Source organism: Nycticebus coucang, chromosome X (assembly GCF_027406575.1).
Source record: "Nycticebus coucang isolate mNycCou1 chromosome X, mNycCou1.pri, whole genome shotgun sequence".
NCBI classification, from domain to species: domain Eukaryota; kingdom Metazoa; phylum Chordata; class Mammalia; order Primates; family Lorisidae; genus Nycticebus; species Nycticebus coucang.
This window is the reverse complement of record NC_069804.1, coordinates 158564362-158636450: the sequence shown is the minus strand read 5'-3', so window position 1 is coordinate 158636450 and position 72089 is coordinate 158564362. Positions and strand designations below refer to the sequence as shown.

General features: G+C 39.2%; 1 pseudogene; it reads right to left on the bottom strand.

Moving 5' to 3' along the window:
- Window positions 1-11939: 11939 nt before the first annotated feature.
- Window positions 11940-50559, bottom strand: LOC128577052 (cold shock domain-containing protein E1-like; annotated as a pseudogene).
- Between the last annotated feature and the right edge of the window lie 21530 nt (window positions 50560-72089).

Genomic DNA, 72089 nt, shown 5'->3' with positions numbered 1-72089 from the left:
TTAAGTCTCATTCATTTATTTTTGTTGTTGTGATTGCTTTTGGGGTCTTCATGAATCTTTCAGTAGGCCAATGTCGATATGAGTTTTTCTTCTAAGATTCTTATAGTTGGTCTCCTGCCTTGCCTTTTATCCATTGTGAGCTAACTATTACTCAAAGTGATTTACAGATTCAAAGCAATTTCCATTAAAATACAAACTCTGTATTTCACAGACCTATAAAAATAGTTCAATGCTTCGTATGGAACCAGAAAAGATCCTGAATAGCCAATGCAACCTTATGTGATAAGAACAAGACAGGAGGCATCACCTTACTAGACTTCAAGCTATACTATAAGGCTACAGTCACCAAAATAGCATGATACTGGCACAAAAAGAGAGATATAGACCTATGCATCAGAACAGAGAGCACAGAGATTTAATTATCCTCATATTCTCATCTAATATTTGACAAAGCAGATAAAAAACATACACCGGGAAAAAGATTTTCTGTTCAGTAAATGGTGCTGGGAAACTGATATCAACTTGTAAAAGAATGAAACAGGATCTGTACCTCTCACAACTCACAAAAATTAACTCTTTATCCCTTTTAAGTAGAAGCTCCAACCATAGGCCTCTTAAATCTGTGCTCTATGAGAGCAATCACCTTACAAAGTTGTCCAAGATTTTGGTACATTCTGCATTGTATCTGGATTAGATTCAGAGTTTAATATCAGAAAACTCTAAAACTGACTGCCAGTCATTTTTTTGAGCTCTATTAGAATCACTACCTTTGCACAAGGGCATTCCTCACAAACCATCATCTTATGGGTTGCTAAACTTTGTTCACAGCTTATATGAAGCACTTCCTAGAAAGTCGTTTCTGTATGGTAGGTGTTTCTTTAGTGAAGAGATAGAATGTATGACTATAGCCAGCCTATTACTATAGAACATGATTAAGGTAGGCTAGGCTCAGATGTCTGGTTTCTCCTCCAGCCCCAATCCTCATAAATGGAAGAAAATATGTATTTGAAATTAATATCTTCACAACGTAAATTAAAAATAAAAATATATTTGCATATTATAAATGCGGGATAATCCTTTTGAGTCACAAAGTAGAGAGAATAAGATTAATGGGGAAAAGCAAAACCTAAAACATAGGTAGTAGAAGATGGCTGAATAAGGTGGCTACGACTAGAGATGATCTTACAGCTCAGAGACAGGGTGAAATAAGTGGTATATGAAAGTTATGGAAAAATTATTAATTGTTAGGGTACCCATTTTAAGCAGCTGAGTGATTTTACCCCTTAATTCTCCTCTGCCTAATGGTAGCTGTTAGTGGGTTGCATCGATGGTTTCCCCAGGCTAAACCCTTATTTTGGATGCTTGAGCTGGAGAATCAAGGCAGGTACTCAAGGGATTAGACACACACAGGAGAAATAGGAATCCTCCATACCCAGAGGATGGGCTACTTCCACATTCGACTCAGAACTATGGTCTGTTTTTCTCAAAATATTGCTCAGTGTGCAAACTATGAGGAAAAAATGTCATCTAAAGACAAACAGAGGTTCTCAAAACTCAAAGTGAACACTAACAAAAAATATTCAAACATTTAGGGGAAACCAGCACCAAAAAATGGAGTCACCAATATCAATAATCAAGACTAATGCCCAAACAGAGGAAATAGGAGATAAAGAAGAGCAGAGAAAGTTGAAAGTGAAAGTGATCTAAAAACTAGTAATAGCATAAAATTTCCCAAAGTTGAGAAAAGACAAAAATCTTCAAATAAAAATCACATGCCATTTACTGGGAAAGATAACTTAATACATTTTTAGCCAGGGCGGCCCCTGTGGCTCAGTGAGCAGGGTGCCGGCCCCATATGCCGAGGGTGGCGGGTTCAAACCCAGCCCCGGCCAAACTGCAACAAAAAAATAGCCGGGCATTGTGGCGGGTGCCTGTAGTCCCAGCTACTCGGGAGGCTGAGCCAGGAGAATCGCCTAAGCCCAGGAGTTGGAGGTTGCTGTGAGCTGTGTGACGCCACGGCACTCTACCGAAGGCAATAAAGTGAAACTCTGTCTCTACAAAAAAAAAAAAAAAAAAACCTAAATAAATAAATAAATTTTTAGCCATATCTAAGATGTATCCTGATGAGATGAAATTCCAGAATTCCAAGGATAAAGAAAATGAAATAAGTGAGAGTTTCCAAAGCAACAAGCAAGCTACCTCCACAGGAAGAAGGACCAAGGCAATACTAGATTCCTGATCAGCAATACACAATGTTAAGAAATAATAGTGAATTGGCTTCAAATTTATGAGAAAAAATAATTTGGAAGTAAGAATATTATACTAAGAAAAAATAAAATTTAACTTGGAGGGGTGAGGGCTGTTGCAAATGGAAAACATTTTTTAGACATTCAAAGACAGATATTCCACCAATTCAAATGTATCTTTAAATGAACTACTGGCTGATGTCCTCTAGCAAAATGAAAAATGAATCCCAAGGGATGATGTAAAGTAAAAGAAACAATTATGACAAAAGGAACCAATAAAAATTATAACTAAATCTAAGTAATTATTACTATTAAAAATATGGAATTAAATACCAGATTATCTCAAAATGAAAATTATAGAGTTTTAAAGAAAAGATAAAAGGATGGTATAATATTGCCTTGGTTGCTGTCTTTTTAGGATGAAGATATAATTAACCATAAATTCTAGAAGTATATGGAAAATAAATGTTTGAGTAATTTTTAACAAATTCACTATTTTATTTTTGTTTTGTTTTGTTTTTGCAGTTTTTTGGCCAGGGCCAGGCTTGAACCCTCCACTCCTGGTATATGGGGCCAGTGCCCTACACCTTGAGCCACAGGCACTGCTCACAAATTCACTATTCTTTTAATGGCTGTCCGTGATGTTGTTGACCACTCCAACACCCAAGCACAGAGACATGGAAAATTAAGGAGAAGGAATAAGCAAGAAGAAATGAAGAGAAGGAAGTTCATAAGAAGAAAATACACATGAAGAATAACCAACAAAATTATTCTGGCAACATAAAAAACTAGAACAGATTGACCCTGCAGATCCCCCCGCAGGGATCTTGAGGCAGTTGCCAGAGAACATCCCACCTATAAAGAATTACGAAAATGAAAGAAAGGGATGTAGAGTAGGGATGGCAAAAATGTTGAAGGAAGAGAATTGAAGAAAAATGGAAAACCACTAAAAGAAAATCCAAAAATTGACCCAAGAAACAAATGAAAGACATTATGTAATTAGAAAGGATATATTAAAGCTTAAGGAATTGAAGAAATCATTTAGGAAACTTAAAGATGCAGTAGAATATACCAATAACAGATTAGACCATGGAGAAAAAAAGACTCTCAGAGCTGGAAGAGCATTCAAAGAGGTAGAAAAGAAGAGAGTAAAAGCAGAGTAATCTCTAAGAGGATTATAGGACTCCATGAAGTGTACAAACGTACAAATTATAGGTATCCCTGAAGGAGAAGAAGAGTGACCCAAAGATATGGAAGCCTTACTGGAAGATATCAGACCAGAAAATTTGCTAAGCATCATCAAAGATTCTGACACACTCCTTTTACATGGATACCAAAACATGGGTCATTTCAATATAAACAAAGTATCTCCTAGATACATTGCAATGAACCTGATCAAGGTCAAAATGAAAGAGAAAATTCTGCAAGCAGTCAGGAGTAAGCACCATTTGACCTACAGGGGCCAATCCTCCAAGGTGACAGCACACTTCTCAGTTTAAATGTTGCAAGTCAGAAAACATTAGGTTCTGACAATCAATGTACTCAAAGAAAGCAACTTCCAACCTAGGAAACTCTATCCTGACCAACTGAGCTTCATATTTGATGGAGAAATCAAATCTTTTACTGACAAGGAATCATGGAGGAAATTTGCCACTACGAGACCAACTCTATAGGAAATACTCAAAGCCATGCTACACATAGACCATCGTAATGGACCACCAGCAAAGCAAAGGCACTCAAATGAATCCTTTGACCAAAGCCTAGATTCCACAGTGACTTAACTGATAAAAGTAGGTTCACAAAACAAGACAAACAGAACTTCACCAAATATATCATTCTTTTTATCATTATTATTATTATTTATTTTTATTTTTTTATTAAATCATAGCTGTGTACATCAATATGATCATGGGGCACCATACACTTGGTTCATAGACCATTTGACACATTTTCATCACATTAGTTGACATAGCCCTCCTGGCATTTTCTTACTTACTTTGCTAAGACATTTACATTCCACATTTACCTGTGGTGCATCTTACAAGGGTATATATGAGGCTTGGTAAATGTGGAAATATATCATTCTTAATAAATGTGAATGGCTTGAATTCTCCACTGAAGAGACATAGGCTCACTGACTGGATAAAAAAAGCACAAGCCAACTATATATGTCTTCAAGAAACACATATAACCTCTAAGGACAAAATGACACTCAGAGTAAAGAGTTAGAAAACTGCATTTCAGGCAAATGAAAAAGAGAAGAAAGAGAAGGGGTTGCAATTTTATTTGCAGAGACAAGTGGATTTAAAGCAACAAAAGTGAAGAAAAACAAAGATGAACACTATATACTGGTCAAGGAAGCAATACAAGAGAAGATATATCAATTCTAAATATATATGAACCCTTATGATAAAAGGATTTTTTTCCTTCTGGGTAGATGCCCAGTAATGGGATTGCAGGATCAAACGGGAGGTCTAGCTTGAGTGCTTTAAGGTTTCTCCATACTTCCTTCCAGAAATGTTGTACTAGTTTGCAGTCCCACCAGCAGTGTAAAAGTGTTCCCTTCTCTCCACATCACGCCAGCATCTGCAGTTTTGAGATTTTGTGATGTGGGCCATTCTCACTGGGGTTAGATGGTATCTCAGGGTGGTTTTGATTTGCATTTCTCTGATAGGGATGATGAACATTTTTTCATATGTTTGTTAGCCATTCGTCTGTCTTCTTTAGAGAAGGTTCTATTCATGTCTCTTGCCCATTGATGTATGGGATTGTTGGCTTTTTTCCTGTGGATTAATTTGAGTTCTCTATAGATCCTAGTTATCAAGCTTTTGTCTGATTCAAAATATGCAAATATCCTTTTCCATTGTGTAGGGTGTCTATTTGCTTTGGTTGTTGTGTCCTTGGCCGTACAGAAGCTTTTCAGTTTAATGAAGTCCCATTTGTTTATTTTCGTTGTTGTTGCAATTGCCATGGCAGTCTTCTTCGTGAAGTCTTTCCCTAGGCCAATATCTTCCAGTGTTTTTCCTATGCTTTCTTTGATGATTTGTATTGTTTCATGCCTTAAATTTAAGTCCTTTATTCATCTTGAATCAATTTTTGTGAGTGGGGAAAGGTGTGGGTCCAGTTTCAGTCTTTTACATATGGATATCCAGTTCTCCCAACACCATTTATTGAATAGGGAGTCTTTTCCCCCTGCAGCTCAATTTACAATCACCAAAATGTGGAAACAGCCTAAATGCCCACCAACCCAGGAATGGATTAACAAGCTGTGGTATATGTATACCATGGAATACTATTCAGCTATTAAAAAAAAATGGAGACTTTACATCCTTCGTATTAACCTGGATGGAAGTGGAAGACATTATTCTTAGTAAAGCATCACAAGAATGGAGAAGCATGAATCCTATGTATTCAATTTTGATATGAGGACAATTAATGACAATTAAGGCCATGGGTGGGGTAGGAAAAGCAGAAAGAGGGAAGGAGGGAGATGGGTGGGGCCTTGGTGTGTGCCACACCTTCTGGGGGCAAGACATGATTGCAAGAGGGACTTTACCCAACAAATGCAATCAGTGTAACCTAGCTTATTGTACCCTCAATGAATCCCCAACAATAAAAAAAAAGAAAAAAATATATATGAACCCATGCAAATGCTTCCAGATATATACAAAAAACCCTAACCAGGCTGAATGATACAATATCCTATAACACCAGAATAGCATGGGACTTCCACACTCCGCTTATAGAACTGGACAGATCCTCTAAACAGAAACTAAACAAAGTAACACACAACCTTAGAATAATTAGGCTTAATAGACAGATACAGAACATACCATCTCAAAATCATTGAATGTATATTCTTCTTGCCAGCTCATGTATCATACTCCAAAACTGACCATATGTTAGAACACAAACCAAACCTCAATAACATTAAAAGAATAGAAATTATACCTTGTAACTTTTCAGACCATAAGGGAATAAAGTTAGAATTAAACTCCAACAAAAACCTTCATCCTCTCGCAAAGTAGGTGCATGGCCTACAGACATATGAAAAAATGCTCATCATCTTTAACCATTAGAGAAATGCAAATCAAAACTACTTTGAGATATCATCTAACTCCAGTAAGATTAGCCCATATCACAAAATCCCAAGACCAGAGATGTTGGCGTGGATGTGGGATTACACCTGAGGTGCATCTTACAAGGGTATATGTGAAACTTAGTAAATGTAGAATGTAAATGTCTTAACACAACAACTAAGAAAATGCCAGGTAGGCTACGTTAACCAGTGTGATGAAAATGTGTCAAACGGTCTATAAAACCAGTGTATGGTGCCCCACAATCGCATTAATGTACACAGCTATGATTTAATAATAAAAAAAGATATATTTCCAAAGCAAAAAAAAATAAAAAAAACAAAATCATGTAAACTAAACAACCTTATGCTGAAACACAGCTGGGTCAGGGAGGAGATAAAGAAGGAAATCTTTAGACTCCTTAAAAATAATGACAATGCAATCAAAAGGTATCAAAACCTATGGAATACTGCAAATGGACTCTTAGTAGGGAAATTTATCACATCAGATACCCATATCCAAAAACGCCAGAAAGAATGCCCATCAACAATCTAAGGAACCATCTTAAGGAACCTGAAAATGAAGAGCAATCCAATCCCAAACATAGGAAAAGAAAAGAAATAACCCAAATTATATCAGTAATAAACTAAATTGAAAACAAAACAATCATTCTGAAAATTAATGAAATAAAAGTTGAGTCTTTGAAAAGATAAACAAAATTAATAATCCTTTGAACAGATTAACTACAAACAGGAAAGTAAGATCACTAGTAACCTCAATCAGTAACAAACAGAAGAAATAACAACAGATCCCACAAACATACAAAAGATTATCTCTGATTACTACAAAAATAACTATGCCCAGAAATTTGACAATGTGAAGAAAATGGACCAATACCTGGAATCACATAACCTTCTTAATAAGTATCACAAGAATGGCAAAGCAAGTATTCAATGTACTGAATACTAATCTGAAACTAGTAGATGAACAAATACATGCCCACATGAAAGAAAACACAATAAAATTCAAGGGGGGAGTGGAAGGGGAGAGGGAAAGTGGGAGGAGGTTTGGTAAGCTTTCATCTTTTGGGCATAATGCAAGGGTATATGGTATACCTCCTGGTGAGAGGCACAACTACAACTTGGAATTTACCTAACCAAGGCAAACAATGTAACCTAATAATATGTACCCGCATATTATTCTGATATAAAAAATAAAATGCAACTATTCTATTAAAAAAAAAAATTAAGTGGGGTGACGCCTGTGGCTCAAAGGAGTAGGGCGCTGGCCTCATATGCTGGAGATAGTGGGGTTCAAACCCAGCCCCGGCCAAAAAGAACTGCAAAATAATAATAATAATAATTTTTTAAAAAAGAAATTAAGTGTAACCATTAGAATGTGAGATATAATGTAAAACTTCCAAAAATACTACTATAAAACAAATATTGAAATACAGAAATGCTACAAATACCATAAATTTGGGGGGGGATTTAACACGAATCATAGTAATAGAAAAGGTAAACAAGATAGTAAGATAATCACAAATATCAATAATCATATTAAGTCAGAATAGATTGAATTCCCTCATTTCACAATAGGTAATCTTAGCTGGGCTCACTGGCTTATGCTTGTAATCCCAGCATTCTGGGAGGCTGAGGCAGGTGGATTGCTTGAGCTCAGGAGTTCAAGACCAGCCTGAGCAAGAGTGAGATTCCCTTCGCTAAAAAATAGCCAGGCATTGTAGTGAGCACCTGTAGTCCCAGCTACTTGGGAGGGTGAGGCAAAAGAATCACTTGAGCCAAGCAAGAGTTTGAGGTCCCGGGCAGCACCTGTGGCTCAAGGGGTACGGCGCCAGTCCCATATGCCGGAGGTGGTGGGTTCAAACCCAGCCCCGGCCAAAAACCAAAAAAAAAAGAGTTTGAGGTCCCTGTGAACTATGATGCCATGGCACTCAACCCAGGGCAACAAAGTGAGACTCTGTCTCCAAAATAAAATAAAATAATAGGTTATTTAGATTGGACAAATAAATAATATCTAATCATATCCTGTCTAAAAAAGACACACTTTAAACAAAATGACCCATGAAAGTTGAAAATAAATGAATGAGAAAGATACAAGAAGAAAATAAAGTAGGTGTAGCAATATTAATATCAGGTAAAATAAAAGAAAGACAAAATTTAAAATGAACAAGAGGGATATTTGATATTGGCATAATCAACCAGGAGGATATAATAATCATAAAACTATTCATAAAAACACAACTTTGAAATAAATGAAATAAATATGGATAAGAAAACAAGAAGGAATTGGTAAACCACAACATTAATGAGAAACCTCATACTTCTCTCAGAAACCCCGCAACAGATCAAACTGAAACATAAATGAACACAGAGAGAATTTGGAGGACATAATTAATGAGTTTCATATGATAGCTGTGTACCTGAATGTATCCAACAAGCAAAGAATTGACACTCTATAAATGCATATGAGACATTCACAGAATTTGACTGTGTATAACTATATATAAAGCTACAAAGAAAATCTCAACAAATTTATAGAAGCAGAAAACATTAAGGCTGCATATGCCAAATACATATCAACACAATTAGAAATTAGCAACTATTGTTAACAAATTTTTTTGAAGAATGTCTACATATTTAGAAAAAATTCCCTCTCAATGTCTCCAGGTCAAAAAAAATTAAAATTAACAGAGAAAATTATTTAGAAATAGACAATAATTAAAGCACTGTATAGCAAAACTTATGAGCATGCCAAAATGTTAAGAAAAAACAATGAGGCTAACTCAGAGAAAGTGGAAAGAATATAAATATATACGCATAAATTAAAGAAACTTTGACAGGTACAAAATAAAACAAAACAAAAGGGGTAATGCTGGTCCATAACACCTAAAAAAAATTATTTTAAAAGGCAACTAAAATAATGAATAGTTTGAGGAAGTCTTATCAGGGAAAGCAGAAGTTATAAATAAACAATGCTTGAACAATAACTAAAATAACTAAATATCTGGAAGATACTTAATGTATTAAATGTAGTTATGTATAATTTTCTGACAATACAATTTTGAAAATCAATAATTAATGAATTATTTTCTAGGAAAATATGAATTGCTAAAATTGATTTGAGAAGAGGTAGAACACCTGAACTGACCAACAATCAGGAAAGTAGTCATAGTTTTACATCTAAAACAAGGCAGAGGGCCCCAAAGCTTAAATAGACAACTTGTATCACATCCTCAAGGAACAAATCATTGTTATTCTCTATGAAATATTCTTAAATATAGAGAAAGAGGGCAATATTCTCAACTCATTTACAGTCTAGCATAATTTCAATTCCAAAAAATTGGCCAAACAGCAGAAAAAAGAAAATGATGGGATCAATGTCACTTAAGACAGATACAGAATATTAACTAGAATATCAGCAATTCAACTCCAACAGTATATTAAAAGAAAAAATATACCATGAGTTACAGCCACTGAGGCTTTTCCCATGAAGTAAATGTGACTTAATACTAAGGGACTTATTAATGCAATTTACTACATTAATAGACTGAAAGATAAAAATTATACAATCAACTTTATAGATGCCCCAAATTATTTCACAAACCTAGCTGTTCTCAACATGAAACACGCCACTCCAGCAGTTCTTATTTTTGTATTAATGAAACATGACTGTTTTCATTCAGCGGATTGAGCTTGCAGTTGTAATGTATTATTTCCCAAGTGACGCTCTTCCTTGTTAATTGCACTTCACTGACTATTTCAATCTAGTACTTCTAGTTAATTAATCTTAGGAATTTTCACTCTTTTCATTTTTTTCTCCAATTTTCTACTTGTTTTTATTGTTTTTGGAGTTTGGTTTAATATCTTATAGTTTATTTGATTTGTTCACTAAAGCTTTATTAGCATTTCTTCCATCATTCCTCAGAGTTCTTATATACAATTCAAACCTGTTTCCATTCTTTAAAACTTTTAAATCTTTCATTAAATTAGTACTTACGTGCATATAATAAGAAAGGAGTAGACTCATACAAAAAAAACTCACTTCTTTTTTTGTATCAAAAATCAGTAAAGCTTTATTTGCCCCCATTCTTTTGCCATGATCAGAAAACTGGAGAAAGCAAATTTTTTGTGTGTTTATAAATAAATGGCCTCCTTACCCAGAGATCAAAACTTCAAACAAGGGCCTTATTGTTTTTTCCTAACATCTCTGATTGTCACTGTGGCATACTCATAGGTTTTTCTTTTATCTTTTTTTTTTTTTTTTTTTTTTTTTTTGTAGAGACAGGGTCTCACTTTATGGCCCTCGGTAGAGTGCCGTGGCCTCACACAGCTCACAGCAACCTCCAACTCCTGGGCTTAAGCGATTCTCTTGCCTCAGCCTCCCAAGTAGCTGGGACTACAGGCGCCCGCCACAACGCCCGGCTGACTCATAGGTTTTTCTATACAAGGGTCAGCTCAGAATATGAGTGCCCTTCTCTCACATACTCTGAGCTAACTCTTGTCATATTAGAAAAAGCTGTCATTCAGTCCACTGGCCAGGGACCCTATATATGGCCAATTCAAGATAAAGGCCAAAAGATCAGACCCATCTGTTTCCAGATTATAAAGTCAAACAAAAGCTACACCAAAGGTCAAGTGTCTGTATTTTACCGGACACAGGAACCAGGTGGTCACTCACAAAAAAAAAAAAAAAGATTCATTTCAGGCACAACTTTTTAATTATTATTTTGTTTTGTTTTGTTTTTAGATCAGTAAAAGAAACTGAGTCCTAGAAGCTGCAGTGATCTAGGCAGCACCAATTTGTGCATTCATATTTGGGGGGATTTGTTTAAATACATCTAATTGTCACACTCTCAGCTAACCTCATTTGCGTGAAATTCTACACCATACATACTAATTATAGGAAAGTTACACCCCATCCCGGGGCAATGGAGAGGACAACTACTCTAGAAGATAATTTTCACTGAAATCTAACCAAACTTTGTTAAGTGGATTGTGACAAAATCATAAATGGTATGAAAAATAACATTTTAACATTTTAACATTAACTTTAAGAAAATGGTTTGCTTATAGAAATTTTTGTAATTTTTAAAAAGTAATATATTCTACCCTCATATGGTCCTCAGAATTAAAGCATAATGAACAGAAAAGGAAAAGAATGCGATTGAGTGCTAAGACAGAACATCTTGCCAGAAGTAATTAATGAAGGTAGAGTATTTACTAAATACCAAGTACAGAATTTCATAGGGCCAACAAGATAACAGTCCATATTTTGCACTAACATAGGCAAAGTGGATTTTGCAATTACCAGTTTTGTTAAGTTAAATGCACCAAATATATCTCCTAAAATTGATACTATCAGGCACCACGTTAAGTTTTCCAAGCTGCAACTGTGCATAATTTTAAAATGGTTTACTTAAATTTATTCTGTTTTAAAACATTATGTGAGGAAGATGCTAAAACTGGTGTAATAGCTCAGAGATAGAATAAGTATTCCAGATTTGGGGAGGGATGAAAAGGGAGATATTCAGACTCCATCACCAGAATCCCTTCCCAACATGATCATCATGGATTAATGAAGTGCTTTGTGGATATAGTTAGTCAATGACACGAGCCTGATGGATCTTGCTTTCTGTGCCAAATCCCATTGAGTTATCTTGTTCCCTTGGCTGATGAAGAACCATTAGGCAAGGAGCTCTGGCATCATCCAGGATAATGTTCTCCAAGTGATTGACCAGCCTATCCGTTCTGGGGGCTGCAACAGCTTTGGGGCTGTCACAGACTTAGCAAACATTATAGGCTCTGTGCTTGCTTGTGTGCTGATTAAGAATCACTGAGAACTCTACCACATCTCCTGCCTGTAGCTCAATGCCATCCTGAACTTCTTTCACGTGGAAAAGGAGCTTCTTGCTATCTTACTTCATAATTATTGAAGCCAAACTGATCTTACGCATACTCTACTGTGGCCCTATGCAAGGATGTGTGGTTGTATGTCGCAGTCTATACATTTTGGCCCAGGACACAAATTTGGAACACAACACTCTCCCCTTTCTTCAGGCAATCTCCCTCTTTTGTCAGCCATCCCAAGTATGCCAAATGGATCATCTTTCATATTCCCCTCCACAATCTCAATCATTCCTTGCTACTCAGTCTGTGTTGGATCAACACTCCTTAGGCGATGAATGACTATGCCAGAGTAGGTGGTGGGATCAGCTTTCTCAATATTGCCAGTCACTGAGTGTGTTTTGTTCACTTTTTCTGCACTGACTTCTTTGCCTTTGCCGTTGGAAAGGCTGTACTCGACCATGTCCCCCAGTTCCAGGCTATTGACATCACCAGAGAGCTCACTGTAATAGAAAAAGATTTCCTTATCATGATTGGCTGTTTCAGTAAATCCAAAATTATCCTTCAGAGTTTCTAAATAACCCAAGAGCCTCTTGGAGTTGAAATTATGACCTAAAAGTTGTACACAAGGTGCAATCTGCTGTCCAGGCCTCAGTCACTAATACTAAATTCAAATTATCTCAACTAAATTATCTCTTATTTGAGAAGTAGGTTCGTCCACATCCTTGGCTTGAAAAGCTATAGTCAATTTCACCCCACAATCATCATAAGAAATAATGCCATTCTCAGTCTCCCTATCTTTGCCTGTATTTGGGCTAGTGGTTTAGGATTGGAAAAAAATGTGACTTCTTTTTCTACAGTACTCATAAAACGATCTGAATGGGAATAGAATGAAACTATGCCCTTGGGAAGTTTTTTAATTCTAATAGCATGATTTCTTGGAGCAAAAAGCATATCCAGAACTGCAGTAAACTCTATTTCATCTGCAACCTGGAGCTGGTTCCCATCCAGAATTTCACAGAAATGGAAGAACATATAAGTATCATGATCCACACACTTGATGAACCCAAAACCTTTCTCATGGTAGCAATCAAACCCATTTCTCTGGCTTCATTGGTGAAATGAAATGTATTTGATAGAACTTCTATATTGGTCGCTCCTTCCAATTTCTTGTGTTGATCTGTTGAAATAGCAAACCTAACATGGTCATCTTCCATCAGGGTTACCTTAGATTTTATATCTTTGCCTCCAAAGGGAAGTTCTTTAGGAATCATATAGTCAACCTTGATGGTTGACTGGGAAATGAGTCATTCTGGATTTTACTGGGTAGTTTTGAGATAATTTTGTTTACAAAAACTCACTTTTTAATAACAGCCTGTATCAATATCAATATAATTATAATCACTGAATTGTTAGAAATTCATTGGCTGGATTGACCCCAAAAAACTTTAGATTTAACTGAATTTTCAGGAACAAAGCTGAGTATTTTACATAGACCTAATTAACACCCATATTACGAATGAAAATTTTAGGTAGAGTTGTAAGAGAATAAAGTATTCTTAATTTTTGAAAGGTGTAAATATAGAGCAGGTATCACATTTAATGATGAAATGGAATAATTTCTATAAAAGTAGAAACAAAAATAGATGCCCACTATCTTTACTTTTATTCAACATTATACTGGTAGTCCAAACCAATTTAATGAAGCAAAAAACAATTAAGAAATGCAAGTATTAGGACAAATGGGACAAAAATGTAACTGTTTATCTTGAAAAGGCTAAATAAATTAATAAAAATTTACTAGAATTCTTTTTAATTTCTAGGGCCAAACACGGTGACTGGCACATTGTAAGCACTCAATTAATATTTGTTGAATGAATAAAATAACCAACTAATTACAAAATGTAACAGGAAAGATTTTTTATTCCCAAGAGGAATAAATAATGAAATAGGTAGGAAGAAATATAATAAAATGTATTCAAACCACATTCAAGGCCTATGTAAAGAAATTCTAAACTACTGGCGGTCTTAAAAGTAGAACTGAGTAAGTGAAGTGACTTATAATGTTCTTATAAATCACTCTTATAAAATGCTATTTTGTCCAAATTATTCTGTAAATTACATACATTGACAACCAAAAACCAGATAAAAATGTTTATAGAATTTAAAGATGAATCTAAGGTTCATCTGAAAAAGAAACTATGAAAATAGCTAAGACAATTTTGTAAAAGAAAACAACAAAAAACAAAGGACTTATGCTGTCAAGATACAATATGTTAGAGAGGGGGAGACAAGATGGCGGACTGAAGCCAGCTTTCAACAAAGGCTCCCGTCCAGAAGGAGAGTTAAGGGACAGGAATTTAGTAAGTATCCTGGTGGACTTGAGCCTCACCAAGAGAGAAGGCTGAAGAACGCACATCAACACCGCTGAGGCAAGTTGTGATCACAAGGACGCAAACAAAAGGTACAAAATCCACCACCAAGCGGACGGGAGTCCCCCTCCCCCATGAGACTGGCTCTAGAGCCCCATAATTGAACAAGCGGGCAGAAATTGAACAAGAGGGCAGAAATTAGAGCCCTTTAATTTCCACGGTCTCTCCACGGGAGAGACCTTCTAAAAACTGGACCTACCTCCCCTACTGGGGTGCCGTGGCGTTCTCCTGCCGGACATAGGGCTGAATAAAACTTTGGGAATCCTCTGCCGGCAACCCTGAATCCCCGGCGCTCCCCTCCCGCCCACTGAGGTCCGGAGGCCTGTCCCCCAGGACTTCGGATCCTTGGGTGATTTCTCAAGGGGAGTGGACAGTCCCCTTGAGTGCAACTGGTCAGCATTGACTCTGAGGCGCGCCGAGTGAGGAGAGGGCACCGGGCTGAGGGGGAGTCACGCCTCGCGGCACTTCCCTGCGGTGCAGTGCACCAACCCTCCCCGGGCATACGGGGCCCAACACTGAATCAGACTCTGGCCTCCCTGCTGAGAGCTGAGAACCCCTACTCTCACTCGGGGTCTGAGGGCCTATCCCCCAGGAGTTCGGATCCTTGGGTGATTTCTCAAGGGGAGTGGACAGTCCCTGAGTTGCGACTGGTCAGCATTGACTCTGAGGCGTGCAAGTGAGGAGAGGGCACCGGGCTGAGTCACGCCTCGCGGCACTTCCCTGCGGTGCAGTGCAGCAACCCTCCCCAGGCATACGGGGCCCAAGACTGAATCAGACTCTGGCCTCCCCACTGAGAGCTGAGAACCCCTACTCTCACTCAGGGTCTGAGGGCCTATCCCCCAGGAGTTCGGCTCCTTGGGTGATTTCTCGAGGGGAGTGCACAGTGCCTGAGCTGCGTCAGGTCAGCGCTGACTCTGGGATACGTGAGCGAGGAGAGGGCACTCTGCTGAGGGGAAATCAAGCCTTGGCGGCACTTCCCTGCGGTGCAGTGCAGGAGCCCTCCCCGGACCGTAGTATTGCGTGAAACTGAATGAAACTCTAGCTTCCCCCCGCCCACTCCCAATCGGGGTCTGGGGGCCCATCCCCCAAGAGTTCTGATTCTTGGGGGATCTCTTAAGGGGTGTGGACCCAGCACAAACTGTGGCCGCTCAGTGCTGACTCTGGGGCGCGGGACAGAGGAGAAAAGGGTCGCCTGAGTGCCCACACCAGAGCAGCAGTTCCCTGGAGGTAGATCAACAGCCGTTTTTTCTTTAACGGCAGAACGCTCACTTCTGGATATTCTGAGGCCACACCCCCTGTCTCCCTGGGCAACCAGAGGAGGCCACCGGCGACACTGGCTCACAAACCCGGGAAGCTTCCAGGGCGGGGCCGACCCAGAGAGGTGTTCAGACGCAATTCTCCAGCAGCAAAGACATTTGAACTCAAAACAGCCCGTCTCCTGTAGGCGACGACAAGAACAGAGACAGAACCTCACAAAGTTGTCTGTTCTGTTCTGTTCTGTTAGCAGCATGCATCAGGGACGGGGCTAAGCCTGAGTGAACACCTCCTTCCCATCACCTGCATCAAACACTCAAAGATGTCAGGCCCCATCTCCTCCTGCTAGATAGCGGCAGTCTGCGGGGGCCTGGCAGACTTCCTTGCGATTCAGGCAGGTGCAAACCCCTGGAGTGTCTGTTCACTGCAGGCAACTGGGTTAGCCATCTGCAGAGAGACCAGTGACTGGGTCCGACGGAGGGGCAAAGTGGGGAAGGAGACGTCAACCTTCCCAGACTGCTCTGTTTGCTGGGTGGCTCCTCCTGACTCCACGCTGCACTGCGGTGAGCCGTGTCAGAGGAGTCACCAGGCCCCTGTGATCCAGTTCCCAGAGACCTCTTGAACCCTTCCACCCGAGACAAGTGCCGATTGAGACAGTTGATTCGGACCTTTTGAACTGGGCTAATAGACTGAGGACTCTTCAGGCGGTGCCCTGGGTGTGCGATTGTAGGAAGGTTTGATTCTCCTTTTCCAACTGGGGCCAGAGGTGGGCAGGCGGGGTGACTTAATTGCTGATTTTTCCACACAGCTGAGACTTCAAGCCAGAGTAGAAGTTGCAATAGGATCGAACAGAAACCAGCTGAAAACAAGACAGAACCACTTTGCTCCACCACACCAGACAGGGCCCCAGTTTCTCAGGCCACAACACTGTACGGGCCCTCGATAAAACCCCAGGGGAAAAACCAAAGGGAGTAAACCATGGGGCGGAATCAGCGGAAAAACTCTGGTAACATGAATAACCAGAATAGATCAACCCCCCCAAGAAAAGATACGGCAGATGTGATTGAAGATCCCATTCATAAACAACTGGCTGAGATGTCAGAAGTCGAATTCAGAATTTGGTTTGCAGACAAGATTAATAAAATGGAATTAGGAATTCGAGGAGAAATTCAAAAATTGTCTCAAGAATTTAACGAATTTAAAGACAAAACCACCAAAGACTTAGACACACTGAAACAAGAACTTACAGCCCTCAAAGATATGAAAAATACAGTAGAATCCCTCAGTAACAGAATGGAGCAAGCAGAAGAAAGGATTTCTGACATGGAAATAAAGTCTTCGAATGCTCCCAATCTCTCAAAGAGGAAGAGAAATGGAGAGCAAAAACGGATCACTCACTCAGAGAGCTCTCAGATAATTCGAAAAAAAACAACATAAGGGTTATAGGAATTTCGGAGACTGATGAAGTAGCTGCCAAGGACACAGAGGCCCTTCTACATGAAATTATGAAAGAAAATTTTCCAGACATGCCTAGAGAATCTGAAATTCAGATAGCAGATAGCTTCAGAACCCCAGCACGATTCAATCCCAATAAGCCATCTCCCAGACATATCATAATTAGCTTCACTAAAGTTAACATGAAAGAGAAGATTCTCAAAGCAGCCCGGCGAAAGAAAACTATAACGTACAAAGGTAAGAATATTAGAATAACTGCAGATCTCTCTGCTGAAACTTTTCAAGCAAGAAGAGGCTGGTCATCAACTTTTAATCTCCGAAAGCAAAAAAACTTTCAACCCAGGATCTTTTATCCAGCTAAACTGAGTTTCATCTATGATGGAGAAATTAAATACTTCAATGACATTCATATGTTGAAAAAATTTGCCATAAGTAAACCAGCTCTTCAGGATGTTCTCAGACCTATCCTCCATAATGACCAACCCAATCCTATACCACAAAAGTAAACTCACTCAGAATCTTCGGATCAAACTCCAACTTCCACACTGGCGAAAGGATTAAAAATGTCCACTGGACCTTTGAAAAACTCGATACCCAAAATTCCACCAGACTTATCCTTACTCTCCATCAATGTGAATGGCTTAAACTGTCCTCTAAAGAGGCATAGGTTAGCTGACTGGATACAAAAACTCAAGCCAGATATTTGTTGCATACAAGAGTCACATCTCAACTTAAAAGACAAATACAGACTCAGGGTGAAAGGATGGTCATCCATATTTCAGGCAAATGGTAATCAGAAAAAAGCAGGTGTTGCAATTTTATTTGCAGATACAGTAGGCTTTAAACCATCAAAAGTAAAGGAAGGACAAGAATGGTCACTTCATATTTGTTAAGGGTAATACTCAATATGACGAGATCTCAATTATTAATATCTATGCACCCAACCAGAATGCACCTCAATTTATAAGAGAAACTCTAACAGACATGAGTAACTTGATTTCCTCCAGCTCCATAATCGTTGGAGATTTCAACACTCCCTTGGCAGTGTTGGATCGATCCTCCAGAAAGAAGCTGAGCAAAGAAATCTTAGATTTAAACCTAACCATCCAATATTTAGATTTAGCAGACATCTACAGAACATTTCATCCCAACAAAACTGAATACACATTCTTCTCATCAGCCCACGGAACTTACTCCAAAATTGATCACATTTTAGGTCACAAGTCTAACCTCAGTAAATTTAAGGGAATAGAAATTATTCCATGCATCTTCTCAGACCATCATGGAATAAAACTTGAATTGAGTAACAACAGGAATCTGCATACCCATACAAAAACATGGAAGTTAAATAACCTTATGCTGAATGATAGCTGGGTCAGAGATGAGATTAAGAAAGAAATCACCAATTTTTTGGAACAAAATGACAATGAAGACACAAACTATCAGAACCTCTGGGATACTGCAAAGGCAGTTCTAAGAGGGAAATTTATAGCACTGCAAGCCTTCCTCAAGAGAACGGAAAGAGAGGAAGTTAACAACTTAATGGGACATCTCACGCAACTGGAAAAGGAAGAACATTCCAACCCCAAACCCAGTAGAAGAAAAGAAATAACCAAAATTAGAGCAGAATTAAATGAAATTGAAAACAAAGGAATAATACAACAGATCAATAAATCAAAAAGCTGGTTTTTTGAAAAGGTCAATAAAATAGATAAACCTCTGGCCAACCTAATCAGGAAAAAAAGAGTAAAATCTCTAATATCATCAATCAGAAACAACAAAGACGAAATAACCACAGACTTATCAGAAATCCAAAAAATCCTTAATGAATATTACAAGAAACTTTATTCTCAGAAATATGAAAATCTGAAGGAAATAGACCAATACTTGGAAGCACGCCACCTTCCAAGACTTAACCAGAATCAAGTGGAAATGTTGAACAGACCCATATCAAGTTCAGAAATAGCATCAACTATACAAAACCTCCCTAAAAAGAAAAGCCCGGGACCAGATGGTTTCACGTCAGAATTCTACCAAACCTTTAAAGAGGAATTAGTACCTATATTACTCAACCTGTTCCAAAATGCAGAAAAAGAAGGAAGACTACCCAACACGTTCTATGAAGCAAACATCACCCTGATCCCCAAACCAGGAAAAGATCCAACAAGAAAAGAAAATTATAGACCAATATCACTAATGAATATAGATGCAAAAATATTCAACAAGATCCTAACAAACAGAATCCAACAACACATCAAACAAATTATACATCATGACCAAGTTGGTTTTATCCCAGGGTCTCAAGGCTGGTTCAATATACGTAAATCTATAAATGTAATTCAGCACATAAACAAATTAAAAAACAAAGACCATATGATTCTCTCAATTGATGCAGAAAAAGCTTTTGATAATATCCAGCATCCCTTCATGATCAGAACACTCAAGAAAATTGGTCTAGAAGGGACTTTTCTTAAACTGATAGAGGCTATCTACAGCAAACCCACAGCCAATATCATATTGAATGGAGTTAAATTGGAATCATTTCCACTCAGATCAGGAACCAGACAAGGCTGCCCATTGTCTCCATTGCTTTTCAACATTGTAATGGAAGTTTTAGCCACCGCAATTAGGGAAGAAAAGGCGATCAAGGGTATCCATATAGGGTCAGAAGAGATCAAACTCTCGCTCTTCGCAGATGATATGATTGTGTATCTGGAAAACACTAGGGACTCTACTACAAAACTCCTAGAAGTGATCAAGGAATACAGCAGCGTCTCAGGTTACAAAATCAACATTCATAAATCGGTAGCCTTTATATACACCAACAACAGTCAAATTGAAAAAGCAGTTAAGGACTCTATCCCATTCACAGTAGTGCCAAAGAAGATGAAATATTTGGGAATTTACCTAACAAAAGACGTGAAAGATCTCTATAAAGAGAACTATGAAACTCTAAGAAAAGAAATAGCTGAAAATGTTAACAAATGGAAAAACATACCATGCTCATGGCTAGGAAGAATCAACATTATCAAAATGTCCATACTACCCAAAGCAATATATAATTTCAACGCACTCCCTATTAAAGCTCCACTGTCATATTTTAAAGATCTTGAAAAAACATTACTTCGTTTTATATGGAATCAGAAAAAACCTCGAATAGCCAAGACATTACTCAGAAATAAAAACAAAACAGGAGGAATCACACTACCAGACCTCAGACTTTACTACAAATCGATAGTGATCAAAACAGCATGGTATTGGCACAAAAACAGAGAAGTAGATATCTGGAACAGAATAGAGAACCAAGAGATGAATCCAGCTACTTACCGCTATTTGATTTTTGACAAGCCAATTAAAAACTTTCAGTGGGGAAAAGATACCCTATTTAACAAATGGTGCTGGGTGAACTGGCTGGCAACCTGCAGAAGACTGAAATTGGACCCACACCTTTCACCATTAACTAAGATAGACTCTCATTGGATTAAAGATTTAAACTTAAGACATGAAACTATAAAAATACTAGAGGAGAATGCAGGGAAAACCCTTGAAGAAATTGGTCTGGGTGAGTATTTCATGAGGAGAACCCCCCGGGCAATTGAAGCAGCTTCAAAAATACACTACTGGGACTTGATCAAACTAAAAAGCTTCTGCACAGCTAAGAACACAATAAGCAGAGCAAGCAGACAGCCCTCAGAATGGGAGAAGATATTTGCAGGGTATAACTCTGACAAAGGTTTAATAACCAGAATCCACAGAGAACTCAAACGCATCAGCAAGAAAAAAACAAGGGATCCCATCGCAGGCTGGGCAAGGGATTTGAAGAGAAACTTCTCTGAAGAAGACAGGCGCAAGGCCTTCAGACATATGAAAAAATGCTCATCATCTTTAATCATCAGAGAAATGCAAATCAAAACTACTTTGAGATATCATCTAACTCCAATGAGACTAGCCTATATCACAAAATCTCAAGACCAGAGATGCTGGCGTGGATGCGGAGAAAAGGGAACACTTCTGCACTGCTGCTGGGAATGCAAATTAATACATTCCTTTTGGAAAGATATATGGAGAACACTCAGAGATCTAAAAATAGATCTGCCATTCAATCCTGTAATTCCTCTGCTGGGCATATACCCAGAAGACCAAAAATCACAACATAACAAAGATATTTGTACCAGAATGTTTATTGCAGCCCAATTCATAATAGCTAAGTCATGGAAAAAGCCCAAGTGTCCATCGATCCACGAATGGATTAATAAATTGTGGTATATGTATACCATGGAATACTATGCAGCCTTAAAGAAAGATGGAGACTTTACCTCTTTCATGTTTACATGGATGGAGCTGGAACATATTCTTCTTAGTAAAGTATCCCAAGAATGGAAGAAAAAATACCCAATGTACACAGCCCTACTATGAAACTAATTTGGGACTCTCACATGAAAGCTATAACCCAGCTACAACTTAACAATAGGGGGAAGTGGGAAGGGGGGGGGTGGGTAGAGGGAGGGGAATCGGTGGGATCACACCTGTGGTGCATATTATAGGGGTATTTGCGAAACTTGGTAAATGTAGAATGTAAATGTTTTGGCACAGTAACTGAGATAACGCCGGAAAGGCTATGTTAACCACTGTGATAAAAATGTGTCAAATGGTTTATGAAGTGAGTGTATGATGCCCCATAATCATATCATTGTATACAGTTATGATTTAATAAAAAAAATTAAAAAAAAAAAAAGATACAATATGTTAGAAACCTACAGTTATTCAGGTAGCATGATATTGATACAGATATACCTATACTCAAAGAGATTAATGAAATACAACATAACGTTGTAAACTAGAACCATGTAAATAAATAGAAATTCAGTACCTGATTAATAAAGAAGCATCACAAATCAGTGGGGAGAGAATAAACTCTTCAATAATAGTTGTTAGGACACTTGGTTATTAGGAAAAAGATGTGCATAGATATTTATGTGCATATATACATGTATATACATTGAATACATATATACATGAGGTCGGACAATTAAGTGTCAAACTCATCCTAGAAAAAGCACTACATACATCATTTTTGAATATCACTACAGTCACCTTCGAAGTGCTCCCCTTGGCTATCTGGTGACCATAGTGATATTCAGCAGTGAGGTATGGTATTTTCCTAGGATGAGTTCGTGATTTTAACTGTCAAGTCTTGCATATACACAAAGAAAGAGACGTGAAGGCAGAGTCAGAAAAAGTCAGAGATTCCTATTTCAGAGGGATTAAAGAATACTATAAAAATCAAAACGTTTACATTATTAGAAGAAAATATAGTAGAATAATTTAATAGAAGAGAAAGACTTTTAAAGCCAGACTCAGAACACAGAAATCATAAAGAAAAAGTGGATAAATTTGGTAGAATTAAAATTTTTTAGCTCCTGTGTGATATTCACCACAAGCTAAGAAATGAAATTATATTCTACAATAACATAATTACAATATAGATATGATTTTATAGTTATCAATGAATGTGTTATGTGCATATTAAAAGTATAATTTTCTGTATCAATGACCAAAATGCAAACAACCCATTAAAATATATGGGCAAGGCATATGAATGAACAACTTACCAACAGACAGGAAATGCAAATGGACAATAAACCGGAAAAACATGCTCAACGTTACAAGTAACTGGATTGGCAAATGGAAAAGTCTGACCACATCAAGTGTTATCAATTTGTAGTGAAACTGTCAGTAAATTGGCACTAGCAGTTTAGAGAGCAATTTGACAGTGCTTAATAAAACTGAAATATTAAAACCTACCAATTCCGCATCAAAGAATATACTTTAAAGAAATACTTTCATGTACCTATGTGGAGATGCTCAAGGTTGCCCACTGCAGAATTGTAATTATGATCATTTCTAAACAAATATTGATCAGTGGAAAAGTGGTCAAATCATGGTACTGTATATGCATATTATGTAGCAGTTAAAAAGAATGAGATAGATTTATGTGTACTGACATGAATATATCCCCAAGACATGCTTTTCAATGAAAAATCAACTTGCAAAAGAACACATACAGTTTGATTTCATTTATTTTAAAAATAATCCCACAATGCTATACATATCTACTTCTCTAGAGATACATAACAATGACCTAGAAGATTGCATTAAAAACATAACTTCTATCTTGGAAGAGAAATGAAATAGGGTGTTGAAGTGAGATTTTTGTATTATTTAACATTTTTCAATAAGAGAAGATTCACATATTACTCGTGAAATTTTAAAAATGCTTCTTAAAAAGAACACAAAAGGAATAGTGACAAGATGGGCAAGCAGGGACTCTACTGCAACTCCCACATTTTATAAGTGAGAAAACTGAGCTCAAGAGAAGCTGGGTGACTATCTCAAGGTCACACAGTTAATTAGTGGCAAAACTGGAATTAGAGTCCAAGCCCTTGGTCTCCCAGGCCAGGGAGCGCTGCATACATAGTCATTTCCATTATTACCTAGAATCCCACTTGTTTCCAGACAACAATAGAAGTCATTTTGTGATGTTACCAGGATTGTCATTTGGGGATTATTAGAACAGCACCTTCTTTGTAAATGTTTTATAGGCCAAAAAGAACCTTTTGGCCCCTGTAGGATGGAACACAACAAAACATCATTTTCTCCAACCACCTATTAACCTTAAGACAAATTACCTCGGTAATCACAATACTGGACATTTTCTCTGTTACATGCATAGGGAAAACAATTCACAGTAGACCTCATGTAATGCCTCGTGGTGCTGAATGATTACTTTTATTAAATATGTTTCTGTCAGAGCTTTAGTGTTTTATTTATCTCCAAAGGCCTCTGTATAATTCTGAAAATATTTTCATTTATACTTTCCAAAAACTTCTTTACCTCTTGAAACATGGTATTTAATAATAATTGAAATACTAGATAGCATATATTGGGTACATTCTTTAGATCAACATTTAGACCCTCCAGAACACAAACCCAGGCAACTGTTGCAGTAATTCTTTACTGCCCTGCAAGAATTCTTGCCTCTAGTCACACTGGACTGGCCTACATAATGTCTCTGTGGTACATCTTACCCATTCTTACCCCTAGGACATTGATCAAGCTTCTGTCTCTTTCCAGCTTGTAATGCTGTAACCTTATGTACCTTCTCCCAAACATAGTACAGTGCAGTCATTTTTAGAAAGCACAGGCTCTAGAACAGCAGTTTTCAACCTGTGTGTCACGACCCATAGGAACTGTAATGAAAGGGTCACGGCATTAGGAAGGTTGAGAACCACTGCTCTAGAAAGACTGAAGTTCAAATCCTTGTCTCTTATATTTTCTGGGTGATCTTAAGCAACTTATTTAAGATATTTGTGTTTCTGTTTCTTCATCTTTAAAATGACAATAACAAAGCCTACCTCATATGGAGTTTTGAGGATATGTACTCCTTTAGCATAGGGTCTGAAACATGGTAAACATTATTAACATTACTCATATTTCAGCCATCCTCCCCACAAGCCCTTTATCCTCAAATATGTGCAAGACCACATTTGGCTACATATATATATATGAGCTGAAATATGAGCTTGCCCACCCAGAGAACTCATGCATGGGAAGAGGCCAAGTGATTCTAGCCTAAACAACCAACCAATATCAGATCAGTTGTCCAAAAACTATCTATCTTCCCTGTCTTCTTACCTCAAAGATAATGGAGGTTCATCTTCGGTTCTTAATTCCACTCTGCATAGACTAGAACTGTTCAATGGCTGACTGCAAAAGTAAGAGACGAGCTGAACCACAGGTACTTTGTGAAATGGGAAAAAATTACAAATGTCATCTCAAGCAGCTGTGCCAGAGTTTGGACTTGTTAAGGAAGAAAAAGAGTCCACTCTACTCTAAAATATTTCCCCACAGGTCAAATTTACTGGTGCCTGAAGCTTTCCCATTAGAATCTTAAGTTTCCAAGACCTAGAATTTTGGGCCTGGTACATGAGTTTCTGAAAAATCAATTAATTGTGGGCATGGACATTTAAAAGGGATTTAAGTCACCAAATTGAGTGATTGATCTTCATTACAATCCAAATACATGACAAAGGGTGCAGCATTAAGTTTTTTTTTTTTCTTCCTTTCACACTACAGTATAAATTTTTATATCAGGACTATTCCAAGAAAAACAATCAGAGAAAATAAGCCTTCAAAGAAGGAGATTAGAGAGAAGAAAAGGTTACTGCTCTGCACATGGGCACCCATCCCTAAAGAGAAGGACACAGGAAGAGAGTTGCATAGAGGACATCACTGAAAGACCATGTTCTGATGCAAGGACATTGATTTACAAAGCAGGTTAATAAAAAAAAATACATTCCACTTACTTCTTCATGTACCAAGGCAATTGGAGCTCTCTAGTTTCATTGGATGCATTTGTATGGGACTGTTTCTGTTAGAGGGGACCACATTAGTCAGTTGTGGGCTAATATCCTAGAATATTTCCCAGAATTGTAATGGGAAAAAGCATTTGAGCATTATATTTCTTGAAAGACTCAAATGATGATTCATATGATGACCATGCTTCACCATCTCCCACCAAAACAACTCAATTTTTAAAATAAAATAAAATAGTGACTTTTAGTATTTGCTACCCATAGGAACCTGGAGAAGAAAAGTGAGGAGAGTGTAAGTTGTAGCCAGGATATGTTGATTCCTACAAAAATAAATTCTTACAATTTGCCTCATCCCTTTATCTGGTCAAAGTTTCCATGCTGTAAACCAGGCCATAGCTTTATCATTGTTCTTACCATAATTCACTGCCATTATCTACTGAAGTCTTTGAATCTTTCTGAAAAGTAAGGATTATAAGCTGTCTTTATCATCATTGAATCAAACTCTTTGCATAGTGTCTGGCACCCAGGAAATTCTCAACAAAATTGAACAAATGAATGAGTGACTGAATGCATGGGTAAGTGATTGAAAACATGAATGACAGAATGTAAATCAAGAAACCAGAGTGACTCCTGGCTCAGGTTATTCAAGGGCTATATTATTCTTTAGTCAGAGACTGAGAATAAATTATTTTCCACCACCCTGAATGAAGACAGATTAGAGGACCCTAAGTAAAACCCCTCTGCAAATCCCCTGGGGTTGTAACAATTAAACGAAATGAGTATTTCATGATCCCCTTCCCACTCTCCAGCAGCCTTCAGGAGCCATGAATAATATCTGCATGTGGTCCTGGAGTCCAGACAATTTCCTAATGGAATGGAAGAAGTATCAGATTTGGAGCACAAGAACTGGGATTCAAATCCTGATTCTGTGATTTACAAGCCCTAATCCCTTGGACAAGTCACATGAATCTTGTGAATCTCAATTTCATCATCTGCAGAATGGGAATAATTAAATGTCTACTGAGTTATCTTGGAGATTCAGTGGGTCATCATATGTGAAAATACATAGTAGGAATTTAGGAACTGTTCCACCCATCCCCAATCTCTATCCTCCAGTAGCACTTTTGGCCTAGATTAGGAATGCCTTAGGGCCTCTGAAATTTCAAGGGCAGATAAACAGATATTTCATCAAATCTCACATGTCAGATGTCAGCCAAGAACTAAGGAGGAGAGAGTGGATAGGAAACAGGCAGTGGAACCACAGAAAAGTAAAAATAGCTGGGGAAGGAAAGTAATAGGAGACCTCATAATACTTTACTTCTAAGAGGATGAAGAGGAAGGGGGAGAAAGGCTGGTAGAGCAGAGAATTTAGGAGTGTTCAGAAGACGCTGCAAAAGTCCTCAGAGTAGTGTTCTCTGTTTTGAATTGTACATTTAAGCCCTAGCAGCTTCCCTGAAATAGGACTTTAATCTCCTAAGAGGGAGTAAGCAGAAAGTTTTCAGCCACACCCCTTCACATAAGGAAGTCTGATATCTTGGTCTATCTCCCTCAGCTCAGCACTGCCATCCCAAAGACTACTGTAGTCTCATTATGGGCTAGAATGGTGGTTAGATGAGTTCAACGAAGACAGGGCATATTTCTAAGGAGAGAGGAAGGATCTGGAAATGCAGGATTCACTGGCACCCCCCCCCCACCACCACAGCCTCATACAGGCTTCCAGGAATGTCCACAGACATCGTGCTTCCTTTCAGCACTGCCTCCCTTCGCAGAAGGTTGTAGAGAGAGGAGTATCCAAACAGAGGAGTGATGCTACCACTTCAAGGGACTGGAACGGTATCTAAGATCTGTCCCCAGCACTCATACAACAGCTGTAGATGTGTCCCCACATCAACTTAATCCCTTAAATATTCCAATATGGCCCTAAACAACAAAGTCTGGTATCGCTTCCCTTTGAAAACCCGTATTCCTTCTCAAAGCTTCCCCTTCAGAGGCCTCCTTTGGGTCTGAGATAGCCAAACAGTTGCCATGGGAACCTGCCCCTCATTTGCCTCTAATCACCTGTTCTAGAGGGATAAAGCTTCAACTCCCATCTCTATCAGATGAGATCACATCAATCAGTTATATTAATTTCCTATAGTGTTTCTGAGAATTTCAACTGGAAATAGCTTTTATTTTTGCTAAAAGAAGCCAGTTGTTGATTCGTGGACTGCTGCATACCACCACCACTCCTGCCTGTCCCTGTGAAAACCTCTGCTTTTAATACACTTCAGCCCAGTTAGGTAGTGATTATAAAATTTCAGTCCTCCAAAGGTTTACTCTGTTAGATGTCAAAGTTGAAACTTTTATATTACTAATTTCCAGTGGCTTTTAAAAATGGAAGCTAGAAAAACAAACATTGTCAACTAGTTGTTACAGGTGGACTATTAGCACACAAAGGTTTCTGAGATCCCTACCTATGTAGAACTGGTCCCTGTGTGAAGTATCACACAGCATTGTGTGCAGGGAAAGGTACATGTTCCTGATATCTTGAATTTGGTGTGGAAGGAATATGGGAAACTTTCTTCCTCGCCACCTCCTTTTGTGCTTTCTCCAATTCCTAGAGCAGAAGTCTTTACAACAGTAAAATTGAGAAGACAGTTTTGTGCTGAGAGACTTGGGGTGACATGGAAATCGCAGCTTCCTGTCCCTGAGATGCCACTTAGTTCTCCAGTTCACCTTTCCCTGGCTCCATGATGGAATACCCATAGTACTTTATCTGTGCCCATCCACCCCTTCTGCTATCTCACCCCAGTCACAGGAGGGAAGAGTGCAAAGCACCCCAGGTGCTGGCCAGTGGCAGTTAAGAGGCCATTCTACGCCCCATACCCCCACTTTCCCCATCCAGATCATTGTGCCTAGCACAAAACCTCCTCTAGAAGCTTAACACATACAGACAATAAAGCAGGCACATTTGCATTTTCAATTCGAGGAGAAATTGGGTTAAGTGTTAAGGGGAACTTCAATGCCTGAATCGTGGACAAGGAGTAGGAATAAAGAACAGGGTCTTCAGGGACAGGCAAATAAGGGAACCAGGGCCCAGAGAGGGGGGTATAAAGAGAGGCACAGTTCACATTAAGTTGGCTCTTGTTTGTGACTTATTTGGGATTCAGACAAAGTTCAATTCCTCAGCACTAAAAGAGCTGTGCCCCCATCCCCATCTTGTAAAGACATAAGAAAGATGAAGGAGGGAGGCAGACCCACAAGAGCTATGGGATACTTTGTAGGAAAGAAATGTAGAGCTACCTGCAGTGCAGTGAATTTTATTAGTGAGCATTATCTCTCTTGCTTTCAGAAAACAACAAATGGCCTTAATAGCTTAAGGCATCGTTACCAAGAAAATACATACTGCAACCTCCTTATAACATTTTTCACTATAGTGCGAAACAAGGCAGGTCCATCATGGACCTTCAGTTACTGAAGTATCAAAAGCATCTTGTCATTAGGTGTTCCCAAGGCAAGAAGCCCGAGGAAAGTGTTATTGTGATGCCAAGGGGAATAAAGGCATCTAACAAAATGAGGTACTTTCTTGCCTTTGCAGCAATGACTCCTTCAACTGCTGGCAGGACATACACTGGCCCAGACCTCCTCATGGCCGATAGCAACAAATCTGAAGAACAAAGGTGAGCATAGCTTGAGTCAAGGACAATAGTCCTGTCACATTAAACCCAAGGAAACTTTGGTTTTCCATACCGAAACTTTGACAAGCCTACAAAGAAAATACCATATATCCATATGCTTATTTACTTCCTGCTTGCTTTCAAAAAGAATTTGAGGGAGTTTCCATTTGGTTATTCTTGGTAAAATTAGACTAAAATCTGTTACCAAAGAATAAAAGCAGTTCAAACAAAAAGAGATGGTGATAAAATATACTGAACTCCCGCCCCATGCTCCACCATACTTCTTGAATGCTCCAACAATCAAGCACACAATTTAGAACTGAGTTTCCTAGCAACCAAGGTGAAAATCAACACCATGTGATGGTTGTACTTGTCTTGTGATAATACCATTCATACTGGTCTTCATATGGATTTCTGCAAGATATGACCCATTTGCCTTATAGTCGATTAAAAGGGGCTGCAGGATTGGTCTAGGGAGTTAGTTGAATTTAGAAAGTAAAATATTTCCTGGACCCCATTATGGAGGGCTCAGTGAACTTCTGTGGAGTTACCAGATCAGATGATCTTTCTGGACATCCCCTGGGCAAGTAGGCCTCTACATTGCCTGAGTGCCACAATTTCCCAGAGCTTTTTTATCCTCCAAATCAGCGACACTTAAGGCGAAAACCTGTCTGAGTTCTTTTTCTCACATGTTCCTAGCTCTTCTTAACCCTAGTGGCCAGTCCCAGCTCCTAATATTATGCTAGAGAACCCTCTAGAATGTTCAGCTTGGGAATTCTCTGGATTCCCCCGTTTGATCAGAGTATGTAGGTGATCAGTACTTCCCTTCAGAAATCATGGCTTGTCCTGCTTCCTTAATTTCAAGTGAACTCTGGGCATTCTCCTTGGATTTCCCATCACCTCTGATACTCCTCTCAGCAGATTCAAAGCTCATACAGCTGCATAATTTATGTCAAATCTTGGGCTGGGGTATGGAGGTGGGCCATCTTTTCATTGCTTTCATTGTGTGACAGAAGAAAGCAGACATGTTCACTGGGGAAACAAACTTTGTCCTGGCCCCGATCTTGGCGAAGAATTTGTCATGAGTTTTTTATATAAGGAAGAGCATTGAACAACATAATAAATGAGGTCCTGGAACAGGAACAAAATATAGGAAGCCAGCTGCTAACTCTACAAAAAACATCAGTTCACAACTCTGCATCTGGTACTCATAAATAAAAACCTTACTGAGCTTGTGATGGTGCTGCTAACACTCCAAGACCATGAAAATTTAGTTCAGGATCAGCATGCCCCCACCCTATTATCTCAATGTGTCTTCCCTTGGTTTTCAGAAACTGAGCTCCTCAAATTTTTATTCTCTGCCCAGAATAAAAATTTTAGTCCAGACCTGCCAAGGGTGATTAAAGCTGTTCCTTAAGGTAAGCATCTGGCTGAGAAATTTGTAGAAAGGGGTTTTTTGAAGTTTCCCATGTACTAGATAGCAATATTCAGTGCCAAGGAAGAGAGCGAGGCGAATGGTTATCAAGGAATGACCCTGTAATGCTTGCTCACTCCGCTTGGAAGCTGTCCCAAATTCCATATCTCCCTAAGACTGCCTGATAGAGAAGGCTTTTCTTTACTTTCTTTTATTGTTATTTTTATTTCTTTTCTTTTCTTTTCTTTTTTTCTTTCTTTCTTTTTTTTTTTTTTTTTGAGACAGAGTCTCACTATGTCACCCTCGGTAGAGTGCTATGGCATCGCAGCTCACAGCAACGTCCAACTCTTGGGTTCAAGCAATTCTCTTGCCTCAGCCTCCCGAGTAGCTGGAACTACAGATGCCCACCGCAACGCCCAGCTATTTTTAGAGATGGGGTCTTGCTCTTACTCAGGCTGATCTCAAACCTGTGAGCTCAGGGCAATCCACCCACCTCAGCCTCCCAGAGTGCTAGGATTACAGGGGTGAGCCACTGCACTCGGCCTGAGAAGGCTTTTCTCTGATTCCGTGAGGGCTTCTCCTAACAAAACCTTCTCCTCATTACCCAGGGCTTCAATTCATTGTAGCTCCCCTTCCCAATAAGCAGGAGGTGCCTTATGGGCAATGAGAGCAGTGAAAAAAATTGAATATAGTGGTGGGGCGAGAGAGAGAGTAGTGGTGAGCAAGAGAAGGGTTCTAGCCTCCTTTTGTCTCTGGAGCCAGAGTATCACCCTTTTCTTAACTTGTCTCTTCCAGAAACCACCCAAACAAGAGAGAAGAACATATAAGGCAATCATTTTGAAAAGGGGAAGGGAAGAAGCCTTCACCTCTAAGTGCTAACTTTCTTCTCCCTCTCTGCGTGGGCACTGTGCAAGTAGAGACCTCTCCCAAGAATAAACTGCTCCATACTTGGCTTTATTTCAGCAAAATGCAAGTTTACATTACCTCTCCTAACTTCAGCCATGCCTTCTACTCTAACTCCTGAGGCCCTGGTTTATCCACTCCAGAACTGAAAGACAACTAGTTCCTACTCTTAGAGTACAATTGTATGTCTTAAATGCTGTGGTGGTCTGAATAATTTTCCTAAAGATCTCAAGGTTCCAATCCCTGGAAACTACAGCTATTAACTCATATGTCAAAAGAGACATTGCAGATGTGATTACATTAATGCTTTTGAGATGGCGTGATTACCCTGGATTGTTTGCGTGAGCCATAAATGTAATTGCAGTGTCCTTATATGTAGTAAAAGGGATGCCAAGAGTAATTTGGCTGCAGAAGAAAAGGTGATATGACAGATGCAAGGAAGTACTTGAAGATGCTCTCCTGCTATCTTTGAAGATGAAGGAAAGGGCCTTGAGCCAAGGATCTCAAGGAATGCCATTCCAGAAGCTGGAAAAGGCAGATCTAGAGCCCCAGGAGGGAGAATAGTCCTGCTGACACCTGGACTTCCGCCCAGTAAAACTGATTTTAGACTTCTGGCCTCCAGAACTGTAAGAGGACAAATTCGTATTGCTTTGAACCACTAAATTTGTGTCAATTTGTTATAACAAATAAGCAGCAGTAGGAAACAAATAGAGGTGTCTTCTGTTCTGCCTGTGCCAGGAAATTAGCCCATTTTTCTCTCCCTCCCATGCCATGTAAGATACCCCTTAGGAAAGAAAAGGTTAGGGACCTACCTAAGAAAGTGGGAAAAGTGAGTGTTTGGCCAGAGATAAATTGCAGAGCACCTCAGGAGGACAGAAAGAGGTTACTGAAGATAGAGGAAGGAGTCTAAGGAAGTAAAGCACTTGAAAGAGGGGTCTATTCCTGGGTAAAGGCTGGGAGGGGGGTCACAGGCACATGGACCAAGGAAAGACTTCTCTACAGCTTTTACTTTCTTTCCAAAAAAATTGATGAACCATAACCCAGTCACTTTGCCTCCCAGAGTTTCTATTTCCTTCATCTGTATAGTGGGCATGATGATACTTCCTCCATATGACTGTTTGAGATAATTAAATTAAATTAAATAAGGGACAAGGCACAGGTAAGTGTGCTTGGCATGTAGAAAGCCCTTAATTAACTTTAATTAGTAGCCCTGGCCTCCCTGTCTCCTGAGATCTCCTTCAAAACACTGTTTCTTATTACTCCATTCCTTCTGTCTCGTCTCTCCTGCCTCGGATGCAGGTGAGGGCCTCTTCATCACCTACAAACAGATACGTGTAACTTGGCATATGGGTCTGGGCTTAGATTTGGGAACATTAGGAGTCATGAACCGAGAACAGATGTCCAGGGCCTAGAACTGGCTGACAGAAGAGGCTATCAGGCACAGTTACAGGTTACCATGACAACTATTTCTCATCTTCCACGCCTGAGACACCTGACTTGGGGGAGGGAAAGGGAGGGAAAGGAGGGAAGGAAGGGACAGAGAGAGCGATAGGGCTTGTGCTGCAAGGTTCTGGTTTGGGCGTAAGAGAAGACCTGGCAAAAGCCAGGGTCTCTACATCTACCTTGGGGGCCTCAAAACTTGTCTTGTCTCTTAGGGCTCGGTCCACCTGGGCTAAGATTTCTCTTCCCAGAATTGCTTTTATTAAAGACTAATGATTCAAGTTCAGTAGGGGTCTCTTTAAGGAGAAAATACTAGAGCGGGGTGGCAATTAGGGGTGTTCTGATACTGTCAGTGTGAGGAAGAAGTAGAGTCAGAGATACTTGCCACAAACCGTAAAACAGTCCCTGTGAAAAGGAGCCTAGGTGGATAGGGATAGTTCTTAATCTATGTCCCTGCACCGGATGGCTGAAGCCACTATGTCACCCCCAAATTGGACACTTCTTTGAGTATTTAACAATTCCTCTGCAGTGAAAAGGTATATTTTTGAGGAAATAGGTTTAAAGGTCTGTGCTTGCATGTGCGCATGCCTGCATACATGTGTATTTACGTGTGTGTTAAATATATGTGTTAAAAGGTTGCCTACCATAGGCAAGAGGGTTGACAAGGGAGATGAGGACTACTTCACCAGTATGCCTAGAGCCATCCTTGGCTCCCAGGCCCTTATAATAAAGTGAGTGGGTCACATATAGAACATGGGGAAGAGCAAAGCCATCGCCAGGATTCTTCCATTGGACCCTTTCTGTGTTTCCACCAACATCAGCCCACCAGGCCACTTTCAAACTTGTCAAAACCTGAGAAAGTATTCAAGGTACTCAATACTGATATGAAACCAATATACAAACAACTACATGCTCACAACGAAGGAAAAATACAAGTATAGTCTAGCATGGGGGAGAGGAGAGAAAGGAGGGGGGAGGAGGGAGAGTGATTGGCAGGATCTCACCTAATATGCACAATATGAGGATGCTCAGCACCTCCTCGGGTGAAGGGCTCAACTACAACTTGAATTTTGCCTTGGAAATGAAAACAGTATGACCTAAACATTTGTACCCTCATATAAATCTGAAAAACAAAACAAAACCTGAGAAAAACCTCCATTCTTTGATGAAAGAGAAAGCATGGATTCCAGAGTCAGACAAAACTAAGTTTATGTCTTAGCTCTCAGGAAAAATATACCTTCCCTAGGCTCTCAGTTTATTAATCTGTAAAATGACAGCAACAGAACCCATATTGCAAGATTGTGAGGATTAGCAATGCTACATGTAAACTACTGGCTGTGTAAACAGTATGCAGTAGCCTTTGGCGGCATTGTGGTTTGAAAGAAAAATGAAAAAGACATTATGACAAGAAAGCCCTGAGTTCAAGTGCAAGCCGTACCATTTATAACCTGAGTGGACTCAGGCAGGGCTTTTAACCTCTACGAGTCCATTATTTTTCTATATCTCGCTATGGAAATTCTTTTTTATGCTTTTTGGTGAATGGAACACAGTAATTTATCTTGGGTGTATAGATAGGTCACTATAAAAGTTTTGAGATAGACTGTTATTGTCCTTTATTTCACTTCCAAGAAACACAGTGGACAGTGTCCTTTCTGATTCACCATACAAGTTTCACCTTGCTTGGCTCATTGGCGTTGCTGGGAGGCCTTTATTTGTTCCTTGCAGATTTTATATTTCTTGACTTATGTGTATCTCAAGACCTTTGCAATGGCCCACCCATCTAGGAATGGATTTGCTAGATAATGGAGCACGCATATGTTTAACTTTAGTAGATACAGCTTTCCAAAGTTTTTCAAAGTGGTTGTACTAATTTACTTTCCTATCAACAACGTGTGAACCATCTAGTTGTTCCATGTCCTCACAAACTCTGGCATCATTTCTTCCTTATCTTAGCCATTCCATTGGATGGTGTCCTGTAATCCTTTTATAAAACTTTCTATGACATGATAATTTGTGTCTTTTAGTGACTGTTTCAAATCTTGTCTACTTATTCAATTGTTTATTTCAAAAAGTATTTGTTCAGGCTCACCACCTACTGCTCAGTGGTTAGGGCGCCGGCCACATACAATAGGGCTGGCAGGTTCAAACTCGGTTGGGGCCAACTAAAACAACAAGAACAACTGCAACAACAACAACAACAACAACAACAAAAATAGCCAGGGGTTGTGTCGGGCACCTGTATCTCAACTACTTGGGAGGCTGAGGCAAGAGAATCGCTTGAGCCCAAGAGTTTGAGGTTGCTGTGAGCTATGACACCATAGCACTCTACCAAGAGCAACAAAGTATAACTGTGTCTCAAAAAAAAAAAAAAAAGTATTTGTTCAGCATTTTCTGTATGCCCGATGCTGTGCAAGTTGCTGGGGCACATAATCCCTAAGTTTTCAGTTCCATGTCCGCTCACCTACCTTTTTACAGATAATTTGCTGGTAAACCAAGATCTGCCAGCACAGGGTGCACGAACTTTTTTCAAAATTCAGAATGCTTTTAGTCTACTACGCTCTCTCCATCGCCAAATATTTCTATATTTTCACTTGGCCTCTTTTCTCTCTTTTCATTTTCCAAGGAAAATATCCCCTCCAAATTTGTCAAAGTAAACATTCCACCTCGCCCTTGAACATGCTCCTCCTCACTTTCATCAGAAATTTATTCTGGCCACTGACTTCACCCCACCTCTTTAATCTCTACATCTGCACTAACAAGTGTTAGTTAACAAACATTTCCCTTCAGCTAACAAATGTGCTAAATTTACCCTTACCTTAAGATGACCCTTTTATCGTCCCAGCCACCCTTTAGGTATCTGTTTTGCTCCTTTAATTTCACCACAAAAATTCTCCTGAGAATTTTCTACACTGACTGTCTGTCATTTGTCGCCTCTGATCTCTCCCCTTCCTCATCCCCTGAAATCTGGCTCTCTCCTGGTACTGCTCCCTATAGATAACTGAAGATCTTCTACTCACCAAAATCAATAGTATTTTCACATTCTCCTGTCTCTCAGAGCCCTCTACTATATTCATAATGTCATTCACTCAACCTTCTAGAAAACCTTTTCTCATAATTTCCCATTTCTTCCTCTTTCCCCATGACTTCCTTTGCCTAGTCCCGTTACTAACTGCTTGCCACACCAGCTCAGGGGAGGCACCCCCCAATATTGTGCCCTTGGCTTTTATCTCTCCCCAATGCTGACCTCATTCATTTCCAGAGTTACAAGGATCACTTTTTAGGGATTTCTCTGTTTCAATCTTAAGATGAAAGTTCTTTTCAGGATAGCCATCCCCCTGCATTGTAACTGCCATCACCATTCTTCTAGTCACAAAGACTCAAAACTCAGTGTCTCTTGTTTAATTACTACCTCTCCCAGTCCCTCACTGCCACTTCCATCCCTCCACATCCAGTTACTCGTGAACTTCTTTTATTCCACCCTTTAATAGCATCTCTCATCTGTCTGTTCCCGACTTGGCTTTCTTTTAATTTAAGTTTAAGAAGGGTGTGCACACTCCCCTCCTCCTGGGCTACTGTGTTGCAATAGCCTCTTAACTGTCTCTAGTAGCTCCCTTCTCCCATCCATCCTCCGCACTGCTGACAAATTAATCTTCCTAAAGCACCACTTTGAATATCACTATACTACTTTAAAACTTCCCATGATTTCTCATTGTTTGCAAGATCCAGCCCCCCTTCCTTAGGCTGCTGGGCTATATGCTCCCCAGTGTGGCCACAGCTGCCCTTCCAGCCTCCTCTCCCATTGCTCTTTTCCACATGCTCTGTGTTCTCGCCACACTGCTTTCACTACTGTCCATGACCTGACCTGCAAGTGGTATGCCAGTTAATTGTATGCATGGGTTCTGCACTTGGAGAGGCTCAAATTAAAAACCTGGCTCCGCCACTTCATAGTCAAGGGACATTGAACAATTTATATGCCCTCCCTGACTTCAGTTTCTTCATCTACAAAATAGGTATAATAATGAAATATTATGAACCTCACAGGGTTATTGTCAATATTGAATGAGACAATGCATCTAGAGTGCTCAGCACAGTGCCTGGTACAGAGAAAACGGGGTTAAAAGGAGGTTGCTCTCATTAAAGTCATATTTTACACTACTTTTCTCTTTGCTTACTACACTCCTGCCTTGTCTTCTTCCAGTTGCCCCTACTAAAGTCCTTATTATCCTTCAAGGAATACCTCAAATGCTACCTCCTCAAGACTTCCTACCTGTCTTGGCACTTTTCATACCACTTTGGCATAAAGCCACCACCTTTTGTGCCAAACTCAAAGTTCCTCTGCACCCCAACCATGTTCTGGTCATATCTGTATCACCCTCACACCTATCACAGTATGCAGTCCAGAACAAGCACTCAATGAATGATTGTTGCCAACTGTAGCTGGAGAATACATGCTCAAAAGGTAAAAAGAAAATGTAGAGGGTTCCATAAGTATGGAATTCCTGAAGGTGCTAGTGAAAGGGAACACTGCTACACTGCTGGTGGGAATGCAAATTAATACATTCCTTTTGGAAAGATGTTTGGAGAACACTTAAAGATATAAAAATAGGTCTGCCATTCAATCCTATAATCCCTCTACTAGATATATACCCAGAAGACCAAAAATCACATAATAACAAAGATATTTGTATCAGAATGTTTATTGCAGCCCAATTCATAATTGCTAAGTCATGGAAGAAGCCCAAGTGCCCATCGATCCACGAATGGATTAATAAATTGTGGTATATGTACACCATGGAATATTATGCAGCCTTAAAGAAAGATGAAGACTTTACCTCTTTCATGTTTATATGGATGGAGCTGGAACATATTCTTCTTAGCAAAGTATCTCAAGAATGGAAGAAAAAGTATCCAAGGTACTCAGCCCTACTATGAAACTAATTTATAGCTTTCATATGAAAGCTATAACCCAATTATAGCCCAAGAATATGGGGAAAGGGGAAAGGGAGGGGGGGAAGGGAGAGGACAGGTGAAGGGAGGGTAATTTGTGGAACCACACCTACGGTGCATCTTATAAGGGTACATGTGAAACTTAGTAAATGTAAAATATAAATGTCTTAACACAATAACTAAGAAAATGCCAGGAAGGCTATATTAACCAGTGTGATGAAAATGTGTCAAACGGTCTATAAAACCAGTGTATGGTGCCCCATGATCACATTAATGTACACAGCTATGATTTAATAATAAAAAAATCTTTAAAAAAGAAAAGAAAATAAATATAGGTAAGCCACACAAAAAAAGTGTGAACTAGTGATATCAATAGTTTCCTTTTTTTCTTCTTTCTTCCCCTGTCTCCTACACCATCTAATTTTCTTTTCCATCACGTTCTGTGCTCAACTGCATGGTCCTTAGTCTTGCCAGGGTGCACCATGGTCATTATTCAATCTTGATGATGGCCCTTGAGGGGAAAGAGGTTCCTATGACAACCTCAGATCTTGTCCCTTTGTCCTTCCACTTAAGCTTTGATGAAAACCACCCTCCTATCTACTACAAATTCTTATAAGAGGGGATCATTAAAGTTATAATCCAATTCTCCTTCCGGAACTTGTGGTAAAAATACAGAGCAGGAAATTAGACTATTTTATGTAATGGCACTTACTAGCCTGCCCATGTACCAATCACAATTCTCTATCAATAACATTCTTCTTTTCATCTATTAAAGATTGCCCAGACCAAACTTTGCTTTTAGTCTACAACTGAACTTTGAGAACTAGTCATCCAATTTTCAAATTTTTTTCTTTGGGAACTTCGTCATCCATTTTCAAACTTCTTTCTGTACGCTTGATTTGTATCTTCCGTATTTTCTTTTTTTTTTTTTTTATTTTGGCCGGGGCTGGGTTTGAACCCACCACCTCTGGCATATGGGACCGGCACCCTACCCCTTGAGCCACAGGCACCGCCCTGTATCTTCTGTATTTTCAAAACTGGGTGAATACAGAGACAAATAAGACATTGTCAACCTTTTGCCCCCAGGAAATATATAAACTAATAAAGAAAGCTTCCATGAACTTGGAATTTTATGTGTATCTCACCTGACAAGAAATCTTGGTTCTCTTAGCTCCAGCATCCTAACCACAACATCACTCTGTCATTTCACATGCTTTTCTCTATAGCAAATGAAACTGATCATTTTTCCACTTTTCCATCAAAGAAACAAAAGAGGTGCAAGGAAAGGAAACAAATATGTATTGACCATCTATTTTACCAGGCACTTTGCATACCAGGCATTTTAAACTACACAACAACTCAATGAGGTAGGTATTGCCCCATTTTACAGTAGCTGAAGCCAACTGAATTTAAGCAATTTTCTCAAGGTCATAGAACTAGTAAGAGGCCAGGTTGGAATTTCACTGCTTTTTTATGACTTTAAAGCATATGCATTCTCTATATGCATAGAGCATACATTTGTCCACAAACACTCCTGTGTAAATCAATATCGGTACTCCAGAAGAGTGTCTTTTCCTTGGCCTTAACACAACAGATGTAGGCCTATTCTTATAGACTCTGGTATCAATGCCGGCCTCATTCTATGATCCCCCATCACCAGTGAAAGTCAGAATGTTTTCTACAAGTGCCTAGCTGCCTCCGAATTAAGCCTTCTGTGTTGGCAGCATCTCTGGGAACATGATTGTCTGTCTTCTGTACTGTATGATCACCCCTCAGATTGAATCTCCTAACTTTAATTCTGAGTCAAATAACTATATGAGAAAGGCCCTAACAATACATCTAGTAAACTCACCAAGGGCACATTTTAGGAAGAACGAAGCCAGCTTTTACTCCTAAGGCTTTACTAGAGAGTACTGGAATAAAGAAAGTGTGATCTTTGAATTTGTCTAACCAAAGAGATTTGGGGGGAGTGGTGGTAGATGCTTTCCTGATGCTATTTGAGACCCAGAGAAAACTAGGGTCCCACATTACCTGATTATAAGAATGGGAAATCAAGACCAGTTTAAATTACAGAAATAACTCACTTTAAGAAAATCATAAAAATTTAAGTTTATAAGAGAAAGAACCAGACAAGTAGTCAGATTACAAAATATTTCTTACCCTTCCAAAATTTTCTACAGGACTTCTTTTATTAGGAAACACCTCTGATGCATTTGAAATTTGAAGATTTTTCCAAAAGTTTAAAGATATCACTTTTCAAGGAGACACACTGATTTTATAATTCAAGATATATCCATAGCGAGATATTAATATTATTCATGTAGTAGACATCCAGTAAATATTTTCTGACTGAATAATAGGACAAGAATCTAAAATGCAGTTATTTTCCCCTTGAGTATATTCAACAACTGAATTGACAGCTTAGCAAAGTTGTCCTAGAGCTGGGGTACCTGCTTTAACTGAGTAGACGTAAGTCCATTGTAATAAGCAATATTAATTTATATTACATGTGCCCAGTTCCCTTAGCAGTTCTTTGAAACAATAATCTGCTCAATAAACTCTTTATAGCTAGTGAAGTAGTGAGGCTCTGTAGCTCCATATTCAAAGGATCCCAAATTCATAATAGATTCAAGAAATTTAACTACAAATCAATGCCTGAAAAGAAGGATTGATTTTTTTCAAAGGGGCCTCCTAGGAGTATTGAATTGGAGACAGGTGGGTAAAAGTTCGAAAACACTTTTTGTTAGCTATTGATTGATTACTGAACATACTCAAGAGAAAATAACTATATTTCTAGATTTTGGGTTTATTTTGTCAGTAACTATTGAGTACCTACTATGTGCAAAATTTCCTCCCAGAGGTCTATATTCACCTTTATATTAAGCGAGCTCCTGAAAAATTGATGTGCATTAAACTACAAATTAAAGAGAAAATATTATTTTGAAAGAAACTCCTAGGAGTACTTAATTAGAAGTAGAGAGAGAGGAAAGAGGTTTAGAGATAGTATGAAACTGGGATTAGTTAAGGCAGAATGTGTAGAGGAAGAGAGAGAAAACGCCAGTGCAGACAAATCTTTTCCAATGTCCCTAGTTGCTGAGGGTTTGTCTTGTTCATCATGGCAGAGAAGGTTGGTTTTCAGAATAGTAAGTGGCTCCTCTGAATCCCGAAACTTCAGAACCCCAGGTCTGGTGAGAAAATTGTTGGCCCAAGAAAGTCTGGATGTTCTTTGTATACCCAACCATTTTGTTTAACTTTCCCGGAGGAAGGTAATTACCCTTGGGAAACAGGCTTCAGGGAAATTGATTTTCATTAGAAAAACATATTGAGTAAACAGGCAAGACTTGACTCTCTTGCCTGTTAAGAAAGTTAAGGTAGGATATTAGGTCAGGCAGTTCAAATAGTAGGTAGATGGAGAATGCTCTGGAAGTTAGGTTTTCATTTTCTGTTCAAATGAATGAAGCATCCAGATCCTGAATTCATGGTGGCCATCCCTACTTAGAAGAAAGAAGATACTAAGAGATAAGAAAAATCTACCTAAATTTGTGTTAACAGTAACAAAAATAGAGCTTGTAGATTTTAGCTGGGAGGGGGGAAAAGCTATACCAATAAACACGTGCTAAGACCTACTGTGCATTCACTTCTTGTGCTAGAAGTGTGAAGGACATCAGAAGAGAACAATAGAAAAACTATGAGATTATGCCTACTTTTGAGGCACTTACCATTTTTTGAGAAAGATGACATATGAAACAACTTAAGAGAAATGGTATACACACATTACACATTTTAAAACAAGAATGAGATTTGAGCACTTAAAGAGTCCTGGATGCCTCACCAACCTTGTTTATGGATTATCTCATTCAGTCCTAAATAAAACACTATGAGGTATGTTGTAGTTTTATTATGATATTTTTTTTTCCTTTTTTTATTTTTATTAAATCATAGCTGTGTACATTAATATGATCATGGGGCACCATACAGTTGGTTCATAGATCGTTTGACACATTTTCATCACACTAGTTAACATAGCTTTCATAGCATTTTCTTAGTTATTTTGCTGAGACCTTTACATTCCACATTTACTAGGATTCACATATACCCTTGTAAGATGCACCGCAGGTGTAATCCCATTAATCCCCCTCCCTCCACCTACCTCCCCCCTCCCTCCCCTCCCTTTCCCCCTTCTCCCTATTCTTAGGTTGTAACTGGGTTATAGCTTTCATGTGAAGGTCCTACATTAGTTTCATAATAAGGGTGAGTACATTGGGTACTTTTTCTTCCATTCTTGAGACACTTTACTAAGAAGAATATCTTCTCTGAAGAAGACAGGCGCACGGCCTTCAGACATATGAAAAAATGCTCATCATCTTTAATCATCAGAGAAATGCAAATCAAAACTACTTTGAGATATCATCTAACTCCAGTGAGACTAGCCTATATCACAAAATCCCAAGACCAGAAATGTTGGCGTGGATGTGGAGAAAAGGGACCAGTTTTGCACTGCTGGTGGGAATGCAAATTAATACATTCCTTTTGGAAAGAGATATGGAGAACACTTAGAGATCTAAAACTAGATCTGCCATTCAATCCTGTAATCCCTCTACCGGGCATATACCCAGAAGACCAAAAATCACACCATAACAAAGATATTTGTACCAGAATGTTTATTATGATAATTAATCTTTTCTGCAGTCAAGAAAATGGAAGCACCAAGAGATTAAGGTCCTAGCCCAGAGTCACACAGACATATGAAAAAATGCTCATCATCTTTAATCATCAGAGAAATGCAAATCAATGTATGTAGTAAAGCCAGACTATGAACTCGGGTCTGTCTGACATGAAAGTCTGTGCTCTTAAACTACTACAATATACTACTTTCCCATGACATGATAAATCCTCTAGTACAGGCCAAAGGTACCATGTTTCTGTGACTATTGCAGCTTCCTAACAACTGTAAATTTTTCACCATTGGAAAAGACTAAGAGTCCAGGAGCAGGAAGCTTCAAAAGGAAAATTTGAGCAGTGACAGTTAGAGCCCTTGAACGCTACAGGATGGAAATTAGAGAGCAGCAAGTAGGAGAGGTCCTGAGGTTTTCTCCTTGTCAGAGTCAAACACCAGGATGAACAGTTAACGATGCGAGAAAATATAATAAATGTCCCACTATTCAAATGCCTAGCACCATGAGGATATGAGCAGATAAGTGTTAGGATGATGGATAAAGATGTTTCCATTTTCCTACATGTAAAGGAATAAAGCACGTATAGAAAGTCTAGAAAATGCTATTTCTTGATTCAGAGGACAAGATGAACAAAAGAAGCCAATTAGAAAACTAAAACTGCCTAAAAAATAAATTTATTGGAGCTAAGTATTTGGCATTGCAGAGAAATTCTATTTTCTAGAATTTCTATAGAATGAATGCTTCGTGAATTACATCAATTTCAGATTTTACTATAAAATAATAGTCAGCATTAGAATCTATATTTGTATGTTAGATGACAAACACAGGTATTCATACAGATTATTTAGCCCTCCCCCCCCAATTTTTTATATGAAATATCTTGAAAGTTGGGATGAAAAGTATGAGCTTGTTATATTTTGCACAACCTGCTTGGATAATTGTTGCCGTTCTTCCCGTTTAGACTAGGTATGTCATATAATGACACATCACATATCATTTGGCCCAAGATGTTTTCCGGCCTGTTTCATTGTCTGCCATGCTGACAAATGGAACAGAACAGAAAAAAAATAAAAAAGGATTTGGTGCAAAAGAATATATAGTTGAATTAGAAGTATCTGTCACTAGGTCTCAATAATTCATGTCTCCCAGTCTGTTCCTGGGTCTCAATAATGTTTGTCTGAGGCATTTCAGAAATACTGTCTCTAGGTCTCAATAATACCTGTGTCTGGGTCTCAAGATGCAAAAACACAAATAACAGAGTCGTTCCACCAGACACCTGGGGGTTTCTCTGCGTTAATGTGCACTTCCTATTAAAAGGAGCTGTTCTGCAAGTTGTTTTCTCAGGATAAAGAAACTTTACACCAGATTTTCCTGCTGCATGGCACAAACTTGAATTATTCAAGAAAAGTACTTCTTCTGGACTTGACCAAAAAGAAATCAACTTCCTCTTTTTTGGAAACAGCCAGTGTAGTACAGGCAAGGATTTCTCCTCTCTTCTCTGCTCTTTCAAAGACTATCACTGAGTAATTTTCCTGCTCACCGGCCTAGTTTCTCTCAGATATCACTTTCAGAAACAGGTTTATATGTATTTGGGCCATTGGTTGTCCTAAATAGTGAGGCTTGGGTTTTAGAGATGATTTTCCATATTTACCAATTACCCCTGATCTCTATTATTCAACAATTGCCTCTCTTATCAGCCATTTGCATTTTGGGGATAACAAAGATTCAAGAGCAGATTTGAATATTATGTGTTTGTGACATGTTTTGTCTTAACTGATAGAGGTGGAGGATAGGAAGAAAAAAAGAGCACAGAGACCTGATTGGTATCCCAGATCATCACTGACCTTTTGATCTAGCTCTATTCTTCTCCCTCCCAGCATCAAACTTTCAGCTGTTCTTCAGATTTCTCCTCACTTTTCCCTTTTCCAAAAGGTTTTACTGGATGGTCCCCAGACGAGGTAATGAGTTAGGGATTCTATAGCTCCTCTCTCACTTTCTATTTACACTGTTTAAATTTTATCATCTTACTTTTGTAAATATTAACATCTCAGAGTTGGTGGAGCGATGTGAATTTGGAGGGTTTTATTTTATATTGTCCACCAAACAGCTTTTCATGCTAATGAACACCTTTTGGTGATTATAATGACGTAAGATCATTCGTACTAAAGCAAATCTTGATTGAGGGAATACCAGGGGAAAGGGCTGGAGGGGATATGGTTAATTAGATTTTTCTGGGTAATCAGAGGTTAAGAACAAAACTGTCGTCCATTGTGTTTGTTTTAAAAAATTCCATTAGGATATCTGAGTCCACTGTCCCTACTTAGCAATTTGAGCATAATGATGTACTTGAAACACTTTTTACTGATTGAGGCTCGTTCAGAGCCTCGGGCCATCATTTTGAGCATTAATTCCGATTGGCTAGAACAGAAAACAAAGACAGAGAAGAGAAAAAGAGTAGGACTGAATGTATTCTAACCCCAAATTTCCCCTGAATATTGTTTTCTTGACTGAGTTGGTTTCATTGTCATCTATTTCATGCAAAAGCAAAATGAGACAAAACAGATTTTTTTAAAAGCCTCAGATAATCGAAAACCCTGAGTAGCTGCATTGCCATTAATGAAGGATTTTGTGAAGACTCATATTGAAGTGAGTCAACAGTCCCCATCAAATTGTGCACTCCTGTTCTTCATAGGCAAAGAGATGCCCCTTATATGCAGTTGCTAACCCTGGGCTTTGAGCAATTTCCATGAAGTGAATAAAGGTTACACTGACCTAGTCATTGTTTTCCCTGGTCCCTTTTGAGACCAAGAGAAAAATTGTGAGACGTGTTTTAAGAGCTTGCGCAGCCACAGCAAGAACTCCATCTCTGAGGACCAGAGCTCTGTCTGTCACCAGGTTACTGACTGTCATCTCAGAAATGGATCCTAACCCACTAGATACAATAAACAGGAAGACAAAAAGGGATGAAGGAAAGGAAAAGGAGGAAAATCCCACCCCCAAATAAATTACCCACTTGGTCTTCCCCTCTCAGGAAAAGACATGCCCATTTATGCACTTGCTTAAGCAAAAAGCCTGGGACTCATTCTTAATCCCTTGTTGTCCCTCGTGTTTTCTGCTGATGCAATGCTTCTGTAATCCATGTCATTTTTGTTTCATTGTAGTATGCATACACAAAACTACACAAAGCATAGTGTAGCAATGCTACTGTATGAAAAGCACTAAAATTGATCCCCTTTACTCTATTCCAGCTTGGTTTTTATCACCATCTCTGTCTGGACGACTGCACTTTAACATAACTTCCCTTTCAGAGAGATTTTGCTTGACCATCTCACAAAAACTCGGTCATTTCTCCATGCATATTTTTCTTCGCATCAAGACCCTATATTTCTCTGCCATAGCACTTATCACAATAGTAATTGTATAGTTATCTGTAAAGTCATCCATTTAATATCTACTTCTAGCACTAGAATATAAATTCTAGGAACATTGGAGACATGCTTTCTTCATTAATCCCTTGGTCCCCGTGCCTGCTTAGGTCAATAGATGAGTATGTGTCCAAAGATATGTGGTAAGTAAATAAAGGAATGAAGGAATAAATGAAGTTCTATGCTGAAGCCTTTCTTTTGTATCTATATTAATTTCTCTTCACTGGAAAAAAAGTGAGATGGATAGGGAGTTAGGGAAGCTGGTGTGCCTTTGAATTTGGAAGCACCAAGGAGCATGACTGTAAGCCAAAAGGGAAAATAAAGTTTATTCCATTACTAATTAATGAGACTTGGGATTGAATGATAAAAATCTAATAATGTTAATGTTGGTTCTGAATGCTGGCTGGCAGTCTCTAAAGACAAAGTGAAATGGCAAGAGGACACTGTAGTTTAATCCCTAATTAGGGGGCAGATGTCATCCCAAGGGACAACCCTAGTGCTGATTGATTTTCTTTAAACACTGTAATTATAACCAGTGCTACCTGAGGCAGATCAAATGTTCTGGATCCCCCCCGACTCTGGGTGGACCTTCCTTTACACAAGCCCAGTGTATTAACAATCCAGAATTGGTGCAAAGGGTAAATTATGAAGAAATTCTTTCACATCGCAGAAGCATTCTTAATAAGATTTCTTTCAATAGCCAGTTCCCTGAATGGATTTAAAATAGGATTTCATTGGCAAAAATATGACTTACACAAAACAAAAGAGTAAAGATAGCTTGGCCTTTTCCATGGCCACAGAACTAAGTCTTTAGCCTGGAATGCTGAGTGACTCAAGCCCCTAACACTGGCCTCACACTTGCCCCGAATTTAGGCTACAGCACAGACTAATTTCTAATCCTGTCACAGCCCAGGCACGAAGACTAGGCAGTCATTTCACAAATGTGGGCCTTTGGGCACCATGGGGGGCCTGCAAGGAAGGGGAAGCTGCACCCATGACTCACGGCTAATCCATCTTCGCTGCTGGAAAAAGCAAAATAACTCTGAATGCACATCCTACTGCTTGTGAGTCAGGAATGTCATTTTCATTTATGAAGGATGGAACATTATTTTTCTCTAACATTTCAAGTGAATAACTTTACATACATTTCCCCCCAATTTCCATAGGAATTTGATGCTTTGGAATCAGTCAGCCACATATCCCCAGAGCCTGGTAGAAACTCTTGTTTTTCTTACAGGTACTTTAAGATCAATAGTTTGGAATTCCCCTCCTCTCTCGAATTACATTCTTGATGAAACCCACCCCGATATAGGGCAGTCAGAATTCTAATGTTATTTTAGGATTTTGGATTCATTTCTATTGAGTCTTAAAAGCTGAGTTTCAGGAGTTCAGTAAATATAAAGTTTAGAGACACTTCCGCACCCATGTCACCATTAGGAGGTGTTTGCCTTCCTCCGTGAACCTCCTAAAAGTAGATTCATCACTGGTCATGTCAAGGGAAAAGGTGGAAAAGAACAGGGGAGATGCCCTCTCAGTACACTCTCCAGGGCACAGGTTCTGATTCCGCAGTGATTATTAAGTAAATATACCTAGTGGAACAAAAAAGAAAATGCATTCCAGGGGAGACAAGACAGAGCCTTAGAGGTAGGTGGTAGATGACATCTCTAGTGCTACTGCCTCCCTCCAGTAGTATGGCTCTTTTTTCCAACTGGCTGTATTTCTATGTTTTTCTCACATTTGATGCCTGAAGTTCACACATGTGGATAATTTGAGCATGATCAAAGAATTTCTCCTTCTAGGATTTAGGAGTCTCCATGGGTTACAGTTTTTCCTTTTTGGAATAATTCTGGAAACCTATGCAGAGACCTTGCTGGGGAACATTCTCATCTGTCATCATTTCCATTGACCATGGCTTCCAAATCCCCAGGTACTTCTTTGTTTGTAATTTCTCCTTCTTTTAGAGCTGGTCCACTACCTCTATTTCCAAGTTGAAGACGTCCTGTTTTGATTCCGTGACAGTGGAGAAAACCACTTTCCTCAAAGCCTGCTTTGTCACCACAGTGCCCCTTCTGCCCCTCCTATATCCACATTGTTGCTGCTGTCCTCGGTAGTAGGAAAGCTGGGTGCCTTTTCCACCTGCTCCTCACACCTCATTGTGGGTACTCTGTACTAGGGAACACTGGGAACATTGTATGCCCTTCTCATAGCAACCTGGGTGCTGTACTTAACAAGGTCTTTTTACCTTACACCATGGTCACCTCCATGATCCATCCCAATGTATCCATACTGGGACACAGTGATGTTAAAAAGGCAGTGAGAAGGCTTATGGACCAATGGGCCCTCACCATCCCTGGGAGTCCCTTTTCTTCCTCAGCCTGGGCTTCTCTGTAGGAGGCGAGGCTCTAGGCTGAGTGCTCGGGCATTCAGACCACTCCTGCTCCCTCCTTCCAGGGAAATGGCCAGTAGGACAGAAGACCTTCCTAAAGTCCTAAAGCTTAATTGCCCTTGCCATCTTCAGATTAATCCCAGCATGTTAAAATTAACTCTACCAAGACAAATATGACTCCATCAGACTACTCTACTATATGTAGGTGTTTTTTAAGGGGAAATTAGAAAGGCCCAAGCTAGCAGCAACAGCTTCACACCATGAAACTCCATCTCCATCATCTCCCCCAAACATATGCATGTGTGTTACAGAAATATTTGTTGGTACTGAGGTTTTTTGGTTGCATTATATGCTTGTGTACACACGCATACACAATGCGCACAAACATACCCCACACACACACACGCACAGTGACAGCACCCTACCCATTCAACCGTATCCTCCAGTCCTACCCAGTACAACCTCTTAGCCTCTGTCCAGTGGTGCCCTTCACTGTGCTTCTTCTCAGGGTCCATGTGCACTCCAACTGCTACATGTCACCTGCTGTTGTTTTGAAAATTATCTGCTTCTCCACTGATCAGAAGCATCTTGGAAATTCTAGAGCAGCTATTGTCTGTTCCACTCACCAAAACAGTTAATCAAGCCCCTCAGACTAGAATAAAATTCCTCTTAATTTTCCCTAGCATGGTGTTCTGCACAGGGCAGATGCAAAATAATTATTTTTTGATTGAATGAATCAATGATTAATCAAAGCAATGGATGAGTGGTGGATAAAGAGAGTGAAATAAGTCTCCTGTTTGTGTCTAGCCTGGCTTCTCCTCACCAGCCCCTTCCACCTTGCTCCTTTCCATGCCACCCTCTCCATTTCACCCTTCCTACAGTGGCCAGATGGATCTTTCCAGAGCCCAAACTTGACCCTGTCCTTCCCTGTTGATCACCCCCTGTGGTTCCCCAGTGTTCCTGGGGTAGCATCAGAGCTCCTCGGCATGGCCTCTGGCCACCCCACTATCTCACTTCTCCCACTTTGGGCTCCAGCTACACTAGTATTCCCCAATGCACCTGGAATCTGCTTAAAGAGGAGAACATATGTTCGCTGTACCTTCACCACAGTCTCTAGCTCCAGAGTGAGATGAATAAGTAGTTGCTCAAATAAGATATCTTCTATTAAATTATAATCAATGTTCACCTTCCTTTCCTCTTTAATTCTATTTGTTGGATTCTGACCTTAGAAGCTCTTTGGCTTGAAGAAAAAGTTCATCTTTATGGGCTGCCAATGATGTGTGTTTACTTCATTTCACCTGCTCAGCTATACAGAAACACCAGGAGTACAGACAGACATCCCCAAATCTTCCACTTACAACATGAGTCAAAGGATGCCAAGCAGTTTGGGAAACACTTTCCCAGCTGCTTCTCCCTACGCCCTCCCGGACCACCCACAGAGCTCCCTGTTGTATAGGTTCTAATTGTCTCTAATCTAGTTTTAACTTCTTATAATTACCTTCGATTATGAAATAGAACCTGCAGAACACACTCCTTGTGGTCGAGAGATGGATGCAGAGTAGAAGTATAATTATTCTTTAGCCTCTTAGGGGTTCTGCAGAGCCTTCTGTGCAAATGCACAGTGACAATGCCTCATCTGCTCCTTCCATACATACCTCTTTTTTATTTGCTTGAGTCCAGGTTTCTGAGATAGGTTGAGGGGTTTGTTTAGTGCACTGACCCCTGGGAAATTTAAAAAATATCTACCAGCCCAAGATCAACTAAACCTAGCAACCTTGAATGACTTCCCATTGCCCTTAGGATAAAGCCCAAATGCTCCATAAAAGTGACCAACATTACCTGTCGCAAGATCCAAGGACATGCAGTCCATCTAGAGCCCATTTGAGGCCTGCAAAGACATCAATACTTGCCTAAACCTGCAGTCTCATTTTTTGCCTCCTCTTTGCTCTCTGAACTCTTGCCTCCCCGGATTTCTTTCACTTCCTCAGAACTTTCACACCTGCTGTTCATTGTCTCCTTCTCCATTCTACTTTTCATCTGGCTAATCCTTGGGGCACCATCCAGTCCCTTTACGATATGCACTTAGAGCACCCTTCCTTTCATTACAATTTTCTCACATTCGAAATTACACAATTACCTGAATGAAAAAAAAAAGTGTATATATATTCTCTACGTGCACTATAAATTTCACAAAGGCAGGATTGCTGTCAGTTTTGTTTGAATCCTACATCCCCAACACCCAGCACTTAACACTGAATAATTGTTCAATAAACACTTGTTAATAAAAGAAGGGGAAAGAGCCATCTACAGTCATTTCATTTAAAACATTGATGAAGCATGTCGTTGCTCTCAGTCAAGATGTGGTTATTTAATCTTCTTGTGAGCCAATTAGTTTCACTTTGTTTCCAGAACCAAAGTGCACCTTGGTATCCCCTGCCAAACATCTCACAATTGTGTATAATTCCCCGGAGAGAACTGTAGGAGATTGTAGGGCTCAGCGCAACTCTTCCTAATGGTGAGAAACATGTCAAAGTGCATGTCCTCCTCACAGTGGTCACACAGCTTCCCTGCTGAACACAACAGGCAATACTTTTCCATTATTCTACTTTGGTTGATACACTTGCCTCTGCCATGTGAATAGATTTTTCTCTATTTAGTGAAACATTATGTTAACGATTGGACAGAGTAATTAATAGCAAATCAGATTAAATTTTCATGTCTCTATACAAGCCAAAGAGAAATTATCCCCATTAACCTGATCAGTACAAACTTCCACACTACATTAGAAGAGCTCCAGCTTCAATTTGTACTTTAACCCCCACTGTTTCGGCCAGATGGCTTCCTGGTACCTTAGCAGCTGCTCAGGAAAGAGGGAGAGGAAACCTGGGTTGGGTGAGTCTAGGACAAGAAGAGGCAAAGTGAGCTTCAGGTCTGGCCTAAAGAAGGTTGTCAATAGTACCTGTCTCAAAATCCTCAACTTCAGGCCTGTCCATATTACCATTTCTATACAAAGGGGCCAGGCTAGGAAGAGGGAAAGCAGCATGGCTCTCCAGGAAGTAGCACTAATCATTTTGGGGTGAAAGACTACTATTGCATTTCAGAATGGTATGTCTGGAAGTAGAACTCCCAAGAGAAGCCCAAAAAACTGAGTCCAAGACTTTAGGAAGAGGGGACTGCTAAGCAGTAGGCAGATAATAAGGAACCCAGCCAAATGAAATGGGGCTCAGAGTGGGGTTCAGAGGTTAACTGTACTTCAAACCAAAAATAGAGACAAATTGTATTCAGAGCAACCTGGCAAGATGTCCAAGATTTCTAAACTTTTACATTTTCTCTGTTTCTTCCCCTTCTCAAGATTTACAGCCTCCTCAAGTTTACCTACCATTCCCAACTTCATCTGTAGTACAAGATTATTGCTGGTATAAATATAAATGTAGACACAGAGTATGAGGTCTCAATATTCTTTTGGATGGTCAATACCAGAATTTAACAAAGCTGGTATCAAACTGTGTTTCACAATAGTACTAAAGTAATAGAAGGGGTTGTGTGACAAACCCATCAGAATTTATATATGTAAATGAGAGTTATCCCCTTCCCAGAAGTTCCCTGGGAAACTGTATACTTTTTCCATTGATGCTTTAAAAAATCACTGGAACATCTTTCTGAGTAATGTTTTTTAGATCCTTATATACGGTTTTTTGCATCTCCTCAGCTTAGGTTAACTTTCATCTTTTGAGGATGGAATTTCATTCTACAAATAGTCAAAAGTCTTTCTGAGCTTGGTATAATTAATAACGTTGGAAACTAAGTTGTACCTCTCAAATAATTTAGTTTCTGTTCTCAAATAATTCATATTCTTTAACTACTATTTTTACAGTTACACACTATTAAATGGTGTCCAGGCCCTCAGGCCAAATCAAGAATGGCCAAGATTTGAAGGTCTGACAAACCTTGCTCCATAATTCTATGGAGCCTATGGTCTAATAGGGGTCTAAGAATTATGGAGCAAGCTCAAATAGGTGAACAAAGTGTCATGGATATGTGGAAGTGGCAATGATAGAGTTCAATGCAAGAAACAGGCAGAGGAAACCCAGGAGTTCCAAGAGCAGATAGAAATAAAGCATTACAGTTAAGGTTATATAAATCAGAACTCTACTTTTAGTGGAGGGAGTGAAGTATCAAGTGGAGTGTCAAACAAGAGATTTGGTTTCTAAAAGAGAGTTGTGGGGAATTAGGTAGAATCTGCCCCAAGTAAAGCTGTGGGATTACAAATTCAGAATAAGCCCAAATTTCTTTTTTTTTTTTTATTAAATCATAGCCATGTACATTAATGTGATCATGGAGCACCATACACTGGTTATATTTCTTCTGTGTCAAACTGAGATTGTTCCAAGAGCCTAGGACAGAGAAGAACCAATAGGCATTATTGAGTGTCCTCAGGCACAATGAAAATTACAGAAATGATTTGTCACTCACAACACTGTTGTGGTGAAGAAGTCAATCACATAATTCCTCCAGTGTTCCAGAATATCTGTCATATTAGCCTGATTGATTATCTTTGAGAGGTGAATTCTACATGGACAATATGGTTATTAGCAAAATAGCACATTTCTGTTATACTCATCTGTAGTTGGATTCTGCACCCATTTGGGGGTCTCTGGCATGCTGAACTTTGCCCCTGAAGATTCTAGAACTTTTTTTTTCTTGGTCATACTAGAAAAAACATTTTGCAACCTCATTGCTATTCTGCTCAAGAACACCTTGTTTTGTCAAACTTCCCTTGAAAGTTCAAAACAAATGTCAAATCTTCTCTGTTTTCATTCATCACTCAAAATACATTGACATCTTTACGGAAACTTTGCTTGTGTTCAGGGTTTCTTCCAGAACAAGTCAGCTTCTTCATCCAAATTGGATTCTTCAGCTATCATTCTTGCAGTAGCAAGACATACAGAAATTTAATGAAGCATATCTTTGATCTTTTCAATATTTCAATTGGTCCAGTGGCCAACTAGATGACCAATTCATACATCGTATTGGATACCTTCCCTAAAGCTTTCAGCTTTCATGGGGGTCCCAACTTTTGTTCTTGATATTATCCATCCCCTTATAAGTATCTCATTAACACTTAACATGCTTCACCTGCAAATTCATTTCACCCATTATTTAATATTGCTTTGCTCTAAGCAATAGCTACCCATTTGTGAGGTGATATGAAAACAGCATGCATCACCAATGCAAGCTGGTGTAAGACCGATTGCTGATTTTGAAAGTTTTAGTCCTAAAAGTAAAAGCGCACTTCCAATTTGCCTTGGGTGCCAGTCCCAAACATGGGGTAACAACTTTCCTTTGGGCAGTATAAATGTAACCTTAAGTCGGATTATTTTAGAAATTATGATACTTATGTTGTTGTTCCTCTTTCATATATTTCATAATCATCATCTCGCCGGTCAGCTGAAGGTCATTGGGCTTAGAAAGTAAGTAAGTAGGTTTTGTGAGGGCCCCCCAGCCTGAGTATCAGCTTAGTTACTGAGATATACCTGTTACAGCACCATATTTGTCTTGTCCTATCTCTTAAGTAATTATAGTATATGATAGTGGCCAAGGTAGTGGGCTATGGAGTTAGAATTAGATTTAAAACTCAATTTGACTATTCACTAATGAGTTCAAGTGAATCACTTTCACTGAGTTGAAATTTCCTTATCTACATGAGAGAAATAATATCTGATAATATTAGATAATGATAAATTTATCATTATCTAATATTATCTCATAAATAATAAATTGATTAGAATAAATAAGTTCATGAGGATTAAATGAAATAATACATATATTTTAATATTTTAAAAGACTCAGCATGGTGCCTGGCACATACTGAACTATCTACTATTAATCAGTGGGAAGACTATCCTGACATAGTGAAAAGTCAAAGTTACAAAGTTATAAACACCTCCCTTAACATTGACTCTTCTTATTCAAAAACTTGCTTCACAGAATAATGTCAGAATTAATATTCCATTCCAGACATAAGCCAAGCAGAGGCTGTGGCTCACTCAAACTTGCAGGATGTATTTCTATTTCTTGGGACATGACTCTATACCAGTTATTCCTGAACTGAAGACACTACAAACCTTTAACTTCTTCCACTAAAAATGACTTGGCTCTCTCTTTTCTTCAGCTGCAACTGTTGCTAGTCAAGGACTGAGCGTTTCCATTAATCCTCTATGTACCCAGACTGACTTCATTCAAATGAACTTTCTTTTAAATTAATTGATTAATTGAGCCATTATTGTTTGCTGTATTTACTTCCAAATATAAACAATGCACTGTATTACCAAGCAGCTGGCTTAATGGCATCTATATTAATAAATTAATAAGTATAAACAACATTTCAAATGTAAATGAAACCTATATTACCCCTGTAATTTTCTTTAAGGTAATAGTTTACCAAACATATTCTGTCTTTTTGTAGCTGGTGAAATGGTAAACTCCAAAGGGTGATCTATAAATAAGGCAGTCCCATATTATGAGCTAGTGAAGTCCAAGTTAATGAAGTTTGCTTTATCTATATTAACCCTAACTTCAATGATATGTCATTTATCTAAAGGTCCCCTTCCTGGAAATCATAATTGTCTAGTATCATTCACAGAGCCAAAAATGAAAAATTAACCTTTAAAAATCCTAGGGAAGCCAACAGAGATGGTATAAAATCTATGCACCAAAACTCATGCACACTACTTACAGAAAACCCCCTAAGGCTCTCAATCCTACTTCTTACACAATTGTAATTCAACTTAGTTACTGAGCCTAGGGTAGAATAGAAAATGTCAAAGGACGACGGAGGCATAAACAATGTTATCAGCAAGCAAAGACTTTGGAAATAAGACAGAATAATCATATCAATGTACACAGCTATGATTTAATATAAAAAATAAAATAAAAAGAAATAAGACAGAATACTTCTTAAAAAAACAGACAGCCTTGGGCCTTTTAGTGGATGATTAAACAGTCTGATACACCTCAAGATAGTTCCTAAGGGCACTCCTACATCTCAGCCCAACTCAATGATTAGTGTCCATCAAGATGGCCTGGAATCAACGTGAAAAGGGCAAATTGCGTCAGGTTCACTCAGCATAAGAAGATCTATCCGTTTAAAACAATTGGCTACTGCAAGGGATACGTCTATTATTTGGGGCATGCACTCACAAACATCTCCCTTCTTGGCCCACACCAAACGGATCAGATGTTACAATATCTGCCAACCAAGGCATGTCACACTAGGTTCTGCCAGCCTGGCTCAGTGAACAAAAGTTTGTGATGAGCACATTGTTTTATATGTGTACAAAACAGATGCCAGTCAAATGTTTATGAAACTTTTTCTCTCCCCTCCCTGAGATGGAATACGTGTGAATGCCACTAGTCTAAATGGCGTCTGAGTTAATTTCTAACTTTGAGTTAACGAGATGGCTGGTTGTGTGTGTGTGTATATATGTGTGCAGGGGAGTATTGTCCAGGGATGAGCCCTGAAGCTCTGGATAATTTATTATAGTCTCTTTTTACACAAGAAGGGTGCTTGGGGAAGGCCATTTTGCTATAGCATCTTCCAGAAGAAATGTCTTCCAGTAAGAAAGTAAGGTATTGGCAAATAAGTTATTTTCCCAAGTTTCTAATGAAGTCAGGGAATTTCCTCTCAACTTGTTATCAATAATAAACATGACTTCTGAGGGGAGGGAGAAGTGTGAAATAATGACCTCCCCAGGAGCAGTTATGTACTTGCTTTTAATAACTCCCCCTGAGCCCATCTCCCAGTGAAGTTCTTTGTAGTTAAAAATGCCTTCTTTAACTACATCAGGTGTGACCAATTAAGAGCATCAACTCTGCAGTGAATGAGGTGCTAACTCTTTAATCCTGATAATTAGTGTGCAAAAGAAATAAGGAAAATGATGAAAGAAACAGGCTATTTCCTGTAAGAAAGGAGCTACTTACAAATGTAGCTACAAGGAGTATACAGGTAATGTCTACGTAACTATTATTTGGGACATGCACTTGGAAACATCTCCTTTGTGGTCAATGCCAAACAGATTCAGCAGGACAATATGCGTCAATCAAAGTATGTCATACTAGGTTCTTCTGGCTTGGCTCAATGAACATATAATATAAAGAGACATGTAGTAGAGAAGTACAGTCCAAAACACCTCAAGATAGCACCTAAGGACACCCTGTATCACAACCAACCCTTCGGTAATTAATATCCATAAAGGTGGCCTGGGATCATCCAGAAAAAGTTAAATTGTATCAGACTAACTTGGTATAAGAACACAGAAAGCTAACCACTTGAAACAATTATAGTGAAAAGGACTTGGCCACTTGAAGGATGTTTCTCTGATTTGGTTCATGCACAATTACAGAGCAGCTCCTTCCTTGTCAATTGCAAACAGATCAAGTGTGCCAGTAGTTGTCAATCAAACCTTATCACACTAGATTCTGCCACTGTGGATATAGATCTGTGTATCATTTTTTGTCTGTGGTGTACGTATGTGATTGCTCAAGTTAGGGTGTGCTTAGGAATGCAGAAATGGCAGACATGAAAGAATATACATTTTTAACTTAATATTCATTAAATCATAACTTTATACATTTATGTGGTACAATGTGATGATTTGATATACAGTGTGGAATGCTTGAATCAAACTAATTAACATAACCATGACATCACTTTCTTATTTTTGTGGTAAGACATTTTATAATATACACTTAGTTGTTTTAAAATGTACCCTTGCATTGTGTACATCAGATGAGATCCCACCAAATACCCTTCCTCCATTCACCCTTCTTCCTCCCCTCCCTTCTACCCACTCTAAGGCAAGCACATGGTTTCTGCTCAGCATCTTGCTATGACTATCATTCTTCCTGGTTTCCTATTCCAGTGCCCTGTTTTACCCTCTTCAGCACGGATTCCATGGGTCATGTTTGGCTCAGTTGGAGATTATCTGACCCTGCCCACCTGTTGAGCCCAGCAACCTCATTGCCCCATCCTGTAGCCTCAACTGCATCCCCTTGCCAAATCTACCACCTGTTCTTTGGTCCATTCTGGCCAGAGTGACCTCCTTCAAACTGACCTAATGACCCTGTTTAGGCTAAGTTAAGCACTAGTCCTGGCAGAACCAGGGACAGGAACAAGGTGACAAGGTTGGACTGCAGAGCTTTGCATGGTGTGAACCTGGCTCCCTTGGGGAAAATAGGAACCTAGATGAATGAGAGGCTGCCCAAAGTGGGGACTGCTCTTGGAGTGGAGGAGAAGTGCTCTCATAGAGCCCAGAAGCTTTGGTCCACAGGGACCAAAGAGAAAGTGAAATCAAGCAAGAAAGTGAAATGAGAGCCAAGTGTGGAGAGTACAGGGTCATTGGTGAAAGGAAGGAAGAGAAGAGAAAAGTCAAGGGAAAATATGGCATGTCCCAGAGTATCACTCCAAAGTGAACCAGGAAATCCCAACACTTTTCAAAAAACATCCAAACTGTGTCATTTATTGAGAGCCTGCTATAATGCCAAGCACTTGCCAGGCACTGGGCATATCTATCTCAGTAAACAGGACATCACCACTGCTCTCAAGGAGCTCACTGTGTATTCAAAGAAACCAAGAAGCAAGTTCACAATTCTGTGTAAGAAGTGCCATGACAGGTGTGAGAGAAAGCTTTATAGAAAAAAAAAAAGTTATCCAGGTAAATAATGGAGGGGGAATGAACATTTAACAGTCATCTTCTTGGCTTCAGGATAAAGTCTAAATTCCTTAGCTTGGAATAGAAGATCCTTCATGAGTTGGCTCCAGCTTCTCAGTTGTCACCACCATTGCCCACACACTATACATTCAGGCATAATGAATTATTTAATATTTGCTATAGTTTGGGCATGCATACTTTCTTTCACTTCCAAGCCACTGGAGATGATAATCCCTTCATAAAAAATGTCCTCCCCAGGTTACACCCATGAAATACTACTTACTTATCTTGATATAGCTCAGATAACACCTACTCTGGGAAGTCTTCTTTTAATCTGATCACCAACCCTGCAGATTGGTTTGGATGCCTTTTTTAACTTTGGTAACAAAGTACCATAGAGTGAGTAGCTTAAACAACAGAAATGTATTTTCTCACAGTTCTGGAGGCTGGATTGTCTGATATCAAGGCAGGGTTGGTTCCACTGAAGAAGAATCTGTTCCATGATTCTCTCCTAGCTTTTGGTGGCCAGTTGGCAGTCTTTGCTGTCTTTTGGTTTTTAGATGCATCTCCACAATCTCTACTTTCATGTTCAGAGGGCATTGTCCCTCTGTGAATGCCTGATGTCTGTGTCCAAATTTCCCCTTTCATAAGAACACCAGTTATATTGAATTAGGGCCCGCACTAATGATTCCATTTTAACTCAATCACCTCTGTAAAGACTCTACCTCCAGACACTAGGGGGACATGGGGCAAGTTGGCCAACTAGAGGCAGCTTTGGTCAGAAACTCTCATCTAGAAGGAGGAAAATTGGAGTGAAGCAAACTCAGAATAGTTGAAATTGGGGGGCAAATTGTGAGAAGAAATCAAGGTGCTCAGCAACCCCAGACCAACTACAAGGATGAAGACAAGAAAGAGGAAGGAAGATTAGAGAGGACAGTTATGGAGCAGACCAGACTGGAGGAGCCCAGAGAGTATAAGGGTAAGGGAGACTGGGCATATCTATCTCAGTAAACAGGACATCGCCACTGCCCTCAAGCAGCTCACTATGTATTCAAAGAAACCAAGAAGCAAGTTCTTGTTCACAACGAAATGGCAGAGGACTCTCAGAGCAGCAAACCACAGAAGCTCTCACCCCATGGGAGAGTGCCACAAGGTAAGAAAGACCCAGTTTTCCTGTGCCTAGGAATATCCTTCTCTGGGTCCTCCACCCATTAGCAGAATAGTGAGCAATTTTGGCTCCAGCTCCCTTGCAGTTTTGCAGCCGCAACTCATCCCGCATCTTTCTCTGATTGCCAGACAGACTGCCTCCTACAGAGGCCTATGTCCCAAAGCAAGAGAATCAGAGTACTAACCTGTCCCAACCAGTTTGAAGGGGCTGCCCCACTTCCAGGCACCAGAAAGGTGAAGGAGCTTTGAACCTTACCCAGCCCCCATAGCAACCAGGAAACAAGGGCTACAAAGGCCACTTGCTCTGTCACAGGCAACTGGCAGAACTCTTAGTCTGCCACTGGAGGAAAGGGAAACAGGCCCTGCTCAGCCCCCCAGAGTGTCTGGAAGGATCTCTGAGGGGAACTCTGCATTGTGTGGCCTGGCGAACTGAGTGAGACCTGCCCCCCACTGAGGAAGGAAATAATGACTCAACTACACCAATCTTGGCAAGGTGGGGTCTCTACAGAATCTCCTGCCTGCTAGGGGAGAAGTTCCCTACCCACTGGAGTGGGCACTGTCCAGCATCTGTGCCCAGTTGGCCCCTCCTGGTGGTGTGGCACCAACCTCTCCTCCTGACTTGGAGAGGGATGGTTCTAGCTTCCGTGACCATGCTCTAGGAAATTCCCGGGAAGCAGACCGTAAGCCATGGATCTCCACCCCCTCAACCACAGGGAAAAGTCGAAGTCAGGACTTTGGGGAAGACTATGGCTTTGTGAAGGTTTTTGCCCACAGGTGGGAAAGCCACATATTGCCCTTCCCCTATCAAATACGTGAAACCTCAGCCTTTTTTTTTTTTTTTTTTTTTTTTTGCGCAGTATTTGGCTGGGACTGGGTTTAAACCCACCACCTCTGGCATATGGGGCCAGCACCCTTCTCCTTTGAGCCACAGGTGCTGCCCACACCCAGCCATTTTGAATCTGTTGCAGCCCAGAAACTGGTGAAAATGCAGTTCTGTTAATTGTTAGAGGGTGAGGCTGACACTTAAGCTGGAACAGTTCGGCTGACTACTGGGGAGCCTCCCCTGGTCTGGGACTGTCACCTGGAGGTCCTGCTTCCAGCCTTATCTCCACCCAAACTGGAGATATCAAGTCCAGTTCTCAGAGACCCTCATACTCTGCAGCCCTGAGAGGGAGCTTTGGGAGGCTGTGTGTGGGAGGGGCCACAGATGTAAGCGGTAGCTCATTTGATCAGTCAGTGGCAAGCCCCTTATCCAAGGCCCCCTGGATCTTATTTTAGCTCCACAGTTTTAGTTTCTAAACAAGTCTTCTGAGCACTGCCTGAGGGATGCCAAGTAAATAATCTCCTAATGATAAACTAGAGATAAAGCTAACATTCCAGCTTAAAAATTACAATAAATATATAACTAAAATGAAAAGATACATAGGGAAGAATCAGCAGAAGAATCCTGGCAAAGTGAAAAATCAGGATCAACTTCCCCAAGAGATTCCAAGGGAGATAAAGCTGAAAATACCATTCATATAGAATTTGTTGAAATGACAGAAATAGAATCCAGAATATGGATGGCAAATAAGATGAATGGAATTGAGGAGAAAATAGAAAAAGAAATAACAATGAGTCCAAAAACATGACATTAAAGACAAAGTCACCAAGGATCTGGATATTATTAGGAAAGATAGAGAAAAGCTCAAGGAATTATAAAAATACAGCAGTGAGTCTCGGTAATAGAGTAGAACATAGAGAAGAAAGAATCTCAGAAATCAAAGTCAAGACTTTTGAACTAACCCAAGCACTCAAAGAAGAAAAAAGAAAGAGTAAAGGCAGCCCTATCACTGAGAGAGAGATAGAAATACATTAAAGGCACAAATCTGAGACATTATGATGGAAAATTCCTGAGCATTGAAAGAGACAGAGAAATTCAGATTCTACCCTGTTTCCCCCAAAATAAGACATCCTCTGAAAATAAGACCTACTTACAGGAAAGATAAGATGTCCCCTGAAAATAAGACCTAGTGCATCTTTGGGAGCAAACCTTAAAATAAGACACTGTCTTATTTTCGGGAAAACAGGGTAGATAGTTTCAGAACCTAAGCATGACTCAATTCAAACAAAGCATCTCCTAGACACATTGTAATTAACTTGGACAAAGTCAAAATGAAAGAGAAAATTCCGCAAGCAGCCAAGCCTAAACAACGCCTTAGCTACAAGGGGAAAAGTATCAGGTGACAGTGGACTTTTCACTGAAAGATCTGAAACTAGAAGAGGGTGGTCATCTGCCTTTAATCCTCTTAAACAAAATAATTGTTGGTCCAGGATTCTATATTCTGCCAAAATTAATTTTCATATTCAACAGAGAAATAAAATCTTTTGCTGACAGGTAAACATTGAAGAATTTTGCCACAAGACCAGCTTTGCAGAAAGTACTCAGAACTTTTCTTCATACTGACCACCATAGTGGACCACCACCCAAGTAAAGATGCCAAGAAACTAAAAAACAAAGCCTAGCTTCCACAACGGTGCAAGTGATAAAACTAAGCAACACATTTCCACAAAATAAGATGAATAAAACTCCACCACACTGGGTGGCGCCTGTGGCTCAGTGAGTAGAGCACTGGCCCCATATACCAAGAATGTAAGGTTCGAACCTGGCCCTGGCCAAACTGCAACAAAATATAGCCAGGCATTATGGCAGGTGCTACTCAGGAGGCTGAAGCAAGAGAATAGCCTAAGCCCAAGAGCTGGAGGTTGCTGTGAGCTGTGATGCCACAGCACCCTACCAAGGGTGACAAAGTGAGACTGTCTCTAAAAAAAAAAAAAAAAGAAAGAAAGAAGGAAAAAAGAAAAAAAAAACTCGACCATACCTATCAATTTTCTAAACAAATATGGATGGCTTGAATTCTCCACTGAAGAGGCACAAGCTGGCTGACTGGATAAAAAAAAAAAAAGCACACACCATCTATATGTTGTCTTCTGGAAACATATTTAATCTCTAAGGACAAAACAAGACTGAGAGTGAAGAGTTGAAAAACAATATTTCAAGCAAATGGAAAACAAAAGAAAGCAGAGGTTGCAGATACAATTGGATTTAAAGAAAGACCAAGATGACACTATATACAGGTCAAGGGACCGATACAACAAGAAGACATTTCAATCCTAAATATATATGCACCTAATTTAAATGCTTCCAGATATTTAAAACAAATCCTGACTGATATGAAAAATATGATATCCTACAACACCATAATAACTTGGGACTTCAACACTCCTCCACAGAATTAGACAGAGTCTTCAAAAAGAAACTAAACAAATAAGCAATGGATTTAAACATGACTTTAGAATAAATGGGCTTAACATTCCATCTGAATAAAATTGAGTACATGTTCTACTCATGAGTCCATTGATCATACTACAAAGTTGATCGCATCTTAGGGCACAAGTCAAATCTCACCAAATTTAAAAGAATAGAAATAATACCTTGTATCTTTTCTGAACACCATAGAGTAAAAGTAGAACTTAACCCCAACAAAAATCATCATCCCCACATAAATTCATGGAAACTAAACCTTATGGCAAATGACAGCTGAGTCAAAAAGGAGATAAAGAAGGAAATCATGGTATTTCTTGAACAAAATAATAATGAATTCACAAGCTATCAAAACCTGTGGGATGCTTCAAAGGCAGTCCTAAGAGGGAATTTTATCACATTAAATGCCCACATTCAAAAAACAAAATATCCATCAACAACCTAATGAAGTATCTCCCAAAGATGAAAAATGAAGAGCAATCTAGTCCCAAACTTAGTAGAAGAAAAGAAATAACCAAATTAAATCAGAATTAAATAAAATTGAGAACATAAAAACCATTCAGAAGATTAACAAAACAAAAAGTTGGTTCTTAGAAATGATAGAAATGATTGATAAAATTGATAAACTCTTGACCAGATTAACTAGAAATAGACAAGTTAAGACATCTAATAATCTCAATCAAAAACAAAGAAGGGAAAATAGTAAGAGATATCAGTGAGATACAAAAGATCATCACTGATTACTACAAAAAAACCTTATGCCCAAAAATTTGAAAATATGGAGGAAATGGACCAGTACCTGAAATCATACCACCTCCCAAAACTCAACCAGAAAGAATTTGAAATTTTGAACAGACCAATATCAAGCATCGAAATTAAATCAACAATACAAAATCTTCCAAAAAAGAAAAACCCTGGACCAGATGATTTCACACCAGAATTCTACCAAGCCTTCAAAGAGAACATATTGCAGAATATATTCCAAAACATAAAGAATGAAGGAATCCTCCAAACCCATTCTATGAAAAAAAATCACTCTAATATCAAAACTAGGAAAGGACCCCACAAAAAGGAAAACTATAGACCAATATCATCAATAAATATTGATGCAAAAATAAACAAAAAATTCCTAGCAAGGAGAATACGGATACACATTACAAAAATTATACATTGTGATGAGGCGGGCATCATCCCAGAGATGCAAGGTTAGTAAAACTTAGGTAAATCCATAAATGTAATTCACCACATAAATATAAGCAGAAACAAAGACCATATGACCTTCTCAATAGATAGAGAAAAATCATTTGACAGAATTTTCCTTTTCATACAAGAACACTTAAGAAAAATAGGCATAGATGGGACATTTTTAAAACTGATAGAGCCCATCTACAATAAACCAACAGCCAATATCATATTGAATGGCATAAAACTGAAAGCATTTTCACTCAGAACTGGAAAACCAAAACAAGCATGCCCATTGTCACCAGTGTTATTCAAGATAGTGCTAGAAGTTCTAGCCAATGCAATTAGGCAAGAGAAGGATATCAAGGGTGTTCAAATGGGGAAGAGGTCAAACTCTCACTCTGCTGATGGTATGATCATATGCATAGAAAACCTCAGGGAATCAACCACAAGGCTCCTGGAATTGATCAAGGAATACAGTAACATCTTGGGATACAAAATCAGTGTCTACAAATCAGTAATCTACACATATGCCAATAATAGTCAAGCTGAGAATAAAATCACAGACACAATACAATAGCTTCACAGTAGCTTCAAAGAAAATTAAAAACCTGGGAATATACCTAGCAAAGGACATAAAGGATCTTTGCAGAGGGAACTATGAAACCCTGAGAAAAGAAATAGCAGAGAATGTTATCAGATGGAAGAACACATCATATTTATGGCTGGGAAGAGCCAATATTATTAAAATGTCCCTACTACTGAAAGTGATCTATAGATGTTATGCAATCCCCATCAAAGTACCAACATCATACTTTGAGGAACCTGAAGAAGATAGCATTTCATTTCATATGGAATCAGAAAAGAAAAAAAATAGCCAATGCAATTCTAAGAATTAAAACAAATCTGGAGGCATCACATTAACAGACTTCAGGTTATGCTACAAGTCTACAGTGTTCAAAGCATGGTTCTGGTACAAAAATAGAGATATAGATCTATAGAATAGAATAGGTAACCTAGAAAGGAACCTGGCCATGTATCACAATCTGATCTTTAATAAACCAGACAAAACTATACACTGGAGAAAAGAATCCCTAGTCAATAAACGGTGCTGGGAGAACTGGTTAGCCACATGTAGAATACTGAAACTGGACTTGCACCTCTCACCACTTACAAAAATTGACTCTCACTGGATAAAAGACTTAAATTTAAGATGCAAAACAATAAGAATTCTCTAAGTATGAGGAAAAACTCTTAACAACGTAGGTTTGATAAAACATTTTATGAAGACCCCCGTTGGCAATTGCAGCAACAGAAAAATAAATGAGTGGGACATGATCAAACTAAAAAGCTTCTGCAGAGCTAAGGCTACAACAACTAAAGCACACAGATAACCTTTAGAATGGGAGAAGGTCTTTATGTGCTACAAACCTGACAAAGGACTGATAACTAGTATCTACACAGAACTCAAATCAACAAGAAAAGAACAATCTCATTTATAAGTGGGCAAGATATATGAACAGAACCTTCTAAGAAGATACACAAATGGCAAAAAAATAAAAAGAAAGAAAAAATGTTCATCATTCCTAATCGTCAGAGAAATTCAAATCAAAACTACCCTGAAATATCACCTAACCTCAGTGAGAATAGCCCACATCACAAAGTCCCACATCTGCAGATTCTGGTGTGGATGTGGAGAGAAGAGAACACTTTTACCCTGTGAGTGGGTTTGCAAAGTAATAGAACCTCTATGAAAAGAAGTATGGAGAATCCTCAAAGAGCTAAAAGTAGACCTTCCATTTGATCCTGCAATTCCATTACTAGGTATCTACCCAGAAGAAAAAACATCATTCTACCATAGGGTCATTTATGAACTAGAAATGTTCATCACAGCTCAATTCACAATCGCCAAGATATGGAATCAACCCAAGTGCCCATCAACTCATGAATAGATTAATAAACTCTGGTATATGTAAACCATGGAATACTATTCAGCCATAAAAAGATGAAGACTTTACATCTTTTGTATTTACCTGGATAAAGCTGAAAAACATTCTTCTTAGTAAAGTATCAGAAGAATGGAAAAGTAAGTATCCAATGTATGCAACACTAATAGATAAACAACTACACTCCCACATGACAGAAAAACAAAATTAAATCCAAGTGGATGGAAGAGAGAGGAGACAAAGGGAAGAGGGAGTAGGGAGGGGGATTGGTAAGCTCTCAGCTAACGGGCACAATGTAAGAGTATACAGCACATCTCCTGGGTGAAGGGCTCAAGTACAACTTGAACTTTGCCTAACAAATGCAAACAGTGAAACCTAATCACTTGTACCCTCGTATTAATCTGAAATTAAAATGTAATACATAATGAAAAAGACTCTATTGCAAATAAAATTGTGTTTTGAGACACTAAGAATTAGGACTGCAACATATCTTTATTTGGGGGATACAATTCAATCCATGATAATGCCTCTTCCCATTGTTCCACAGGACTCTGCACTTATGATACATAGCATTAATCAACCTAATTATAATAGTCTATTTGATTGCCTTTCTCATCAGACTGTGAGCTCCATGTGGGAGAAATCATGATTTACTCGTTGTTGTAGCCCGTGTACTTGGAACAAAACCAAGAACATAGTAGGTATTCAGTACATATTTATTACAGTCTGTCACTCCTTTGATCAGAGGCTACTCTCTTCGCGTCTGCTCTGGACCTTGGACTTTCCTGCCTTTGCAGGGAGTATATCCTGCTAGTCCACTGCATCTTTAACTTCTCCCTCTCTAAAGGATCCTTCTTCCTAATAGTATTCAAACATTAACTATCATTTTACACTGTAAAACAAGTATCTTCCTTTAATATGTTTATGTTCCAACTTTCACCAAGTCTATTTCTTGTCAGAACCAGTCTTCTCCAAAGAATGATCTACACATGGTGTCTTCTCTTCTTCACCATTTATTCATTCCTGTATCTCATTCCTATATGGTTTCTGCACTTAGCACTCTCAAAAGTGTATTGACTGAGGTCATCAATATCCTCCATGTTATCAGATACAATAGACTCTTCTCTGTTCTCAGTTTACTCCTCCCTCAACAGCCTACATCAGAATTTATCTGGCTCTTGATCTTAAAACATTCTATTCTCTCTACCCGCATGAATGTATGTACTCATGGTTGTTCTCCTACCCCTCCATCTCCTCCTCACTTGCTGGCTATTCCTCCTCTATATGATCTCTAAATAATGGGATTCCCAGGAGTGCATTCTGGGCTCTCTTCTTCCTCTAAACTCTTTTCTACATAACTTTATCCACTTTTTAGGTTTTAAATGCTTCCGATATTCTGATGGCTTCCAAGTTTGTATTTCTAGCCCAGGTATCTCTTCTGAGTTCCAGAGCACCATATTTAACTACTCATTTGAAATCTGCTGCCATATCAGAATACTCTTGTACAAAATTGACCTCATCATTTCTCCTCTTCCCCAAACCTGACCCTATTCCAGGGTCCTCCTATCTCAGTGAGTGGCATGGCACATATTCAATACACAAATCAATAATCAGAAATTTATTATGGATGCTTCCCTCTATAAACCGTCACTGAACTCTATCAATTCTATTTCTGAATATTTTGAGTTTAATTCATTTCTCTCCATCTCTGACACTACTCTCATAGGGTCTCTCTCATATTTAACATTGGAATAGTGTTGTAATTTATTTTGCAACATCTATTAGCCTTCTAATGTCAAAAGTTATTCTCCACATAGCAACCACAGTGATCTTAAAACACAAACACTGTTCAAAAATTCCCATCACACTATTGAAGAAATCAAGTGAAGCCCTGCATTATCTGGTTCCTGCCTACCTTTCAGCTCCATCTATGATGCTCTCTCTACTGATCACTACATTCATATATTGAACCCTTTTTTGGGTTCCCAAACACTCCAAGGTCTTTACCACTGCAGACCTTGTTGCTAGCTAGTCCCTCTACTGAAATCCTCCACTACCCCACTCCACATTATAATCTATCTTTCCTTGTATTATTCCTGTTTATCTTTCAAATGTCCTATCTCTGATATTACCAGCCTAATCGAAGTTAGGTATCCTTGTTATATGGACTCCTAGCAGCCTGTACTTTTCCTTCACAACATTTATCACAGTATTAAATTATGGAGGGATTTTCAGGATATAGGCGGCACTTGTAGTAAAGGAAATAATAGTTAAGTAAGAGAGAAAGACGTGTAACCATTGAGCCATTTACTCAAAGAATATTTACTGAGTGGCTGCTATATCCCAAGCAATCTTCTAGGCACTGAAAACACCTAGGATCTCTGCATGATCTGTTAAATCTAGGTCTACAATGACTCCAGTGGAAACACAGGAGAACATAACATGGTTCAATGTATTGGAAAGGAGAAAATAATCAAGCAAGGTTTCCTGGAGAGGATGATGGAACTGAGTATTAAAAGTTGAAGGGACATTATCCAGGTGAAATATAAATATGGGCAAGATTTTCTAGATAAAGGGCATGCCTAAAGATGCACAGGTGTGACATGGAAAACAGTGAGATCGAGCCTGGTGGGGGGATGAGATTGGAGAAGGGGCCAGTTGCTGGGTCATGGAAGGCCTTGAATCCCATGCTGGATTTTATCCTGTCAAAATGGGTATCAAACATCTACTGTGTGCAGGACACTTTGCTGGGTACTTGAGGGTACAGTTAGAAATTATCTTCTTCCCCTGCTTTGAAGGGCTTACAATCTCATGGGAAGATAGGGCACATACATAAAACATGCAGAGCCCTGCCTGCTACATATGAAATGAAGAAGAATAGAGTACTTATCAGGGGGAGAAATGACATAAATAGGACATTGAGGGTTCTAAATAGGACATTCTCTTATATTCTAAGAGAATATAAGACTGGAGTTGGGTCTTAAAAGACAGAATGGGTTGGATGTAGCTAAAGAAGGGACATTCTGAGCACTTTTGTTTGCTCGTGTGTCCTACCAAAAGTTTTGTTAGATTGTTACATTACATTGTTTTGCATTAATTATATAATTACTTTTAAAATTAATGTAAATAAAAAATATTGGGATTTGACACAAAGAGATCCTCTTCAGACAAGATTCTTTCAAGATCCAAGTATTACATAAACAATGTAAAAATATAAATTTTGAGAAATTTGAACCACCCAGGCTGCCAGACTGTACTATCTTTGAGGTTGAAAGCTGTGTCTACATTGTTCACTATTCTACTCCTAGCACCTAGCACAATGCCTGGATAATACGAGGCTCTCAATAGATATCTTTTACTGAATAAATGAATACGTGTATTGTCTCCTTTTACAGAGCAGAATCTTTTTGCTTTCCCTCTCTTTTGGAGTGTAGCTTGACTATACCAGTTGATAATGTTAGGTAGCTGGTAAAAGGAATATAATAGACACACAAGTGAGGCCAACAAACAAATCCAAGTACACAGCAGAAGGAGGATCTGGAAGAGGAATAGAAAGAAAGAAATAAAAACACAGTGGTAGCTGTAAGTGCTAGAGAAAATGCAATCTGCACAAAAGTGGCTTGAGGCAATCCATGTGGCTAACAAATTGCTGTAAGTGCTTACTGCATATTTCTTCAAAACTAGTATACTAGTGAGTTTCCCTATATTCTATTAGAGTCTATCTTTTTAATCCCAAGCCATGTAGAGGTACAGTGTTATTATTAGCCATTTAACACATTCAGCCACACAGCCAGACCTTAGTCCAAGTGTTGAAAGAAATAAGCACGACTTCTTCATTTAGGGAGCTTCCCCATTATTATAGGGGTGATATAGTCATCACTCCTCTTCTGAATCCTAATCTCCAAGTCTTATTTACTTTTTTAACAAAGGAAATTGGGCACAACTGAAGCATGCTTACCAAATTCTTCTAAAATTGAGCTTTGGGGGGCATTGTATGCAGCGATTATTTATTGCCTATCCCAGAATGGTTTCTCTCCCATTAACTAGGAAATACATCTTTACTCTTGCAGTAAGATATGCTTAAAATACATCTTTACTCTTGAAGTAAGATGTATTCTCAAGAAAAACTATGTCATTTCAAGGAGACTGGGACCAACCCTCACCCTAAAATCAGAAGATTTGGGGATTAGTGAAGAATTGGGGTTATAAAAGTTTCTTTTGTTTTTTTTAACAAGACAGACTTGAGGATGAAAACAGCACCTTGACCTTCTTCAGACTGGCATCATTTTTTGTTGGTTATATAGAGCTTATCCTTACAGGATCAAATCTTCAGTTTCTTCGAAGCCTCCTTGATATCTTTGTTTTTGAGGCTTTAGATAGGGGGATTACACGTGTGAGTGACAACATACAGTGCAAGGAGAAGGTTTTATTGAGAGCTGGCACATGCCCAGCCAAGGGTATAGCATAAATCAGGATTAAGGCCCCACAGAGCAAAGTCACAACACTAGATGAGAGGAGCAAGTGGAGAATGCCTTCCTTCTGCCAGCCAAGGATGCTATATGCAAGACCACAAAAGAATCCAATAGGAGGTTAGGATAGTTGAAAAGGGGTCAGGATCTCCGATACTGTTAGACACATGCAGAACCAGTTAGCCAAAAGGGATCTGAGCAGGAGCGCTTTTGAAGAGGTTTCAAGTCACAAAAGAAATGATCCCTCCCATGCCCACAGAAGATCAAGCTGGATAGCATAGCAGCCTGGAATACAGCTGTCACTGTGAAGCCATTAACCCATGAGCCAATTATTAGCCCCCCACACAGGAGTCCATGCATTAATGTTTGATAGCGCAAGGGCCAATAGACAGCCAAGTATTGGTCATATTACATCATTTCCAATAGGTAACATTCAATGCTACCCAGGGCCCCAAAAAGGTAAAGCTGAATAATACCACCTCCCATGGAAATGGCTGTTGTCTTTCAACAGGTCTCCTACCATCCTGGGTAGAGTGTAGGATGTATAAAAGACCTCCAGGCACGAGAAGCTCACTAAAACAAAGCACACTAGAGTCTGGAGTCCCTTTTCAGTACTCACCAGAACCACAAGTAGAAGATTTCCAGAAATGATGGTTAGGTAGAAAACTCCAAACAAGAGCAAGGGACTCAATTCCTTGAGGTCACCAAACCCTAATAGTATAAACTTAGTCACCACCATAGTGGTATTTCCCAGGCCTATGGAAGTTAAAAGTTCCCAAGGAAGTATCTGCTTCTCCACACCAATATGTCAGCTCCCTCTACTCCTTGGATTTCGCACATAGTTTAGTTATATCAGTATTTAGATCCCTGCACTGATGAGGGTATTTTTCGGGCACTGGTCCTCATCATAGGCAGTTAAATTTGCCCTTAGAAAACTGTTTATAGAAATCAATTGAACCTATCATCAGGTCAAAATGTGGAGATGAGGAGACTAAATAGTAGAAGGAATGGCACAGTGAAAATCTATCCCCATCTCTAAAGAAACAATCCGTAATACAACCATACTGGTAACAAGCTAAGACCCCCACATTTACATCTGAAGGAGACATGTAAAGCCCATGTTTGGAATCTGTTATGCCTTTTTGGACAGAAGAAATTCCCCTAAAAGATCCTTACTAAATGTTGACAATTCAGATAAAATGCAGGCCAGATAGCAAATCATATTTGGCCTTCATGGTCAGAGCATGAAATGAGGGCCAGGACTGACGCAGAGAGTTATTTTATTGATGTTACTATTTGGTAGTTACATCACTGAGGTAGAAAAACATCAATCTCTAGAGAAAAAGTAGATTCTGGAAAACCAAGTGTACATCCTGACACAGAATGACAATTTCTCATTTTAAAATCTTACTCCATAAAAGGCTGGATTTTAGGCTTTTGGGGAGAAAGCTTAGTAGCTGACATCTAAAACTATCAATTAGACTCACATGTACACATCTAAACACATGTACATGCACGTTTATAGGTAGTCATGCCTACAAAGAAAAAACATATGTTATCTTTGCCATCACTTTTTAAATTTGGATTTCCCAAGTCTGTCTTCTAGAAGTGGAATATTTGCTCCATGGGACTTTGTCTCCCATTCAGATATGGGGACACTAGAGAGGTAGTGACCCTGGGTTAGATCACAAGCTTTAAAGAACCAGGCCTTCCACAAGCATCATAAGCAGTGAGAGAGAAACAAATGTGTCTTCTCATTCAA